The 72,089-nt window shown below is 37.2% G+C and overlaps 2 long non-coding RNA genes across 2 annotated transcripts; both read left to right on the top strand.

Annotated features, from left to right (window-relative positions):
• Positions 1-13,172: 13,172 nt before the first annotated feature.
• LOC124170094 lies at positions 13,173-17,452 on the top strand. The gene is made up of 3 exons (XR_006867303.1): positions 13,173-13,615; positions 14,285-14,356; positions 17,354-17,452. It is a non-coding gene; the product is annotated as an uncharacterized LOC124170094 (long non-coding RNA).
• Positions 17,453-37,599: 20,147 nt separating this feature from the next.
• LOC124170097 lies at positions 37,600-38,349 on the top strand. Its single transcript, XR_006867306.1, has 3 exons — positions 37,600-37,833; positions 37,906-38,146; positions 38,290-38,349. It is a non-coding gene; the product is annotated as an uncharacterized LOC124170097 (long non-coding RNA).
• Positions 38,350-72,089: the final 33,740 nt, after the last annotated feature.

Genomic DNA, 72,089 nt, shown 5'->3' with positions numbered 1-72,089 from the left:
ATTAAAATTCGGAAACAATCTTTTTTGTCATTGTAGATCATTTTTCACAATGGTTAATAGAATCTGGTATCCAGGATAAGTTGGCGTAGTCGTTATTACAGCGTTTTGACGAATATTTAAATGGTCAAGTTTTCCAAATACTATGATTGCTGAAAATGTGCCTTTCACGTCGTAATTGTGTGAAAGGTATTTCCAGGAAATGGATATAGCTCTTAAATCATGTTCTCCTCATTATCATCAAAGCAATGGTAGAGATAAGCAAGGAATTAGTGTTTGCCAAAAGTAGTTAAAAAAGCGGTTTGAAGGTGTATTTGATTTTCATGAAGTCCTCATTGAATACAATAATAGTCCAATTATAAGTCTAGGAGACTCACCCTCTCAAGTACTAAATAATCGCTTTATGAGATGTAGGTTGCGCTTATCACTATACCAGTTAGAACCAGAAATACAAGTAGATTTGTAAGAGAAACTGTGTGCGAGACAAAGTTAGATGGAGGAATAATATTATAAGAAAGCTCTTTGAAAAGAAGAGGATTTTTTTAGGGAGAGAAGGCAGTGGTGAGAAGTGCAAAAGACAAGTATTGGGAGAAAGTGACTATCATGAAGTAGGGAGATTAGCAAAATTCCTATACGAGTAATACAGGTAAAACAAGATCAGTGGTTCGACATAATATTTCGCAATTGAAAAATAAAAAACCGTCTCATTGTCAGAATAATATATAGACTTTTTTAATGAATGAAATCTTTGTTTTCTTGGTAAATATAGTGCTAAACACTAGAAGGTTGGCAGGGGTTATTTGACCCATTTTTAGAATTCAAATAAATTTTTCTCTTGTTAAAATATTTCATAAAATTTTAAAACGTTTATATTATCTTCATTTTGGTCTGTATTTTGAAAAATTAGTGTATAATTTACAATATAATTGTTTTATAATTTTTATGACACATGGTTACACGTTGAAGGAAAGCTGGGGGCCAATAAACTCACAACTAGTTTTCGTGTTTCCTACTCTTTTTCTTTCCCTTCAGCTCTTTTGTGCTATATATATTTTATTTCCCGGAGAAGGCTTCTGTGGCAGATGATTTGCTTGATTGTGAACCAGCAAGAAACCGGTTCAATAACTGTTTCATCCCATGGGCTCCGCCTGAATGTCAAAATCTAGGCATAGTGACTTATTATACTCAGTCTTTCGATATTTCTCAGGAAGCGAAGGGAAATAAAACGTTCTCGATCGTTGCTATGCGTAAAATACATACAGTTATGATATTTTTAATTTTTAATTATTATTGTATTACCCACACCGGAAAATCACACGTATCCAATGTGTGTTGTCCTTGAGCAAAGATTCGGAGGTGTTAGAGAAATTACTATTCTGCAATGCTACATCATGTTTACGAATGACGGTTTCTTTTTATGGTCATATGGCATTATCACTCGATCTTAGCTTTTGCCAGATGTCCCACCGTAGTGCCGCCTGACCCCGTCGGGGTTTGTGGTGGGCGGACTGCACGCTGCGCCCCAGTGCAAAATCCTGTCTCCTTTTGAGGGAGGGGAGGAATTGAATGGATTGTTAAATTCTATTGTATAGGTATTCTATGTATTCTTCTCTTCATTCATGTATTCATTTGTTCACTGTTGAATGAACGTTCGTAAGAACATGACATGGCGCAGTCGGTAGTGCTCGATCAGGGCCATGTGCTCGATAGTACTCATCACATTGTAGTCAGACGACGCGACATGTTGAAAGTTAAGTGCAAGAGAAAGTTTTGAGGATGCAGCAAGCAAGGCATCCTAATCCGTAAGTCTTATAGGCAAGGTGAATGATGATTTCTAGAAGTTTAAACAGAACTTGGAGATATATTTGTTGGCTTCTGGACTTGAAACGAAGCCGAGGGAAGTTAATAATGCCATTTTACTGAATTTAATTGGTGAGGACGGAGTTGAGGTCTTTCATATGTTTCAAATGTGGTCAAAAATGCACAAAAATACATTATATATATATTTACTGTAATTTTTGGGAGGTGGATTTGCCTGGCGTCTTGTGAAATGTTCATAAACTATTTTTCCAAAAATAATTACGTTCACGGTAAACACCAGATTTCCTTATTTTAATGATCATTCATCCATTCTAATTCATACCCATACAGCTAAAAAATAAATCATATACTGGTCGATGTGAGCAAGAGCAGTGAAGATGGCGGCCATAGTTATGTTAATTTGTAAATACACGCGAAATACGGACGTATTTTATGCGTAAATTTCAATTTCCATCCGCGAAATATACACATGGAAAAATGGTTCACTATACATGAGAATTAAAAAAAAAGTTCTTGCACAGGGCATAAGAAAAAGCGAAGTTAAATTTTTTAAACAATATTGTAATATAACTAAAAACAAAAGATTAATTTCTCAGTTCTACAGCTCCACTGTCGCGATAAGCAAGAGAAGTGAGCGGGAGTGATACAGTAATAGTCTGGTTAAGCTCGTCATCTCGTTCGAGACTACGAGGACGTGCTATTGGTGGAACTCCGCCATCTATCCTAATACCAAAATAAAATCCGTACTTGACTAGCTACTGATGTATAGTTATTTTACGTGGTTATATTTGTTTGTAGTATTATACGTATTGGCAGAATTGACATTGTGTTGTAATACTCGATAACCGGTACGTTTGGATTGTGTGCTCAACCCGGAGCTATGTTTTGGAAATCTGCTTCCGTTCCGCACGCTATTGCGACTCGTGTAAGCCAACTCCAACGGTTTCCTGTCACTGGATAATTAAGGGAAGGTATGTTTTATCTTTATTTTGGGTGAAATGATTGATATCACTGTAAACCGTGCGCGTAGTTCTCCATTATATTTCATGAGAATATTTTCGTACGCGTATTCTTCAATATTTTAACTAAAGATGTGCTACTACACGATTAAAATCTTCTATTTTCAAGTAATTTGGCAAAATTACGTCGCAATTATGTTGCACGCCTACTTATACGCAATTAATTATGTTATTTGAGTATATTCATGTGTTGATCACATTGCGCCAGTAGTTGTATCCAAGGTAATTATTTTATTTATGTTTGGCTATTGTTTTCCTTTCTTGTTGATTTATGTATCTAGGGGACTAGTGGCCGTTGAAGTTATATGAAAAAACGTTGTAATGTCATTCTTGTACGTATAAAATAATAGATTATGCGCCGTTTACTAATTAGAATTCAGAATTAGTAATAAAATTGCAAACTTCACAGAATACTGACTGCCTATATGAGTCATGGTCAAATTGAAATGCCGGGAGCTCCTATTCAGATCTTACAAAAGGATATATTTTTGCTTGACTTTTAAACTGACTACTTATTTTCTCCTTTCAGGAAGTGGCAGATGATGCAGCCTTGGTTTCCTGAATTTAAGTTTCACCATTTGCAATGGGTTACAACGCTTGTTCTGTGTTAACACTTTTTCTACTTTCCAACTCAAATCATTGTTTGTACTTGATTTTGTGCCATTTTTAAAAACTAAATTTCACCTCCTGTTTGCTGGCCCTTAATGCTTGTTAGCAATTTTCATGGCCACACTTATTCTTTGTGTGAAAGTTTTTTTTTCTCTTTGAATATATATTTTTTTATCTGTATGTTCTGGTTTCCTTATACTTATTCATCCATTTAATCAATGCTATTGAATACCTCATTTCTATAAATGTTCATTTAACTTACTCTTTTCACAGCGCCTTTGAATAGAATAAATTTTCTCTGAATTTAAAAAATAAATAGTGTAACTTTTAAATTTTGCATAGGTTCACCTTATTATGAATATGTATATAAGTGGATGTGGGTCAGAAAATCAATATGCATAATTCATGTACGAGGGTCTGCAGATATATATGAACATAACACGTACGGGTATTCAGATTTCCAAATTGTAATACGCACATATATACATTCTGAGGAAATTTTGAAGCACTTTTACGTGAAATATACAGAAATAATATGGTAATTTTCCATCGTATACATATGTATATTACATGTATGGGTATTCAGATTTCCAATTTGTAATACGCACGTATACATACATCCTGAGGGACTTTTGAGCTACTCTTACTTGAAATATTCAGACGTAATACGATCGTATTCCATTTTATACATAGGCATTTGGTCACGTATTTTTTGTATATTATTGATGTAATACAGATGTAAAACAAATGTTGTCTTATCTGGGCCGATTCCTCCAAAGATGGGCTAGGTTGATGCCACCTAAAGCCCGCAGGAAAATTGGATTCGCTGTTTTATTGGTTATATGAGAATTCTGGAAGTAAATCGGAAACATCAGTCCAAACTTCTGATTAAACTATTCTGATCTGAAACTATTACCATCTGCGTGTGATGGAAGCGACAATTCCAGTTGCAATGGTCAAAATAGTGAATTCGATGGAGACTTCGGCGTAGCAGCCAATGCATAGCTCTATCCAATGAAACGTCGCTGCCTTTTATGAGGTACATGCCAAATAAACCAGACAAATTGGGAATCAAGTACTAGGTTTTGACAGATTATTAATCAATATACTGCCTAAATGCTTTTCCACATTGTAGCAAAGAGGAAGCTGGGCTATCAAATGAAACGTTGGGGAAATACAAAGTTACTAAAATGACCGAAACATAGAAGAATTCAGTGATAAATATAAATTTTAACATTTATTTTCCATCAATTCGGCTAGCAGAAAATTTGAAAAAATGGAAAATTTTTCTTTTAGAGATGATTAGGAAAAAAAGGGGATTACGCACGAATATTTTAAACCATTCCATGCAAGTAGACCTTCTCGGTTTTCTTGTTACTTAGTTTCATGTAACACACTAGGTATAGGCTAAAGAAATATTGAGGATATTATAGAGATTTAACAGATGAAACTATGAATGTACATGCATTTTTTGTGGCATCTCTTGCTTTCCCAGTCAAACATTATAAGTTAACGAAGCTTAAACTGGGATGCAGTTACGTCGTACCAAATCGGATCGTGCACAATTAAAAAGCGTTATGTCATTATTGTTGACTACTCAAGCTACCGCACTTCTTACTTTTCTAAAAATAATGATGACATTACAGTGCCCTGACGTTTTATTGAACGCTCATAGAAAAATATGGAAGGAAACCTAGTGAAATAACAGCAAAAATTACCGTAGGGTCAGATGCATTCTATCTGCGTGAAATTCCATGGTAGCTATTAGCAGTGCTTTTTCTTTTTTCATCGACTGAAACCTTTTAACACGGCAATGGACATCTACGAAAGGAAATAACCATGAATATTATGAAATGAAGTGAATATTTCGTAAGGAACAGGTAGCCTGTAGCATTCGGTCTCGATTCCTTAAGGAATTCATATATTTTTCGGAAATACCTGTTCTTGCATTTTGATTTTTAAATATAATTTCCTACGTAATTTATATGAACTTATCAATACGGCTTGCCTTAATGAGAGTTTTCATAGCATCTTGCGATCAATATTAGCTCATTTCCAGTTTCAGGACCACACCACGCGACGAAAAAAGTGATAATTGTTTCATGGTCTAAGAGACAAGAAGCTTTATTTCATTAGTTGGTTTAATCCATTTTGATGGAAATGTAGTACCTGCTTAACCCTGTTGAGCCACATCGAATTTGATACCAATGTGTGGACACAAAATAGTTTGCCTAGATTATTCAAGGTACAAAAATCACCGTGGGAAAGGATAGATGTTCATTTTATCAAGATTTGATTCAAAAAGTTGAATTAAATTTTTTACATCTAATACTAATCTTAAATTTACTATTCATGCCACTAAAGGAAGGATTGACCGTATAACGAGAAACAGAAACCAAATGATTGTGAAACTATAATGATTTAAATTTGCAAAACATTACTTTACCTGTACTTTTTTCGGTCGGAACTGAAGTAGTAGAGATAAAGGAAGAGGAACCCAAAGTAGAAAAGTGCAGCCAGAGAGAACCACCCTGGAAAGAGGGCCATGACAATCGATATTGCGATGAACCTGCAACCTATGGATACGGAGGAAAATCACAGGTAAATGCAGGAAGAGAAAGTGAAAATTCTGTAAATTCGTTATTATAACACATTTAATGCTCAACAATATAATCACTATCGTTTGCCATAAGAACAAAGAAAGAGGATGAAAGGTCGTCCTAGCACAAGGTCCGACCGACGACAATACGTGCGGATTGTTAAGAAACAACCCAGCCAGAGCAAATTCCGAGGTAACCTCGTTCCCCGGCGGAAACACGTGCGACGATGAAAAACATGAAAATACCTTTTCCCCATGTCGCTGAATAAAATAATGCGCAATTGATGTTTGATGCAGTGGCAACGAAACCCTAGGGCGGGCTCGTGGGGATACACTCCTGGGGCAGGGACTGTAAGCGCTAGCTTTTCTCCTCTGCCACCAGAAGGGGAAAGACGGGAAGGATCAAGGAAAGGAGGCGCCGCCGCGATGAGAGCCCGTCCAGGGAAAGGACGGGGAAGAAAGGGCGGGGACGAGGAGTCCCGCACCGTCACAAGGGCGGGCGGGCCCTACTATCAGCGAAACCAAGCGATACGCTATTAATATTCTACCAATTCTAGTAGATTTTCCTATAAGGAAGAAAAATCTATCGATCGAATCGGTAAATTGATGTTTGATGCAGCACAACCACCCACTTCCAACACAAGTTTGATCTTTATATGTTGCAACCTGACTGGACTTGCGCAATGACTCAGACGCAAGTCGACCCATTTTCGGGCAGATTGGCAATTTTATTGGTGATTAGATGACCCGGTGAACTTACCTTCTTATCTTCCTATCTGCAATTATTTAAGATAAGTTAAAGTATTCCTGATACGAACACAGAAGTGGATGTTAAGAGATACTAATATGGTATAATACCTTGTGAGTGGATATGGAATGCTGATCCTTCTTTGATTAAAGACCATTACTTTCTTCATACTCATAATTTTTCCCACATTCCCAGCGGCAGAGATATTCTTATGCTGTGTCCCCTTACACATCTATCCCCCACGAGGAAGACATTCGACTTTCTTCACCATTTCCTTTCGCGGGGACCTACACCGCATTCCCTATCTACCAGCTGTATTACCCGACTGACCGAGATCCCCATAAGCAAGATTGACTTTCAGTTCGAAAACAACACCGATTTTTAATGCCAAGGAGTGCCGATGGGCACAAGTATAATAATGGTGAATGCCTTTTTCCGGGAGAAGTTGAAGTGATGCTCGGGATCTGGTTGCCGATGTTATTTTCTGAAACTAAATAGGTAAGGTAGAAAAAATATCACGGCTCTCTTACACATAGGCAGGTTCGATAGATTTTCGTATGTAAAGATTTCGTACACCATGACTTAGTTCGAGTAATCTTCGCTTACCTACTCGCTTCATGAGATCTAGGTTCCGATTATCACCACTTATCATACCAGTTAGAACCAGAAACACAAATAGATGTGCATGAGCAACGGTGTGAGAGACAAAGTTAGATGCAGGGATTCTGTAATAAGAAAGCTCATAGGAAAGGAAAGGAATACGACTTCGGTAATGTAACGGCATAGGATACTTGTTTAGTACACTTGACACGTATTTTCTCTCTCTTAATTTTAGAAATCACTGTTTTAACTCCACCCCATTCGTTTAGATTAATTACTTCGAATTTCATATTTTATAATTTTCATATTAGTTTGTGGATTTTAAATGGAACTTTGAATTATGCCTGACCACGCGAACTTCAGGACGTTTTTAATTACAAAGTAAAGAAATTTCGTATTGTGCAAATAAAAACTATTATAAATGAAAAAAGTGCATTGCTCACTCGAGAGAGATTATTAAAATCCGCGGAGATTTATGCATAAGAAAAATTTAATGACGAAATAAAATGGCGATTTCATCATCACTGATCAAACTAGGTGCTCATATAGAGTAGACATGAAGAGAGTGCTAGCCTAAAAAGGGCAAAATTCTGTGCAAATTGTAGTTGGTAGTATTAAAAAAACTCACCCACTCCTACACAACGCAGTATGCGATAACTGCGTCCAGGAAAATACTGCCAAAAGTTTTCTTGTATATAAGAGATCCAGAAAGTAAATTTTGTCTCGTGATATGCTCTAAATCTGGAAAACTCACAGCTCCATTTAGTTTGCTTACAAATGGCCCTAATACCTTATGTGGCGTGATTTCTTTACTTAAAGTAGATTCCCATGGAGGGCAGACAGGCGGTGCAATGTGGACAAATTGTTAAAAAATGACACAGGAGATACAAATTTAGAAATAGAAGTTTTAAAACCCCAGCAATGATGATTACTTTGCCCGGAAAATCACGTGTAAGTAGTTATATGCGTCCTCAAAATTTGCGTGGTGAGGCACAATTTGGAGTTTCATTTCTAATCCATAAACTTATATGAAAAGAAAGAAAACACGGATTAAACGAATGGGGATGAGTTGTGACAGTGATTTCTAAAATTATACGAGAGAGAAAAAATCAGCCTACACCAACACTATAATCCGGGAGGATCGCGTGAAGAGTCCCGGAGAAAGTTCACCTGAGCGCTACACCACCGAGGTGATTGAGATGTGTAAATTACTCAAGCGAAGTCACCGTGCATAAAATCTTTACATTCCAACATTTCTCGAACCCTGGCCTATGTGGACGAAAGCCTTGACAACTTTTCTGCCTTACTTATATAATTTCAGGGAATTACATCGGCATCCAGATCTCATGCATCACTCTCGCGATGTCTCCTTGTAAGAGCGCCGATGTTTCGTGTTCCAACTCGTCACCCATTCTCAAGGCTACTGAATCTTTATTAGAAGTTACCTTTGAAACTCAGCATCAGGAGCTGAGGATTTGTTCATTCCCGATTTTTGTGGCGAAGGACCGCGGACCAGCGTAAAAATAGCTCTGGAAATCAATATTCTTTTTGGAGTTAGATTCCAAGAGCTGATGATCGGATATCCAGTATCTCTGCTGACATTTTTATTTTCCATTCTTATCTCTATAGCCTATTTACTTAAACAATCCCAAAAATTTTTGATCGCCATAAAACTCTAGCGTCGTCTCACCTTGTTTTGTGGAGAGTGGTCTGTTATGATTCTGTTTATATTAACAATTAAGATCTAATAAAATAATACCACTTTATTTCATTATTGCTGATATAATTGGATTTTCTGCTAGAGTAATATGGATTTAAGTGAATTTAATTATCGTGTAAATTAGACTATATGCGCAGACTAGAATTGTCAGCGGAAGTTTGTTAACATGATATTTGGACGATTTTAAATTACGTAGGATTTAATGATTATTTAGTGCACAAATACTACATTCTTGCCCTGGTTTTCACTGCCGGTTTCTATGTTACGTACTCGCTTTGCTCGCTGGGGGGGCTCTGACCCCCCTACCCCCCCCCCCCGAAAAAGGCCTGCGGCCTGTTATGCTTGCTGTGGGAGGTCTTACACTTTTTGTTTGCAACTTGTTACTTAAGGATCGTTTACTCTTAAGCTGGCTAGCTTAGGTATACGCAATATTTCCACTTTCACGTAAAACGAGCGCATGGTACGTAGGCTACAATATGAATGCAAATATTTATAAAGAGAAACGTTTTTCTGAGGGGCTAAAAACGTAAAATAAATTTCTACGAGTTTCTCTACTTATTCAATTGAACTACAAAAAACGTTGAGACCACGTTCCACTGTAACACCCAATGCATACGTAATACCATAACATAATGACTTTACGTATTACAATGAAAAACACGTTTATTAATTATTTTCCACAAAACTCAACCAAGTTCTTGATATACGAATAAGATGTAACAGCTGTTCCCCTTCGTAAGCGAATTACGTAGGGACTGAATATCAATACCTAGAACAAATGCACCTTAGCTTGAATTGGGGCTAGTATGACGAATTTTATCGAAATATTATTTATCGTGATTTGTTAATGAATCGGGATACGCAAATATCTCAGCTTTAATATCCAATGCAATGCGCAATAAATCTGGTGAGTAACGGATCACAGCCTTTGGTGTACAAGACATTGTGAATGTCAAGATTTCGATAATTTTCACAGTTGAATAACTTAGTCACTTAAGGAAACGTGATTTTCGCAAGACAAATAATTGAATAAGAAATACCTTTCGTTGCACTTATCTTCCATATTGTATTATTCACTGCCTATTCACTCCTGCAGCTCACGGATAACACTATACATTAAAAAGGACATTAAGGGAAAGAAGAACGTAAACAAAAATAAAAAGTTATCACTATCACTAAAAATGAAAATAAAATCATTTTACCTACCTATATTATGTAAGACTTGTTTGAAAGTCTTTCTACTACAATCGTGTATCGCCAACAAGATACAAACTATAGTCAGCAGCACGAATCATATTTCTACATTGGCATTTAGTGCACTGTTAACTTTGAAATTAATAACCACCACACTTTCGATGTAATATACCAAAAACAACAACTAATTTCCTACCTTATACTTCTCCGCTTTTCATTTGAATGCGCTTTGATTTAAACAGATGTTTGTTCTTGCGGAAAGAAGACGCAAAGAAATAGACACTTCAAATATTACTTTCTTAATTTCCTTCCTTATATTTATCAGTTTTTCGTAATAATTCCTTTATCTTCTTTCCCAATTTAGCTCCTCTTGTTTGCATAAACAAATATGTTGCTATGATTCTTTGCTTGTATGACTACCGCGCCGCCATTGGAATTTGGTGGCCATTTTTTGAACTAATCCCTATACCCACTTTTAATTGAATAGACGGATAAATAATTGTAAATTTAGTGTTTTCATAATTTTTCCTGGGGTTTCAGACAATTTTAGAGGGGGTCTTCATTAGACTTTTTGCCGTATCTCGTCTCGTTCACCCCTAAAATTTGTATAGGTGAGTGAATGAATGAATTAATGAGTGGTCGTAAGTGGTCTTTATGGTAAATAGATTATAAAGCCATCACAGTAATCAGCTACGATGACCTAGTGGAGTGAACAAGTGTCAGAGATTGCGCTGTATGTTGGGTCGAATTCCGCAGTAGAATTATTTGTTCATATTTTTTAAGGTCATAAACTCGTTTCGTGTTTCTACATATATTTAAAATCATTTTAAATTCCCTGTAACAGCATCATACACTTTTTCTAACGATTATGAGTCATACAGGTAGGAATTGGATAGGAGAAGACGTATAATTTCTATGAATGGCTATGATGTTATGAAATTAATGGATTTGGAAAAGATGTTAATCGTAACCGGAGGATGAAGTGTGCATAATATTCAGCATCGGTATTAACATAATTGTTTAAGACTATCGACGAAGGGTCATCCGTATGAGTGGATTATTGAAAATTTATAAATTTCTGTTTCCATTGTTTTTGGTTGTTTGTTTTGCTGATTTTCCATAATGATCAGCATGCTGATCACCCCCTTCGCGAGGTAGTTATAGAAGCCAATGGTTATACACCATAAGCCTAAATCTCGGTATTCGAAAAAAAGGCAAGCCAGTGGTAAGGGTTTGATAATAACCTGGCCTCGGCGTTGACGTACTCATACCAACGGCAAGTGTCACTCTTTTCCTTACGTTACTATCCAAACTATGTTCTGGGTAACTTCAATTAAGAAATAATTTATCATAAATTATAATAGATTAATTTTATAATTTAAAATGCAAAATACTATCAATCTCTCTATGCATTCGTTCACCGATATATCATATATCCTCTAATACTCGTATGAATCACCTTGAGTCATAATATAATAAAAGGACAAAATATTAGCAATTCACGAAATGTAAGAATTGGTTTAATATTTTCTGCGTGTTTGGATCCTTTGAATTTCTTTCACAGTTTTATTCTTCATTATTTTATGTTGTGAAATTTTTTCTCGTCAACAAAAATGGTGACATTCCAAAAAGACTATTCTCTAAGTATATTGTGCCCGCTGAATAACGGCATTGAATATTTTGATCAGCCTGTTAGGAATGGCTTGAGGGAGGGTTTGTGGATTTGAACACTAAGCTCCATCACTTGTCTTCTAACTCTTGCGTAGCTGCATCACAACTGCTTACCCCAAGATAAGGCAACTACTCTAGTGACACAAATGATCATCCTCGATCAAATGGGGAATCCTGATGGCCTCGAAATTATGGATGGCTCGAGATCAGCCACTCCTTCGCCTGTCTATCAGCGACTCGTCGTCTTCCTTGAAACGCCGAATTCGACCCAACATACAGCGCAATCTCTGACACTTGTTCACTCCACTAGGTCATCGTAGCTGATTACTGTGATGGCTTTATAATCTATTTACCATAAAGACCACTTACGACCACTCATTAATTCATTCATTCACTCACCTATACAAATTTTAGGGGTGAACGAGACGAGATACGGCAAAAAGTCTAATGAAGACCCCCTCTAAAATTGTCTGAAACCCCAGGAAAAATTATGAAAACACTAAATTTACAATTATTTATCCGTCTATTCAATTAAAAGTGGGTATAGGGATTAGTTCAAAAAATGGCCACCAAATTCCAATGGCGGCGCGGTAGTCATACAAGCAAAGAAAAAGTTGAGTCGTCGCATCCTACCATCTTTGTTCTCTGCTCTTGCTGTTTACATGTAGAAAGTGAATGTGTCTGGCAGTTGCTCGGCAAGATTTTCCGTTATTTGTAGTAGAAATACGGCACAATGTGTTGTAGTTCGGCTCCTAATTGCTCCATTAGCACTAAGGACGTGTTTAAAAATTTTAGTTTCCCTCAAAATACTGAGAGAAGAGCGAAATGGCTTCAAATATGCCGAAGGGACAAGTGACACCAAACAACGTCTTCCCGCTTACGTGAGGTAAGTTTTTCTACACTTAATGGTTCCTTTAATACTATTACCTTAAATTTTTAATAGTGTTGATCAACGTATTTCAATTATTAGGTTTCAACTGTGCATAAGTGGTAATTTTTAAAAATATGTATTCCGGTTCAGATAATCCGGCGAGGTTCTTGACGAGTGTTTTTGTGCTTCTGTGTTTTCTATTCATCACCGGAATATGTGAAATTTTGTGACTAAAATATAATATTTAGTCTGGGTTGTAGAGATGATTGACGTAGTTCTTTACTACGTACCAGAAAGTGTAACAATAACTATTAGTGCTGCTCGTTTTGTATTCAATAAAAATATTTGTTTTTGTCAATGCCGGTATGAAGTAATCTAACGGTCATTTACAACAATAAAGGCAATTACGTTTTTGACTCGAATCTGCGCATCTGGATACATATTAGTGGACGAAACTCCACTTTTCATTGCTTTCTTTGTGTGTAGTTTATGAGAAGAATGACTATTGTATTTCGAAGTAGTGTGAATGCTTAATTTTAGGATGCAATTAAAATCTCAACGAGACGCTTTTGCGACTAATCTTTTCCTTGACTCATTCCGAATTTTTAATTCCAGTTTAAGTCCAGTGAAGAGGATTACCTTCCTAGGGCTGGTTAAAACGGAAAAATACATTAACACCGAACTTTTGTCGTGGCCCAGTACTTATGCTGCTGTCTGCTCGTGTGTACTTGAAGTTTGAACATCTTTGGCCGTATATTTACTTGTGGTACGTATTCGGGCTTAGTAACTAATTGTAAAACATGGAAATATATAATTAATTAGGTTTTTCTGAAATGGCTTCAGTGATTATCAAAGAGGACGGTACTATTCATGCCTAATTATTGCGAGTTATTTAAAAAATATGGCTATGGAAAACTAGGAGTTTTTGATTATTTCTTCGTACATCATTTAAATTTCAATGCGTTGTTGTCAGTGTGTATATTATCCATATAAATTTTTCTAGAACTTATTGTTTTACTTATACATTTACTTTTATTAAGCCTGTGTGTTTAATTGTGCTTTTATAAATGTTTTATAAATAGTGATTGTCAAGAGTGGAGTGGGAGCTTATTGTTAATGTGTAGATAACTTATTCAAGACCTGATGCGGTATTGTGTGAAAATAATATGGTGTTAATGATATTTTTGAGATATCATGATTTCTGTTGCAATAAAAACCTCTTTAAAATGCATTTCTTAGTGATACGTTGTGATAAACCAAGGATATTGTACTCCTAAATCCATTTATGGTGTTTATCCTAAGCCGTAGGGGGATTTTCTGCCATTTCCTTTTGCGTTGATTCTATATTCTTGTGATTAGTAATGTTTACCATTTGAATAAATTAATAAATTTCATTTGCATTATCACTTGCATGTTGCTGCTGCTGTTCATGCAGGTTCCAAGAGTGTCATTTGGCAAGGGAGCAACATAGGAAGAACTAGCACACGATGCTAAAATTACTGATTGGGTAAGTTCTACATTTTACAAGAAATACCCTGGCATTGAACGTCCAACTACCCATTCACACCAGCATGCATGTATGAATAGGATACCACATTGCCATTTATTTGTTTCTTAAGGGTTGAGGTTAGTGTCTGTAGCTTTGAATATATTTGTTGAAGGTAATTCATTAGAGTTCCTAGAGGAAAATAGTGCACTGCAAAGTAAAAGCCAAAAACCTCATAATGAAAGTGGCATATAAATATTAGAGGCATTGGTTCTCTTTGAGTTCGAACTTAACTTCATTGTAGCATAAGCTTTTCTTTTTTTATACATCACTGATTGGCTGAATTTTTATCATTTTAAGCTTGGCATCATTCTTTCCCAAAGATATTATGGCTTCATCGATTAACATGCAGAAGATAATTCATGTTTAAATATAATTTTTGGGTTTCTTGTTTAGTTCATGTATTTGTTGCATAGAACACCAAAGAATCATTTGGTCTTCAGTAGAATACATTATAAAGGCCTACTATACTGTATGGTTTAAGTACAACAGAGTGTTTTAAGCATGCTGTAGAGTTGTAACTCTTACTTTCAGTTTTCTACTTCAGCATATGGTTAAAAAAATTTTGCATTAGGTCATTGCAACATGGTTGAATTTTTTAATCAATGATATTGTAAACCACATACTATGAAGCCACTGCTTTTAATCCTTCAGTCAAGTATTAAAGTTCCAGTTACGAAGTACCCCCTTGTTAGAAGAGGAAATTAGTATGTATGAAATGTTATTATGTTCATGAGATTAATGCTGAAATCAAATTACAAGTAAGTGCAACAGTCGTTCTTAGAGAGGGGGAATTCAAGCACAAAACATGTATAATCAAAGTAAATATTGCAAGTAATATGATTCCATACTCAAATCCAAGTTGATATTTGGCCTTACGTTGTCTCTTCAGACTCCTCTGTCCTCCATAATGTCAACCTTTTCCCCAACTCATCCCATGTCCTCAACCACTGGGTCATTGCATCTTAGTCTTGGCCTTCCTTGTGGGTGCCTTCCCTCTGGTTGACCTCTCCATACACCTCACTTCCTCTTACATGACCAAGCCATGCAATTCTCCTACTTCTGATCACAGTGACAATATCTTGTTTTATAAAGTTTCGTGAAGTTACCTCAGCCTCATAAACGAGCACTTGCTGTATTATGATAGTATACATTCTAATTTTTATCTATCTTGAGAGTATATACATCTGGAGTTGGTATATTGAGAAGTTGAATCTACGATAATTTTGATAGGCTCCAGTAGCATCTATTAGTTTAATTTATCCCCATTTGTATCTCTTCATCTATTTAATTTTGGCAGTTAATGGTGACTGCCAAACACCAGCAGAGAAATGTTAGGCTCTGCCACTCTTCCAATTTTCATATATTTAGTCTTATCTTCAATTACTGATAATCCTACTTTTATTACTATTCTACTTGGGCTACTGATTTGAGGTTACTTTTACTATAGGCTATTAAGTCTACATCAGCAGCATGGGCCAATATATTTATTTTTCCTTCGATACTTGCCCTTCTTGGTAGAGCTTCAGTTGCTTTCAAAACTTTTTCTAGTGCCAAGTCTCTTCTTCATAATTGAGAATGCTTCTTTTGATGGGTAAGTTTAGTTTTTTTGTGCATAAATGCACTGCAATTCTGAGATTCCTCTTTTTAAGTTAGTTTCTTTCCAGAAGTGTGGATTACTTAATCCTTCTTGGCAAATTACTACATTATATGTTGTACTTAAAGGAATATATATTCCATGACGGTGTTAATGGAGAATGTAAATGTTGTTTATCTCATTGATTGGAGGGTACCATGAGCATTGACTTGAACTCTTCACTGAACAGTTTTCTGGGGTTGAAATCTGTTCTTCATAATTACTAGTGGTTCTTTTGATAGGCAAGTTTGGTCTTGCTGTGCATTAATTCACTACTATTCTGAGATTCCTCTTATACAGTCAATTTTTTTCCATAACTATTGACTGCTTAATCCTGGTCTGAATGTTATTATAATGGATGTAATACCAGAGGAAACTGTATGACACATTCCATGGTGGTGTTGATGGAGATAGGTAAATGGTGTTCATCGTTATAATGAGGGTCATTAATTGGGGGGTACCTTCACCATTGACATGAATTCTTTGCTGAACAGTATTCTGGGGTTAAAATATGGGATACGTTTGAGAATGCGTATTAAATGTGAAATCTATCAACCTATTTCGCTGTTTGGAATGTTTTAAAATGTAAATATTTTTTAAAGGGGGGGAGCATACGATGTTCAAGATTAGGCAATGGAGTTGTTTAATATGACTGTATGTATTCAATTTGATGATAATTTTAGATGATCTGATAAATGTTGAAATATTTGTGTGAAGGAGTAATGGCAATGGCATAACTAGGAATATGCTTTGGGAAAGATAGGATGGCCTGGGGTGGCCCTCCCCCTCAGACAACGAATCAGTCCAAGAAAATTTTTGAAGAATAACATTCCTGGAAATACATTTGAAATCATTTTGGCGCTAAAGATTTAACTTTTAGTTGATGCAGTTCAATATAAAAAATACTTATAAATAATTTTTTTATTTCTCTGAGGCTTTGGGGAGGGATCTTTCTCTTCCTCCCCCCATAGTTATGCTACTGAGTAACAGTGTTGTGGAATGTTAATGTCATATTATTCCTTTTTATAATTTTGTATGCTGACAGGAAGATTGCCATCTTGGTAATAGAATTAATTTCCAGAAAGTTGTCTGCCAATTGAAATTGCACGTTTATTAATTTCCTATTGCTCAAACCATGAAAGATGATATAGAAACTTATGTGATTGCATGTTTAATAAACATCTACACATTATAGAACTTTATCATGACTGTTGATTGTGAGAATTTGATGTATCACTAAGATGCTGTTCATTGAAATTACTTATGAATTAATGCTTTTGGAGTAATAAAGCTTGAAATTTCATTTATATTTTTAATTACAGGTTCAGGTATTCGAGTAGTCAATATCATTGGTGGTAAAGGAACATAGCAACATTGATAAGAGTGCAAGATGTGTGGCAGCTGTTATCACCTATTCATCATTCTCTCCTACTAATTTGAATCCATTTTAATAGAAATGTTACATCTTGTGCACTTAAGATTTATTTTTTATTTTGCATTATGTAAATAATCTTAGTTTCGATGGAATTGTTAAATCATTCTGGAAATCTTAAAATGTAACATTTGTGTTGTGTGTACATTATATACTTTGGAAAAATGTGATTTTTTTCTATTATATACCTCCTTCGATGATATATTTTATGATCTGCAACTCTCTTGAAAAGTACATAAACTGCATGACAGCTTGTGACTTCTGTAATTTTTCTTGTCTAATTTTGGGGTAGGATAATATTTCCGATTTGTCGACACTAAAAATTGACCAGACTTGTCCTCAAATTCCTCATATAATATCCATTGCGCTGTTTTCATGGAAGTTTACTCGGATATTACATGCGAAATCTCTTCCGATCTGAAGATAACAATTCTCTCTCAGCTGATATTGGACTTTTCAAAATCTGAAATTATTCCTTTGACGAGAACTAAACGCTATATAGTAGCCCTGGGAGCAGTAGTAGTAGTTTTGGAAATAATTTACCTTGTTTCAGACATAAATATGAGAGTTTCATATCTAGAAAAACGTCCTGTGAAAATAATCCAAACTTGACTGAAGCACGATTATTTGTTATTTTTCACGATTTAAAATTTACAAATTGATATTAAAGTGTTCCCAGAACATCAAGATTGAATATATTACAATTTGTAATTAACGAAAATGCGACCGGAATCGCGTATTTATGAAAAAATTGGCAATATAATACTTTCCCCCATAAGACTCTATAGAGACGGAAGAACTAAAATGGCCGACGTCTCAATTCCCATAGTGGAAGTGTATGGAACGACTCGACCCTATGAGGTAGTAGTGTAGAGAACTGCCATCCAGAGGACTCTGCTTGTATGACTACCGCGCCGCCATTGGAATTTGGTGGCCATTTTTTGAACTAATCCCTATACCCACTTTTAATTGAATAGACGGATAAATAATTGTAAATTTAGTGTTTTCATAATTTTTCCTGGGGTTTCAGACAATTTTAGAGGGGGTCTTCATTAGACTTTTTGCCGTATCTCGTCTCGTTCACCCCTAAAATTTGTATAGGTGAGTGAATGAATGAATTAATGAGTGGTCGTAAGTGGTCTTTATGGTAAATAGATTATAAAGCCATCACAGTAATCAGCTACGATGACCTAGTGGAGTGAACAAGTGTCAGAGATTGCGCTGTATGTTGGGTCGAATTCCGCAGTAGAATTATTTGTTCATATTTTTTAAGGTCATAAACTCGTTTCGTGTTTCTACATATATTTAAAATCATTTTAAATTCCCTGTAACAGCATCATACACTTTTTCTAACGATTATGAGTCATACAGGTAGGAATTGGATAGGAGAAGACGTATAATTTCTATGAATGGCTATGATGTTATGAAATTAATGGATTTGGAAAAGATGTTAATCGTAACCGGAGGATGAAGTGTGCATAATATTCAGCATCGGTATTAACATAATTGTTTAAGACTATCGACGAAGGGTCATCCGTATGAGTGGATTATTGAAAATTTATAAATTTCTGTTTCCATTGTTTTTGGTTGTTTGTTTTGCTGATTTTCCATAATGATCAGCATGCTGATCACCCCCTTCGCGAGGTAGTTATAGAAGCCAATGGTTATACACCATAAGCCTAAATCTCGGTATTCGAAAAAAAGGCAAGCCAGTGGTAAGGGTTTGATAATAACCTGGCCTCGGCGTTGACGTACTCATACCAACGGCAAGTGTCACTCTTTTCCTTACGTTACTATCCAAACTATGTTCTGGGTAACTTCAATTAAGAAATAATTTATCATAAATTATAATAGACTAATTTTATAATTTAAAATGCAAATTACTATCAATCTCTCTACGCATTCGTTCACCGATATATCATATATCCTCTAATACTCATTTGAATCACCTTGTGTCATAATATAAAAAATGGACAAAATATTAGCAAATCACGAAATGTAAGAATTTGTTTCATATTCTATGCATGTTTGAATCCTTTGAATTTCTTTCGCAGTTTTATTCTTCATTATTTTATGTTGTGAAATTTTTTCTCGTCAACAAAAGTGGTGACATTCCAAAAAGACTATTCTCTAACTATATTGTTCCCGCTGAATAACAGCATTGAATTTTTTTATCGGCCTGTTAGGAATGGCTTGAGGGCAGGATTGCGGATTTGAACACTAAGCTCCATCACCCGTCTTCTAAATCTTACGTAGCTGCGTCGAAATTGCCCCTCCCAGGATAAGGCACAAATTTACTGACACAAATGATCATCCTCGATCAAGTAGGGAATCCTGATGACCTCAGAGTTATGGATGGCTCGAGATCAGCCGCTCCTTCGCCTGTCTATCAGCGACTCGTCGCCTTCCTTGAAACGCCTTGCCCAGTAACAAACAGTATTCTGGGACAAATTCAGTATCCCAGTCATTTAGGCGACGGTATTTCCGCCCTACCTAACGATCTGAACGTTCGATTATTCCTGCTTAAAGAATAACCCTTCAAGGTCGTTAGAACATTAATGGCTTTGCCTGGTTTCGCTAGGATGGTAGGACCCGCCCGCCTATGTGACGGTGCCGGATTCCTCGTCCCTTCCCTTCCTTCCCTATCCACTCCCAGGAGGCGTCGTCGGGCTCCTATCGCGGCGGCGCCTCCTTCCTTTCTCCTTCCCGTCCTCCCCCTTCTGGGTACAGAGGCGAAAATACCGTGCTTACCGGCCCTGCCCCAGGAGTGTAACCTAGGGAGCCCGCCCTGGAGTCTCGTTTCTACTGTATTTCCGCCCTCTGCCTGTTATGTCTATTATCTGTCCCCGGAAGGCTCAACCGCTTGCTCCTTTGCTCTTCAATAGCTCAGACGTTCAATACTGGTTCTGAATTATCGATAAGTTGCTTGTGAACCACATGCTTTCTTTTATTTTATCATTCCATTGTTCACGGTTCACAGGTCCTGGTTCTATGATTACTACCTACTTAAAAACTATTCCAAACTTCAATTTTCATATTCTTGATATTTGTAACAGGAAAAAGCGGTATTACATTTCTGTGATGAAGTCTCAGGGCTTATTACTATTTTTTTGGCCATGAAAATATTTGGCTTCTACGTATTGATTGTTAGAATTATAATTCAGTTCTTACGCAAGGTTTATAAAGAGTTTTTATGCCAACAATTAAAAAACGAAACAGAATGATCAATTTGCAAGTAAATATCCCTCTGAGAGCATATTTCTTCACGTGCAAACAAAATATTTTCGTTGAGTTACCGAGGAAAGCAAAAAGAGTAAGGGAAACTAAAATTTCTCAAGATGCAGAATTGTCACCACAACCTTTGTCCTGAAACTTTTGATGATGACTGCATAATTTTCAGAACAAGTCATTAAAGGAATCATTAATTGTAACTTTCAGTTCAAGAAAAACTCAAAAAAATATGGAGGTACTTTACGTTTAAAAAGCAGATATTTTATTGCACACACTGTGATGGCAGCGCCTCCATTGGATTTCAGTGGCAATACTTAGAACTCCATGTTCAATGTTTATGTCTGAATATTGCTCGAGGTACTCTTCCAATGGTAGTAAAAGTATAAGAACATGGCATTGTAATCCAGTTTAGAGTTATCCGAAATTTTCAGCTTTTTAGTTAATCAAGAATTGGTCTTATTTGGAGTTGCAAGGTTTTTCCCGGAAGGAAAAACAAGTAAGAGGGTATAATAAAATGTGGTAAAATTGGGAGCTCATACAGAAAATAATAAGTAAAATGTACTGTAAAATGTTTAAAAGCAGTGCTTACCCACGATTAAAATGTGAGCCAGAAAGTCAGTGGCTCTGTGTAACAGCTTGAAGTTGTTCACGAGTCCATCGTAATGATCTACGTAGTGGTACAAATGGAGGGTCCAAGAAAAAGATGCTAGTGATGCCAGGATTCCTATGTAGGTCCAGGGCCCTGGAGATGACACAAACGTCACACATTAACATCTTTGTATAACAGCGAAAAAGTCACTTTCACACAAGGCATTTATTCCTCCTAAATTTAAAAATGATACTTTAACGATCATATCACCCACACTAATGTAGCAAGTCACGTGCCCTGCCAATAAGGAAAGCACATATGCTGGGAAATAGCACCTACATGGCAATAAATAAATCAGGTTGAGAATCAGGGTACGGCAACGTAACTCCCATTCTTCAAAACTTAATGAAACCCATTATGTGACCCAGAATTTTAAAAAATAATGTACGCACATATTTTCATTTCTTTATATACAGTTTTGAACACAAAATCAGGTTGAAGACATTCCCCATTCCCCGTAAGTTGAGTAAACTGATACATGTCGTTTGCGACGACTCTTGCTAGCGTAGAATAGGTATTTTTGTTGATATCTACAAGGATTTTGGTCTTCAAATCTCATCACGTCCTTGAATTGTTCTCGTTAAGATGGGATTCAAGATCGCCTGAGAGGGAAAGCACAAGGGGCCCAATCGGGAGAGCAGGCTTGTCCCTCCAAATTTTCTCTTATTTGGGTAAGTGAGATGGTTTACGATGTGTTCCCTCAAATCAGCCATCGATGCTCATGATAGTGAGCCATTAAACCGTCTAGTAGCAACTGAATGTCCTCAAGTCAAACTCATATAGTCTTTGTAAAAAAATTGTTTGTTTTTACATACCAATCAAATTATAGATTTTCAAACTGATAGGATATGGGAATATACACGTTGGTAACAGATTCATTGTTACAGGAAATTTTGAGCCAAATATTATTGACATGTTGACGCCATGTTTCATATTTATAATTTCTGTTTTCCAGTTATGTGTCGTGTTAGCTCACGGTGAAGTATTCAGTGGGGTAAGTCTGTGACTTTAGACGTTGCGTTTTGGAGAAAGAGTTCTCTTACAAAGGTTCCTCCTGACGCAAGTCTGTAACTGGGTAGCGCAAGCTGTTTCTCCTGACCGGATGAGATAAATGTCATAGTAAGAAAATTTTGAAGGGCGACTCTGATCTTGGAACGGCGGCCCTTGCCTTAATCTTAAGAGCCAATAAAACACTTGTAGAAAAGATATTTCACTAAATATTCATCATTTAACGTGGTCAATGATTTTGTATTTGGAGTACTTAATGATTTGTCTTGTTATATATACGTGGAGCTGGCAATTTCTTTCTTTTAAGGTAACATGGGCGCCTCTCAAATTTACCCTTCATTCAATTACGACGTATATTTTGTTTTATTGGCAACTCGTTTGCCTGAAATGGAACCAGAAGTGATTTGAAAAATGAAACAGAAGTGTTAGGAAACAATAAATAAAATTCCTGGACTCGAGGTTACTCTTCCAATTCTTTGTAAAAATTGTTTAATCCGGAATTCAATCGATCGTAGTAAGATGTGATTATTTTGATGCGATTGATATTATGCGAACTATGTGACAGAAAAATTCACTCATAAGGAAACGTATAAGATAGCAAGGGTCTCAGTTTCATTTTCAAGCGATATTAAAAAAAATGATTGTAAAATAAATTGGAAGCGTCATCAGAAACCACTCGAGAATATCAACCATTGAAGACTTATTTCGCAAACTCCATCTAATTCAATTCTATTTATATCGAACACTCCACAGATAACAACAAACAAATTCCGAGGCTTGCAGATTAGACTGATGAACTAACTATAATTATTAGACTATTGGTAGGACATTCTGCAGCATGGAGTTAGATGGGACAGTACTACTACCGAATCCAAGTCATGCAATTACGTGTGCGGTGTGTCCAACAGCTATCAACCTAACTAATGCTAATCCTTTAATAAAATGGAGAAACAGAGGAAAAAGGCTAAAGTATGTGTATCCTATTAATTAAATAATAAAACTGACGATGTACGCAAAAAGCCTACATGACTTTACGTAGGAAATTGTAAAGTACGCCGCGTCACACTATTCCATACCATCAAGGAGCTGCCGCGGAATGCGCGCTCGGAAAAAATAACTATTTTTATTTTGCTTTATACTAACGGTAATGGTTGATTTCTTTGGATATACACTATTAAAAGTTTGATGTAGTTTAACGTCAATATCTCAAAGTATCTCGGTAATCCATTTCTTATAATCCCAAATGAACACAAAATTTCAACGAAAAACAGGGTCTTCCAATTTCTATCGTATCGACGAAAAATACCGCAAGACAGCGACAAAAATTAAGCTATATAAAAAGCACAATAGTGGAAAAGCAAATTATATCTTATACACAATTCACTAGCTAGAAGATTCACTTTCCAACGTCGGTCGAGCACGGTATTCCCCGTGGCAAGCAGCAAACTCCGAACTGTGCCGCACGTTCAAAAAATCGATCTGAATTTCAGCATCGCAGGTGGTCAATATTCTCCTTTTGGTATCATAATCTAAAGGTTTTGTTGTAAACGTGTAGTTTTACGTGTGTTTTGTTGTAAATATCTCGAGGTATCTCGGTGATCCTTTTTTTATACTCCTAAATTAACACAAAATTTCGACGAAAAACAGGGTCCGCCATTTTGTACCGTATCGGCCACAAGCAACACAAATGAATCGTGAAAGTAACCAATAATTTATAATAATAAAGGTCGTAATAATATTGTATTTTTTTTGTTTCTATTGAATAGCTGCAGAAAGTGTGACATTAGCTTTAACATGATGAATTTCGAAAAAAATTCAATGTGGGCAATTTTTTCGAAATTTGTTTGAACTTGAGGCCAAGTAATTTGCTTAAAAAATTAACCCGTAAAAAACTGTTTGCGTCAAAAAAACGCACTATTGTATTGAAAACAACTGTGCAAAGTTTCAAATTCCGCAATAATAAATATCGGTATTGAGGTTAGGACCAGCTTTTTTCGATTTCTGCCCACTGTGGGCCGTCTGGACGCGAGCCACGTTGGCGCGAAGCCATCTCGGCACGGGACGTCTTATAGCTGGATATTTCTAGAACATTCTGGCCGGCAATGAAGCACTGCATTAGCCATCCACCTGCTGCCACTCAACTGCGTAGGCCGGCCCATGGATGCAAACACCCTCCCCTCTCTACAAGAAAGAAAAGTGTTATTCTCTCATCTCTCACAATTACATATTATTTTCCTAGCCAACAGACCACTTTTTTATCTTATTTCACCCCACTGGAATTCTCCTGCTCCGGACCGGCAGCTCTGCACCGCCGGTTGGGCCGCTACGACGAACGCTCGAATTCGCCGAGTTACGCAGACGTCAATTTCCACGTCGTATGACCTTGGCTGGTTGCGTCTATTAAATTTTTTCCGAAGTGTCTCCGGCAACTCGCCCAGACTACGTCAGTGGTTTCAGCTTGGGCAGAGCTCGAGTGATATGTCTTTTTATGTGGCCCATTCTTGTTGGCCTTTGCTTTTTTTACTTCTTTTTTCTCCCCGTGCTCCCTCAAGTAGGACCACGATGGCGTCAAGGAGTCCAAGGAAGTAGGAAGATTTGTAATTAATTCCTTTCCATTTACAGCTCTGTTGGCTATATTCGGCTTACAGGATTATTGAACAGTAGACGAGTAACCCTAAATTTGGGTCCTTCTCCCTCAGTAGAATATTTGTTTCTATTATAACAGCTCATTTTCCTTAGTAAATACTTCTCGATAATAAGGGACTGCTCGTTACCAGACAGAATCTATATTCTTAATTTAATTCCAAAAATTTGTCCTCCAAACTGTGGCCCATTGTTGGATTTAAAAATTTCTGAAATTCCAAACCTAGAGGAATTTGCATCGTTTTTTTCAATTAATGTTGCTGCGGGAGTGCTTGACAGCCTCATGAACTACGGCTATCTCGAAAATTAATCTTCCACAGCTAAAGTTTTTTTATGCGGACGGTTACGAATCCTATTCCTACCATCATCCATGGTTTCCGAGATTGAAAATGGTATCTGGGGTTTAACGCCCAGTGGACGCCTCTCTAGACAGTCCTTTCATTTTTCTACTGCATTGTGTATGACTGCCGATATCCCCGGCCATCAAAATGAATCTCGCGCTCTTGCACTGCAGTTCCCCATTCATAATTGCCCCATAGGTAACCTGTCAAGAATCAACTTCGTTAAACCCTTCAGAAAAGAGCTCTGTGTTCATGCATAAGTAACCATTCTCCCTCATTGAGATATCCTTTGTCTTTATGTTACTTCCGCAATAGCAGAATAAGGTTTTCGTTGTGCGCAGGCCAGCCATAACGAACGTATCAGCTTATTTTTTTCATACGTCGCTTTAATCTGGCTTTTCTTTGACTTCTTCCAGCCTTTTTTCTGACACTGGGAGAGCTTTTATTAGTTTTTTAACCACAGCTTCATCTTTTTGCGCCATAATTATGTCCTCAACCCGAGTTCTAGATCAGTGGTGCTCTGAAAAAACATCTAGGGTGAAAAAAAGTTTTCCAGGAACGTACTAAATAGTGTACTGGTAACCTAGATCTCTCATGCGAAATCTTAGCAACCTCGTGAATAAATAACTTAATATTTTCATACTCTATAAGGGCACTAATTATTTATGGTCCATACTTAAAATTAAATGAGATCCTTGGATATATGGGATGAATTTTCACACACGCCGAAGTCAAAGCTAAATATTCTTTCTATTCAATTTGCGCGTACCCCTGTTCCGATTCAGTGAGAGATCGGGATGCTACGTTGATGACTTTCACATTCCCGTTTTTTTCTTCTGCTCCAAAACTGCACTCAAACCATAGGCTTAAACATCTGCTGAGAAACTAAATTTTCTATTTGGGTCAAAAATCACCCAGGTTTGGTGCTTTGGTGAGCCTCTTCTTTATTTTAGCAAACGATTTTTCGTTAACTTTAGCTCAAGCAAGTTCTCATTCGGAAGATAATAATTATAGTAATAATTGAGTCATGTGAGTGAGGTGATCCAAAAAATTTAAGTGGTAATGAACCATACCCAGGAATCGCCGCACCGCTTCTTTTGTCTTTGGCCTTTCTGTCTCGCGGATGGCTTCTTCGATCTCCGGGTGAGGAAGTATTCCCTTCTTCTGCCGAGATTATTTTCCCAAAAAATCGACATAAGCTTGCTCTCCATTGGCATTTATTCTAATTTAGCGCGATTCATGCTTCCTGAAGCCTCCTTACACGGCTTTGAGGCGTTCATTGTACTCCTCCCTCTTTTCACCAAAACAAAGACATCATCGAGAAAATTCGCATTTATTGACACCAACTATAACTGGATGTCGAGGTGCGCACTGTCTCAAGGGAAGAAGAGATACCTACGTCGGGCTCTGGAGTGGGATGAAACTGAGGAGCCCATCTAGGGCACCGGAAGGCGCTTGAGAAGGCTTACACGCATGGATTTGGATACTACTATACCCCAAAGGGCCTAAGTCCGCAACTTGATATCTCTTTTCTCCGGAGAAACTGTTTACTACCGTAGTTTTCTCTCGACTGAAGTCTGTAACTTGGCGGAGAAAAGATCAGTTCCTGGCCGCTACCGGAGAAAACTCAAATTCTCGGTATCGGATAGGAAGAGCAGATAGATATGAAAAATATCGAATCCGAAGCCGGCGGTAGCGTGAAGGACCAATAAAAATGCTTTGTTTCAAATAAAAAACGAGCTGGAAATCAAACGATTCTCACTTGTAATAAGGGCTATTCATTCATACTTAAAGAAAACTTTCAAATAAATGAAATTGATGCATCAAAATTTATACTTGGTAATGGATAATCGATTTAAATCCATCGCAGAAATATTTGTTCAATATTACACTCAAAAGAGTATATTATACCATTGAGAGAGGAGAGACTTATGCATAATAACAATGCATTTTTATGTTTGAGATGCAGTTATTCTTGTAAACATACGGCCGTTGTATTCATTGATGATATATATTGCATATTTTTAGCACTTAGGATACTTATTTTCATTGGTGTATAAGTGATAAGTATAGAAAAACATAATTAGCAACGTTAGTATTACATACATTTTTACTCTAAAAGCAGAAATACACAATGTTGGAGTGGAAAAGGATAATTTAAAATTTTTACAATGCAGTAAAGAATTGTAAAGAAAATAACGTTACTGTAAATGTATGAATGGTACACATTTAATACATTGCAAATACCTACTGGCGAGCAATTAGTAAAATATGTTTGCAACTCCCAAAATGTTAAGAGTTAAGGAAACACAACAACCTGTCTCGCTACATTTAAAATTTTCAAATATTGACGGCGTAGAATTGCGGAAACATACGAAAAATAGTTTACTAGAGGTATTTATGTAATAAAAACAAGGCAAAGTAACCCTTACTTGTACATATTTATTGCTCATAATATTTCAAATAGCACTACAACGCACACATATCTCGAACTGCCTTTTTGATACTTAGTATGTTCCTAAATATTATATTCCTAATCAACTGATTTAATGAAGAACATGGCTCGCATTAAATTTAAAAAACACTATAATGTAACACTAATAAAACATGATAATCGGTTTTCCAATCACTTGGCACACACTAAAAGAATTTGTACTTCTTGATGTTCGAAAGGATTCTTCACACCTCACTTCCCACTCATCACTAACGACTTAGAATCAGATCACGTTATTCCACTTTATCATTGCGAAGACAATGAAATGAATAGGCTGGAACAAATTGCTAAACCAGTTATTGTCACATAAAAATACTTCTAATTTCACCATTACTCTTACCGTAACCAAAATATAACCAAAACAAAAAAAAACACCACAACGTATAGCATGAACTGTAAACACTGGTGAAAACTCACAATGAAATGGACATAGGTAATAAAATCATACAGAACTTAGAATCGAACAAACGAATGAAAATTTATTTGCGTTCGATGTATTCCTAAAGTACAACTACTTCAAATATGAAACATGTCCTCTTCGCAATAGTAAGATACCTTTGATCGAAATGTATACGGTTGATTAAACTAGCATGGAAGAAATAAAAAATTTTGTCGAAGATATTACGTCCACGACTTACTTCACTTTTTGCTTCACTATTAACTTCATCGTCTATATGCAATCAATTCACGTAGGGGTACAATAAAGGCACAAATTGTGTTCACTGACATTAGAGTCACAATCAAAAATCACAGCACGTAGTTTCCTTGCAATAGATGGGATAACACTACCAAATACTATGTTTGATTTGTAGAGCAATGGATGTTAGAAAGGTTCTCACGAAATTTTACCACTAAGCGCTGAATAATTACGCCCCTAGAGCAGTTTGAAGTTTCAACTTGAATTCAGCTCCAAAAACGTATTCTCGGGCGACGCCATGTTGATGACGTGTGAATATCATAATCTCTGCATTGCTTGCATAAGGAGTGCATTGTCGTGTACGTTATTTCGTGTATAAATAAATAGTAGATAAAAATGAGAATTTAAAATGAGTGTGAGGAAACCTTACGTATATTGTTGTGTACCGATATGTGAATCTTCCTCTCGTTAAACGCCAAAAAGTTTTCTTCTTAGGTGCCAAACGACCCAGACCGAGGAAGGCGGTGGTACGACGCTGCATGGAGACAGCATATTCCTTCAGAAATAGCCTGTTATAGAATTTTTGAGGGCTATTTTAATGTAAGTCTTTTCTGCTTTTCAAAGACATTAAAATTCCACTACTCCTTTTGTTGTCTTCGGCCACACGTCGCAAAAATTTCATATGTATCTAAATATATACGCAATCAATGGGAAATTTTAATCTTTAATTACAAATATATCATTCTGCTTCAATTTATGTTGGATAAAATGATTTACTGCATTTATTGTATAATCATGGGCGTACCCAGCGAGGGGCAGTAGGGGGCTGATGCCCACCCCCTAACCCCCTCAGAAGCAAAAATCGCAAATGTCTTTAAGGAAAATAATATTCCTTCAAGCAAATAATTTTAAAAACAAATGAAGAAGTGTTACAGTTTCCTTAAAATGTTGGTTTCATTCACCTTTTCCATGCTTAAATCTTATCTACAACTTGAACAACCATGGCTTGCCCCCCGCCTAGTTTTGATCCTGGGTACGCCCTTGTGCATATTTGTCCTGGTTTCCACTCTTTGTTTCTATCTGACGCATTAAAAGTCAAACCTATGCAACGGAAAGGGTCTTTGACGCTAACCTCCCACATAGCACAACATATTTTCTAGACATTAGCTGAAGACATTCTAAACATTTTATAGATATCTAGAAGATATCTTGTAATATCTTCTAGATATTTTTAGATATCTGAATGTCCGCCTTTCCGATATCTACAAGATATCTTTGAGAATATATTTTCTAGACATCCATATTCAAATTGGATCCATTGGGAATATTCAGGGTAAATGATTCGCTAATGATCCCAGCCAACATAGGAGGATTTATGAGGGTGAGAGGGGGCACGCGCCCCTCACCCAGATGATTTAAAATTAGGGAAGAATTTCAACACAGATTGTCATTATGATCGTTTTATTTTGTGCATTACAGAGCCTCAATCAGTGGAATAGCGAGTGCGTGAGTCTGGGGGGTCTGGTTTCCCTCCAACCCCACCAAATTTCAAATTTATTTTGTTTTATTAGGCAAGAAATGTGTTTTTATATTTCGGGGGGAGGAGGGGTCCGAACACACTGAACCCCCTGAAATATAAAAATTGATGAATTTTTCAATTTTTCCTTTTATGAGGCAAAGTGAATGTGTTTTTATGTTTCGGATTTCGGGGGGGAGGGGGTCGAGGGGGGTCCGAACCCCCTCCCCCAACGAAATAAAAATTGATGATTTTTCATTTTCTTTTTCTTTTATGAAGCAAAGTAAATATGATTTTATATTTCATATGGGGTTCGGTCTGCTGGAACCCCCTCAAATTTAAAAATTAATGATTTTTTTCTTTTATGAAGCAAAGTAAACATGTTTTAATATTTCGAGGGGGGGTAGGGGAGATGCGAACTCCCTGGTCACCACTACGATACACAATAATATTCTAGGAATGATAAAGTAGGATATATTAATCATCTCAAATACTTACTCCAGGAATACTACGATATCGTATTACTCACAATAGGCAGAAATAAGCACATTTGAATCCCAGTGCCGCCAGATTTATAGATAAAAGCACAAATAGTAAATAATAAAAACGGATAACTTTGCTAATCTTGCAACAAAACAGAGTAGCCAGAGGCAAATACGTACTGAATGAATTAATAGTTTAGCATATAGTTTGAACTATCATTAATCGAAACAGAATAATTGTCAAATAATAAAATAAAATGTGTGACTTCTTTCGTTCAAACTGTACGTTAATGTTGACGCCATAGTTTTATCTACAATTTTTCTTTTAATTTTAACTATTGGCGTCAACATTAATAAAAGCATAATGACAACTACTGCGAAATTACGAAAAAAACTGTAAATATGTAAGAAAACGAGCTGCAAAAATTTTGAGAGGCAGTCCCGACCGTTCAATCTTCACTACCCGAGCTCAAAGCGTTGCCCAGTACGCCACCGCTGCGGCGAGCCGTCACGTGATAAAAATCATGTAAAAATTACTTTTACCACTAAGGGTGAAAACCGGTTCAAGTATACAATAAATGCACACGGAATAATCATTACACTCTACATAAATAGTAGCGAAATGATAAATTTGCAGTATAAATAATTTTTCCCTTTGAGTGAATATATATATCCACTCGCAAGCGAAATGTTAGCGGAGTGCAGCAGAAAACTACGAAAGGATTATAGGATACTAAATTTCCTTGAGGAGCAGAAGTGATGCCACAAACTTGTCCCTAAAACTTTTGAAAGTTACGGTGCGTGTAACTCTGATATAAATATAAGTGAACTTGTCGATATTTTCATGTAAAAATCCCCATTTCTGAGTTACTCTTTCATTTTGAAGACAATTGTTTACCAATTTTTATAGTACGAAACTGACTTGAAGAATCAACAGGAGCACAGTTGACCAAAGTCAATCCTCTGCTTTGAAAAATGCTCTTCCAACGAAATTTAAACGCTATTTCTAAAAGGAACGGAGAGAATCCCGAATTTCCTCCCTTCAGAGGACAAGAATACAGCTATAGCTATAGCTTATTCGTTTATGTATTTCATAATTTACATCCCGAAACTAAAAGTCATTGCTAAGCAAATATTTTACGACGTTTCATTTCAATGAAGTGATTCGTTTTGAGAAAAAAAAATTGTTCAGAGCCTCGGGTGATAATGTCAGTACATTTCGGGAATCAGCCACAGCAAAATAAACGTTTTGTTTCGCCGTGATGATATACTTTTGGCCACTATTTCCACGAACCAAATGCGTTAACCGCTTCATCAAGCGTTACTCCCGCGACATTCATGAGGTTAACACGTCACGCGGCGTCAGACGTTAGAAATACGTTTCGCGTCGTGGGCGTGGCCGAAGCTGCTAGCGGACTTTTAAAGCTACTTATCTCGGTTAAAAATCGAATTTGAGCTACGTTATTTGGCGTGTGAGTTTGTCATTCATATCTCTTTGGTTTTAAATAACAAAAACCGATTTTTAATTTTGAGTGTTCCCTCCCATTGCAGCTATACAAAACTTTCAATTCCTGTGAAAACTTACACTACATACGTTGCCAGCCTAATTTGAAGGCAGGATTTTTGTGTTCTTTTTGGCACAAATACGTAAAAAGTATATAAATGTGTACAAATAGAGTTCGATCATCCACGATGGTCCGCCATTGCTATTTTTCTCGTTTTCTTCCAGGGAGAAAATTAGTCGGCCGGTCCCGGGCGGGTGACTCCGAAGCACCCGTCAAGGGTGCGTGGAGTTTCTCCAATTGCGTTACAGACTTGAGTTGGGAGAAAGGTTTTCTCTAGGAGAAACATTTTCTCCGTTACCAGGAGAATGTTTACTCCATTACCGGGAGAAACGAGTTATAGACTTAGGGTTGGATGAAAGGGTAGCTACACGAGTCTATTTTCTCCCAACTCCGGAGAAAACGAAGTTTCAGACTTAGGCTCCAGGTGAAAGATTGTCTCCTTCCACCGGCAAAAAATCGTTAGAGACATAGGGCGGGAGACAACTCTCGCGCAGGCACTTCACGAATCTCCTATTTCCCGTTTTCGTGAGAAAATGGAGTTACAGACTCGCCCTTCATCTGTAGTCACCCATCATCCATACTTCTCTAGCACAGTGCATTTGGACCGGTAGATAGGATCCCAAAAGAGGTACTTTGATAAACTCCTCAATCATTAGCTTACTCCAGTAAGTGTGATGAGATTTAGTTTACTCCAGTATGTGAGTTTCGGAAGATTTCAGAACCAGTGCGTTATTTTATTATTGCAGTTCTCCATTCCGATCTTGTGCCGTATTCTGTACTTCTTTGGTACCGCACCGATCGGTTTGCCTTTCAAGCCCACCGACTGGACATCATTCCGTACCGACAACGGTTTCCGTACCGACGACGGTAATTTCAGCAATTCTGTACCGATTCTGAACCGTACGGTTCCCCCTCCTTCCTAACCAGGGAAAAACCGAATATATCCTAAGTTAGAAGTCATGTGACGGTCACCACTAATGAAAGAAAGGTAGAAACAAGTGAAAACTTATTGATATGCGGTTTGTTGTCGTTGGTTTATATCCTTTTATATTCGGAAATTATGACTTATTTTTAGATTAAGATAATCGATAATGGGTAACTTGTTAACTATGCATACATAATGTGTAGAAGTAGTGCTCTGCCTACAGAAGCGAAGAAAACAATATTAAAACTTCGAAATATAGTTTGTATGAGATGGAGATTGTTGATGCCAGAATAATTGCTGAAATTATCCTTGAGATCGTATTTTATAAAGACCGAAAAATGAAGACCAAAAACAAAATACATAGATCAAGCAAAGAACTATTTGAAAGAAAAGATTACGTTGGTGTGAAAGGATTAGCTGATGAGGAGAACTGAGTGGAGAGCTGCGTCGAACCAGTCTTAGGAGCGTGAGTGATGAGTCTTGAATGAATTATGATTCGTCAAACGTACTGTGGGAAGATTATCGGATGAGAAAGTAAAAGAAAGGTGCTATTTCGCACTCGTCCGCCTGCACCTTGAATATGCAGCGAGCGCATGGGATCCGGTGCAGAAAGTCTTTATCCGCGAACTAAATAATATACAATAGAAGGCTGCACGGTTCGTCAAAAACTTCTACGGGGTTACAGACAGCGTTACCCAGATATTAAGCAAATTAGGCTGGGAGCTGCTGGAGACTCGGAGGCTGTGCGCTAGGCTTAGATTGCTTGAACAATTATGAATAGATATATTTAAGAGCGACACGGGGAACATAATATTAGAGCCCCACTACATTACCAGGTTCGATAGAAGCGATAAATGAAAATAGATATCTAGTCGAACAGATAGATATGGGAACTCATTTTTTCCCCAAACCATAAAGGAATTTAATAAAAGCTTATTCGCGTTTCCTTTTATCTTTAAACGGCTGTTGTTCTAACACCCCCTGTTACACGCCTTTAAAGCGGCCTGTGGGGTATTATGTGGATGTAGATATACATAACTCCAGCAGTTAAGCTTCCATTGCTCATATTTTAGGGTACAGAACAACATTTTAAATATGTTGTCCATATACTGCCAGTGAGTAGTCTTTCAGCCTGTGATGCATATGATATTCTGTAGAAAGTGATCATTGGTCGGGAAAAAGTCGGTAAAATGTCGTTTGTGAAGGAAAATGAAAATTTTGATTGGGTTAAAAGTGAACAATTCCATTAACAGAAAAACATTATCCCTCTTTAACAATCCATCAAGGCTGAGTTTAGTTTATCCACATCCTTCTGATCATTCTCGACCATTATTCTATATTATTGACCCTCTCCATGTCTTTAAATATAATTTTAACATCTAAATTAATTAAAAATGATATTTTTCCAAATAAATTCATTTATGCCACATTTATGTGTTCTCAGGTAGGAAATGGTATTTTTCCATTCAAATCAATCTCTATGTCAATTGACAGCAGCACAAACGACCTCACTATGTCCTATCAGTGGTAGCAATTTTTCCAACTGAATGCTATATTTATGTGTTCTGAGGTAGCATATGGTATTCGTGCATTCAAAATAATATTTCTAGGCACTTAGAAGAAGCAAATCCTATTTCACCATTTTTAAGACGTTGCTATTCGCCCTGCTGAATGAATAATTTGCCATGAAATTTTTGTTTGCAGATGAATGTGTTCAAAACAACCTTTATGGCACTTCACAGAAGCTCATTCTAGTTTTAACCTAATCTTGCGTGTGTATAAGAACATTACTTTTGTATTATGTAATCGTCTAATTCAGCGATGCTGAAAAAGTAGTAGTTTCGTGAAGGATATAAAAAATCCAATGATTTTTATGCTCTATCTACCACTAATGCGTAAAATTATTTTACTGAATACAAGGCTTTTGATGAAATTTTCGAGGATTCAAATACATTTGGGAGCAAGTTGCCTCTGTGTAAAGGAGATTTTCCGGTGAAGGCGTTTATCCATTCTAAATAAATATTATTCTTCTCTGAGGTAAGGATATACTGTTGACATCATTTAAATATAAGTATATATCTATATATATAAAAGAAAGTCGAAAATCGTGTTAGTTAGAACACTTATAACTCGAGAACGGCTGCACCGATTTCAATGAGATTTGGTTCTTTGGATTCGTCTCAGGCGGGGTTAACATATAGGCCATTAAAAAAGGATAATTTCACAAAAAAAATTCATCTCTTTCTAACAATATGTTTTTAGGAGTTAGCAACGCAACAGCAATTGATAAGTCGGTCAAAACTACCAATTAAATTATTTGTTTTGTTTTTACCCATTTAATAACTGAACTTCGTAACAATATAATATTTCAATTACTAAATATATTCAAAATATTGAAATTGCATTTAAAATATTTAATTCTAGCTAATTTTAAGCCCAGCTCGAGTTGACTCTTCACTACCGTGTTTGTAAACAAATCTCCAAGCAATTGTTGACAAAAGGTAATGTCCGTGTTCCTGTCGAGGAATCGAGCAGTTTGATTACACTTTCTCCGAATATTTGCAATTTTTTTTGGAAGGTGAGCTCATCAACAAAGAGTTCCAGAATATGATTGATCACCACAAAAATCAAAAATGATTGATTGAGTGAGCAATTTCGACGGCCTAGAACGAAGATGTGGATCACTCAAACTAGGTAAATCAGGATCAAATAATTGGTACTCTGCATGAATTCAAATCTTTTAACTGAGTAATAAACGAAGACGAAGTCACCAACCATCTAACTGAATATATGAAGTCCTTGGACGTACCTTGCTTACCACGGCACGATTAACAGCTAAAGGAAGGCTCTGTGTTAATGATATTTCGAAACCTAAACTCACCATAGCTATCCAACGGAACGCGTTTGGTTATTTAAAAAAATGATAATGAATGTGACTCACGCGACTTTACTCAAAGGAAAACTCAAAGATGAGGAAGTTCTCATTCCTCATCTTTCCATGATCCCAACATATATGCCCTTTTGAGCTTAAATGTATTCAATTTCCAAGTAGTGTTGCATTCGCGATAACGATTAACAAATCGCATGGTCAGTCTTTCAGTTTTAGTGATGTTTGTGCTCATGTGCTAATGAAAACCCATGATTTTCTCATGGTAAATTAAACGTGCTATGTTTACGAGTCGGTAAACCATCCGCTGTATTTCTTCCTTCGCTTCAAGGGCGCAGCTAATACTACGGGTCTTTAGGGTATGGAAAACTCGCTAAGGTAAGCGAGAGGTGTGGGGGCCCTCCCCCAGACATTATTTCAAGATAAATGGTTCAAAATAGCGGATTTTGCGGCTGTGTGAATAGTTAAATAGGTATGTTTTGTTTGTTAGCTATCCGTCCCCCTAATATTAGTAACAAAGTTTTTTATAAATAAGTTCTCTGAGCTCTTGGGGAGGTTTTACCCCCCAAAACCCCCCTCGCTGCGTCACTGCTTCGCTTCGCCATATTTATTTAGCGTCATCTGTTTTATATTGCACCTGATAAAAGAAAAACTGTTGTTTATCATAAGGTGCTTGACGCACCACATTAAACCCGAATGTGTAGGACACACCGAAGTGCGTGTACGCAGTGCATTTTTTCCAAACAGAGATACTGTAACTGGCGCGCCTAAAGTCATTTGATACGAATGCTGCTGCTTCATAGGGGCTTTTCTTACACGATTTTGAGCATCAGTCAAGCGTCGGTGTGGCGTTGTGTTAACCTGCCCCGTGAACGGGCTAAGTTTACGCAACAGACTTGGACTTAAAATGTTTTTTTTACGGTTAAAAGCCAGCATCAAATAGCCAGAAAGTGAATGCGTATAATTTTTATTTCATTAACTGCTTTATAAAACTACAATGCCCAAAATTTCTTAAGCTATTTTCATGCTCATTTACGTAGTTTTATTGAATTAGTATCTTATTTTATTATAATAAACATGGTTATAAACGATACAGCCGCTCTTGATTTATAAATGTGTAACTAAACTGTTAGTTCATTGATTGTTAGGGGGTACGAAGTCCGCCGGGTCAGCTAGTGTTGTTATATGAGGGATATCGTCGCCGGATAAATGTCTGTTTACGTATCGTTTGGTTTTCGTACGCATTCCTCGCAAACTGGCGCTCAAAACAGCAGTCTTCGCACCTCCCTCCGTCCACCTACAACTCGTGACGTCACAACGGAGCGCTCAGGCCTTCTCTCTCGGTGGTCGTGGAAGGGGAGGGGTTTTCACGGCAACAATGTTGAGAGAGAAGAGCGTGGGGGAATAGCATATCTTTCATTTGGAAGGGGTGGTAATTGAACGACAGGAAACAATTGAAATGGAATCTATGTGAATGGTTACTTGAAAAATGCTTTCTTTCTTCATACCCATTTTAAAGCGTGCTTTAGGTTATATATCTTTCTTCATCCAACACAAAACGTCTCCATTGCAAATGTATTACGGTAGAATTTTCGGAATATTGATCTACGCTTATTTGCTTGGCGCAAAGAGGATCCCTTATTACTGCCGCGCAGGACACGAAAAGGAGAGGGACCAGGGGGGGTGTGCTTGAATTGCTCGGGATTAATTCCGGCACGGAATAATCCCGATCTCTCATTCCGTGTCGGAATATTTTTGCTCGGGATTTGGTGTGCTTGAAATTTTCTAGCCGATTGTCGGCTTCGAGTGTTGCTATCTAGATTCAACCCGAGCGATAGACGTGGCAACGTCGGGTTTAGGACGTAAATACGGCCGTTGTTAACGCCGAGCCTACAAATATTTACAAAACAATCGACAGCAGAAATTCAGATACCGCTGATATAAATTAATACAACTAAACAACATAAGGAAATACTTCTTCAATTTGTGAAGGTAAGTAACCTCATAAGTAAATGGAACCAATTTTGATTCTATTGTTTGTAATATATAATGTTTTTTTATCAGTGTTTACTTTTCAGAAAGTGAAAGCATAAACAACGGAAAACTAAAAAAGTAATTTTACTGCCAAAGAAGGAGCAATGCATTGGCAGCAGGTGACGCTGAAACCAGCTGAAACTTAAAGAATGTATGAGGTTATGGAGGTGGTGGAGAAAGGAAATAATGAAAATTGAATGAATTTATATATCGCGAAGTAAATACTTATCATTTTCAACCACGAATCATCGACACGGCTTCTCACAATTTTGTAAGTGCTATGACTTTTTCGCCGCATAAATAATAAAATAGATTCGGTTAATGAAGCGTTACGCATATTTTTGTATGGCGATAATTTTAATAGCTATGAGTGGAACAATGTATCGGTATCATGAGTGATATATCTCTTTACAGTCTTCGCAAGATAAATATGCTCCCAAGGGCAAAGCAGCCGCCCTATCAAAAGATGCAATCCACACTGTAAGTGGGGCTCCAGTAGCTCAATATTTCCAGAGGCGGGTGGCTGATATAATAAGTGGAAATGCAATTCTTGGCTATTTCAGTATTAATGATAGTCGGTGATTTTTTTTGATGAGGAGAGGTTTTTTTAAAGTTGTCCTTTGAATAATAATTCACTATACACAATGTTATTACTTTAATACTATTCTAAAATTGCTATTAATAGTGTAAAATCATATTATACTATGTAATTTATTAATTTAAATACTGTAAATATTAACTTTGTGAACTTAAAAACCCTAATTGCCCTTTTTAAAAATATTATATTATTTACAAAATATTTATTTCAGATACCAACACCAGTGTAGAGTAATTGAAAGAATTCCAGAGAAGCCACTGTTACTACAGGCAAAAGTATTCTACCCGAAGTGAAGCAATTAGAGGAAACAAAAAAAGTAAATGCAAAATTGCTTAGATTGGAAAGGGAGGAACTAAAACTAGTAAACATTGAGGCCAAGATCGACAAAATTAATTTTTAGTTGTCAAACTTTGTATTTGATTATTTGTGTTCAATATAATAATTGAATTCTACCATTGAAATATTACATATGAATACCTCTCCTATAACCAATAACTAAATTGATGAATTCTTCTCGGATTCTCAGCCAAGTTAATTCTTATGTATAAGCCGACGTTTTGAGAGACGACTTGTCTCCCATCTTCAAGGTCGTGTCTTTGAAAGTCCAATTTCACAAAATTTCACCTGGCTGAGATCCCGAGATGAATTCTTCAAAGAATCATCAATATCAAAAAATTCATCAATAGTATTCACCCGGAGAAATTAAAATCGTTTAATAACTAATTTGTTTGCCTCCATCCAAATTGCATTCTCATGATAATCATAAATATTAACCTTAGTATATAATGGAAGAGAAAGTTCTAACAAGGATGCTCCAATGTTTTGTCAGTATTAATAATTATTGTAAATAGGCAGTTAATGATGACTTAATTCTTTCTAATCTAACAACTGTGTGGCAAGTTGCCTACCTTCTGGCAAATCCTAACTGTGACGGGGATGCCCAACGAACCAAAATCTGCACATACCTTAATTTTAATCAGTTTGAGAAAAAGTTATTAAAATGATAGGGTATGAACTCCCTTGATTGAGATTTCAAAGGAAAATATATTTTGTTCAGGTAAAAAGAAGTGTCTTCCAGAAAAGGTTAATAGTTTTAACCAGCTAACACCCCATATTTGAAAAGGAGAAACGTTTGGTACTGGAATTACTAACGTTAAATTTCCTGATAATTGGCCTTTAATGTGACGAGAAAAGTACTGAATGATCGATGCCGACTTGAAGTTTACAAATATTGTCTGGCATACTTTATTTATGTACCTCAGAATGGGTACACCAGTAATACACTGATCGTGTTCCAATTTTGTGAATGAACAATGTCTGCGATAGTCATTGTGACCTCAGTGCTTAGTCGACTGCCATGTTTTACCCAGGGTGACCAAATCGACCCTACTAACTTCCATCTCTTATTTTTCATTTGAAGGCAAATATTGTAAACAAGAACTTCCATGGGTAACTACTTTTCTCCCTTTCTTGCTAATGTTTTCATGACTCATTTTGAAAAAAACATTTAAAAGTAAATTCAATTTTTTCCCATCCATTTATTTAAGACACGTAGATGACATTTTTGCCATCTTCGACACCAATAAGTATGACCTACATCAATTTGTGTGTGATTTAAATAGCTTATTCCCCACCATTAAATTTACTCATGAGATTGAAAACAACAATCAACTTCCTTTTCTTGACTAACTACTCACCAGAAAAGATGACAGACTTACTTTTGATATATACCGTAAACCTACCCACACTGACAATTATATTCATTGGGACTCTTTTGTTCTCTTTAGCACTAAATATTCATCTTTTAATGCCCTCGTCCACAGACTCATAAATATTCCTCTTGGGAGAACTAATTATTTAAAAGAACTAAACAACATAAAACGCATTGCAAAATTAAATGGACTTAAAGAATCCTTTATAGAAAATTAAGTTAAAAAACAATAATTAAAAAACTCCTAAATAATTCCACTACATTGGCAAGTGGCCAAACACCACGCTACATAAAACCTCCTTTCCACCCACAACTATCAAAAGGCCTAGAGAAAATTTTTAAAACGGTAAACACAAAAATCGCATTTAGTAACAATAACAACAAACTGAAACATTTACTGGGGAATACCAAGGACAAAATTGACACACAAAACAAATCTGGAATTTGTCAAATTTCTTGTTCTTCTTGTGAAAGCCTTTACATTGGTCAGACACGTAGAAATATTTAAGACCAGATTCAAAGAACACATGGCCCACTTCAGATACAACAGGCCAGAAAAATCTAGCATGGCTCAACATGTAATTGGTACTGGACATGTAACATCAGAAAACCATCTTAAATTACTCAAACAAACACCCAACCACTTACTAGACGCCTATGAAAGTCTATTTATATACAAAAACAAGAATAAAATCGTTAACAGCGACCATGGACCTATCCCTCACAGTTCCCTTTTTTCATCTCTGAACATGACATTTTCAACAGTTAAAATTTAAAACTTTTTTCAAATTTGAATAATTGCCAAATCTCAACGACCGTTAAAAATTTCTCTCAAGTTCCTCACTCCCCCCCCCCCTTCCCACAATTCAACACCCCCCCTCTCCCCACCCTCTCCTACGCCTTAACCCCTCCCCCCTCCTCCTTTACCACAGTACGCCACTAGCCAATCACTTCACTCCCCTCCCCCGTTCCCCTCTTACCCTTATTGCTATAGGTACCCATCTTCCGTTTAACACCGAATACTGTTTTTCATCCTCCCCACTGGCCCCTCCATCTTCAACCCTCCCCCTTTCTTATTCTTAGTTATATTTTTTGGTTGTCCTTCCGTCCCCTTCACTTTCAGCCTAGTGTTGTTTGTGCATTTGGTTCTTCCTTCAGCACGCTGAAGAGGGCTACTTTGTAGCCGAAATACGTATACGTGTTTTCCTCGTCCCCTTGCCGAACCCCCCCGACGACGCTCTTTTGGATCAAAACCTTTTTTTCTTCCGGAATATCGAAGCCATCCACAGGTGAGTGAATGCTTATTGAGTGCAAGTGTTTCTACGGATCACTGGCTGTCTTTAACAGGTCCATCCTGTGAAGATTCCCGGTTTTTTGTGGAGCAAGAATCCTTAGCGGAGGTCCCTACAGCCCCAACAAAGGATCTTGTTGTGTATGTTTGTGTGAGTGAATGTGTGTGAGTGTGTGTTTGGGCTTTACGGTTGAGAGGCTGGTGTTTGGTCCCTGCGAGGAATTTCTCCCCCTTCATCTACATCTACATCTACAAATTACCCTGCGAGCCACCTCTAGGGTGTTTGGCAGGGGGTGATCAATCACCAGCATGCAGCATGCATTTGGACTCCCACATGCACACTACACCGTCCAAATAACGTCCCGTATAATAACAAACTATACTACTATATGCTGTTAGAAATAGAATAGAAATTCAGAAACATGCATTAAGTTTTATATAGGTTAGTAAGCTACACTACAAGTCATGCCATCTATTTACGAGTTCTATTGCTGCCGTTATAATCTCTTCCCGCGCACCAACGCAGTAACTTTTCTGATTTGCAAGGTGGACGAGCAATAAGAATTATACGTCCAATGGAGAAATTCCTTTCTTTTCTTTAATCCATCTCTTTGCCCATACCTCCGTCAGAAGCGTGTAATGAGCAATGACTCAATTGCAGCCGACCAATTATGCCCGCATACTCATACAGTTTTGCATCTCTCATTTACAGTTGGCAGATGTAGAAGAAGCAGAAAAAATAAGTCTTACGTAACCATTCCATTTCTAACTTTCCATTCTCCGTTTTCTGGGTGATTAGACTTTCAGGAGAGTTTCTTTCTATTCCATCGACCAGAGCGAACCCTGATCATACATGCACATACACTCACCGACTGTTTCGCCGTTGCCTAATTGTTCGATGGCGATGAACAATTGGAGGAGGAGCTGAGGGGCAGACTCATTTAGCGCCTCATTTAACTTCCAATCGAGCTGCCACCGTTCGTTTTCCACCATCGCAGCGAAGAAATGCGCTCTTATCAAGGATATTTCACCCCGTCTGTGAAAGAGGAACGAGAAAAAAAACTGTTATTCTGTTAAACATACACATTGAGGCCTCATGCCCACCTTCAGCAATTTATTTGACTCAAAGTCAAGTTCCTTACTACACGTCGAAAAATAATACCTTTTATCGGCTTTTTTTATCCAATCTTCTAACAAAAGCAATCCCTTAAACTAAATACAAGGTTGCTTGTTATAATGACAACACCTTGGGAATATTGTTTAATAATACAAAAGATGTTATTGAACCCACATTAAAATTTGGTATCTATGAATTAAAGGGTAATAATTGTGATTCATGTTATATCGGCGAAATGGGACCAAACTTCAAGACGAGGATGAAGAGACACAGACAAAAACAGAAAAAAATGGCAAGTCAGCTTTCGCCGGGCACCTCTTGGAAATGGGGCGCCATAGCAGTTCAGATACAAAAAAATCCATTTTACTGGTAAAGGAAGGATGGTGGTTGCGTTAGAAATTCGAAAGATAGCAACCGAAGAACACCTAGTTAATGACGTAATCCAATCCATTCCCCTTTCAATCCAATCTTTTCCCAATCCATTCCACTTATTACTCATCACCCTCCTAAATACTTCTTGACAGTAGTACAATATGGACACTCTGGCACATGACGTCACAGCATCGTATACCTTAAATTTCTTTCTCATTTAAATAGATAAATGTATGCTTTAAACGGTATAGCTGTTACATTTTATTATCGCTCAGATGAAAGGATTAAATTTCCTCAGACCCTTGAGGGTCCATTGCCAGGGTGCAAGGGTATCCCTATTTTACGGCATATCGTTTTGACTTCTATTACAGAAAATTTTCAACCTCCAAGCTAATAATAGAAACCATAATTTGTGTTGAAAATGTTGTGTTGTGCTGAAAATTCAATGATTAAGTCAATGTTTCGCCGTTATTTGTCGTCATCTACTAATAATGCCTAATGAAAAAAGAAAAGAAAGACGCTACAAAATGCTATATTGTAATTGAAAGTGTTATAAAATTGAGATAAAAGTGCTATTTACACATATCTTTCGTTAATAGCAATGCTTCTAGTTTATCTTGAGGTTTGGTAAATATATTTTAACACCTTTTTCAACTTTTCGATGCGTGTTAGTCATCATCATTTACTTATAACGTCATAATTATAAGCACCCGAGTTTGAAGCAATTATGTTGTGTAATGGCTCGTCTAATTTTATTTTTTTTTTCAATTATAATCCTCATCTAATATAAAAGAGACTTATATTTCCACAATTTAAGGCACAATAGGATGTATAGTTACGGATTCATGACCCCTGTGATACCCCATCCCCCTACATATATCACTGGGAAAAGTTGCAGAACTACGAAAGGACAGGAAAAAAAAATGTCAGCTAGAATACCTAAAATAAAGAAGAAATGTGCTCTACCGTTTCGATATTTCGTGGAAGTGGTTGGAACATCATGTTATTTATGAGTGCCGCAAACGTTGAGATTGAACTTCTCGTTGATTATGAGTGAAATATACGGAATTTACGGGTTAAGAGGAAGATCACTAAAATTTATTGCTATAATAATTAAAGAGATTACTTAATGCTTCTTCAACTAAAAATAATACAGGTAATGGAAGAAAGAATAGGAATTCTTAAATCTCATTGTTCATTATGATATTAATTTATTCTCATTCTTTGGTTTTGGAAGGATGGAAATTACACCCACTACAAAGACCGGCACCGCTTACACGATCACTACTTCATACCCTCACCTACACTGCAAGCTCCTGCTACACATTTGCAAGGGTTTATTTTCTTTTTTGTTATGAAATATATGATGATGCATCTAATTTGTAAAACATCTGATATTTTGTGTGTCCATTTATTCTGGCAGCGATTACTAAGGAGAAGATTCCAAAATGTACTGGAGAAGTTCACCTTCCTCAAGAAGTAAGAGTTGAAGGAAGGGATGAAGTATCGGATGGAGAGGATTGGTACCCGATAGGGGGAGGGGTTGTTGACTCTAATTATTATTATGGGGAGAGAGAAAAATTTACTATCCGCGGATGTTCATGATGACTGACGAAGGAGCTTGTTTTTACAAATTAAATGGGGAAGAAAAGTTTTATGCACGTAAATTCATAAAAAACATTAAACACAGAATATAAATCTATTATTTCTTTTTTAATTTTTTTACCAAGATCAATGACCATGAATTATATTAGAAATTGAATTAGGAGGATGGAGATGACCTTTCGATTTTCAAAGGCAGCAAAAATTCAACACTAATTTGGAATATTAGAATATGGTATTAATGTTAGAGAACAAAAATGTTAACACAAAGCATGGTTTGTTTTATTAGCTTGAAGGATGAACATTTTCTGTTATAGAAGTTAACAAGATATATCTTCAAACAGGTGAACCCTTGCACCCTGGCAATGGACCCTCAAAGGTATGAAGAAATTTAATTGTTTCATCCGAGAGATAGTAAAATGCTAACATCCATACCGTTTAAAGTATAAATATATCTAAAGTATATATATATCTATCTGTTAAAACGCTAACTTTACAAATAAGATACCCTTTTACCCTTACCATATTCGTTGAATAGGTATTAGAATATTTGATGGTTGTATTCTAAGGATAATAAAATGCTAACACGCATGCCGTTTATAGAAAAAAATGTATCAATTCAAATGTGTAACATATTTAAGGTAGATGATGCTGTGACGTCATGCGCCAGAGTCGCCATCAGCGACTTAGGTGTTGAATTCATAAAAAGGAATCAGTCATTCTTGCCTAACGTTGGAGGATACACACCTTTTGTAAGAAATGTCAAAACGCTAGCTCTACAAATAAGTTATCCTTGTACCTTTGCTATAGACGCTGAATGACTGTTTGAAAATTTGATGGTTGTATTCGAAGGATAATAAAATGCTAACATCTATGCCGTTTATTTGAAAAATGTATCTACTGAAACGTGACAGATATTTAAGGTACATGATGCTGTGACGTCATGTGGCAGAGTCGCCATTCACTATCGGAGACTTACGTGTTGAATTCATTAAAAATAATCAGTGATTCTTGTCTAACGTTGAAGGATGAACATTTTTTGCAATAACTGTTAAAATGCTAAATCTACAAATAAGAACCCTTGTACCTTTGCTAAAGACGCTGAATGAGTATTAGAAAATTTTATGGTTGTATTCAAAGGATAATTAAATGCTAACATCTATGCCGTTTATTTGTAAAATGTATCTATTCAAACGTGGAAGATATTTAAGGTACGTGATACTATGACGTCATGTGCCAATAGTCGCCGTTAAGGTACTACTCTTTACAAACTTTGTTTCTCCCCTTTCCCTCCAGGAATTATTAATCCCAGCTCGGTACCAACCCCACCTCATCAACAAACATAGTGTATCCATACCGTTTAAAGTATAAATATATCTATTGAAATGTGGAAGATATTTAAGGTGGTACAAAGCTGGTACACGACGCTGTGACGTCATGTACCAGCTTTACCATGCACTTTTGGAGACTTACGTGTTGATTTCATAAAATAATAATCAGTGATTCGTTTATAACGTTGAGAGATGAACACTTTTTGTAGAAAACTGTTAAAACGCTAACTTTACATATAAGATACCCTTTTACCCTTACCATGGACGTTGAATAGGTATTAGAATATTTGATGGTTGTATTCGAAGGATAATAAAATGCCCCCAAAAGAAAAAAATTGAAGGATTAATATGTCCCCAACATATGTTTTACATTCTCTGTTTTTGATAATTGTGTAATAGCTGAAAACGGTCATTAAATAGAAATTATATATTTTTGGAAGTAACGAAGTGTCTATTATTGATAGAATGGAGCCCTTGCACCACGTATGACAATCTAGTTTCGATTTAATTCGGCATGGAGTAGAACTAATTTACTTTCGAGTCAAAAGCTAAGGAAACGTCTCTATCGACCAGTACTCCTTTTGTCACTGATGGACAATAGTATCCTGTCAGCAATTCTTCAACACCTTCATCCTACAAGCCAGCCTAAAGGCCAGTTTTTAGAACATGATAGCAATAAGTTCTCGGTAGGGAACTTTTTCCCGGAGATAGTAGCAGCTCAACGTCAATGGTGGCGCTCAAAGAAAGCATCAGTACTGGTGGAACATGGTGAAACTAATGGGACAATTTCCGTGAAGGGGTTTCATCGATTTTGAACAAACTAGAAATTTAAGGCGAAATATAGTGACATGCAAGCAATCCAATTATTAGCTAAGATCGTTATTCGAACTCATTGTTAAGTGAGTATCTACGGAATTTTGAAATAGCAAAGGTATGAGAGAGAATTAATGTGAAATTTTTTCGTCAATCCACTGTATACAGAGAAACAATCTATTAGGTCCCTTTAGCCTCTTAATTATTCGAACAACACGTCTATCTCCTTTACCAGGGACCAACCCATATTTATTTATTTTATACTTATGAGCAAAATGGTTCCATTACCAAACTTAAGGTAAGCTCAACTGCAACATTTGTATAGGCTCAACTTGATGTGACATAAATAATGAAACACTAAAATCAAATACTAATTTTAAAATTTTGTATTTTATCAATGCGTCGGAAATTCTCTGCCAATAAGTTCCAATGTGGACTTACTCATGAGAATGGAGCATTTTAATAGTTATTATTTTAACAGTCGAACCCCTGGATCTCCATTCAATTTCTTCAACCATTGGCTACGAAGTTTAAATTTACTCATTATCTGATTAAATTTTGCAATGCCATTAAGTTACGAAAGATAAAGCTTTCCTAGATAAATTAGTTCTAATAATTATTTAATAGCCTATTGAATAACCACATTAAATAGCGATACATATATTTCCATCATAAAACTTAACATGAAGTATGCCAACGACTACGGTATTTACCTTAGCTTCTCCGCCAATTCTTCGGAGTGAGTTCCACGTAAGCTGTTTAGCTCTGCGTAGAACTCACACAGGTCTGAGTCAAACTCTTTCCTGGAGTTCTTGGCGAAGTTCACGCTCCTCAATGCTCTGAATGCAAAAGAAAGATACACTTACAACCAATTTATCATAACATCAGTTAGTCTGAGTGCCTGTCACTAGCTTTTATTCAAATTAATTCTATTCCAAACAGGACCAAAATATATTCTATACACAGGCAAAAGAAGATTCTACACTATTAAAAATATACAATTAAATGGTTAAAGGTGGCCGACGCATTCCATCTTCCATTCCTCTTCCATGAAACCGCAGCGCTCAGAACTTTTACTCTTCAACCCCCATTGTTACCCCTCTCCACCCTCCTCTTTCCTGTAATCTGTCTTTTCCTCTACTCGCTTCCACAACGGCGTTTTGTGCAATAGAAAATTTTCCTAAGAAAAATACCTGACGACGATACAAATTGTATTAAGCAAATGAAAAATTACCCATTATATTACTTACATATTAAGATATAACGGTTAAAAATCGTATTTTGAAATCTACGCCAAAATGACCGGCAGCCATCTCATTTACCATGTTTCTTACAGTCATCGCTTATAATTACAGATACTCAATAAAAATTTTAATAGACCCTCATCTGAGCCGATAAACTGAATCATAATTTTTTCAAAAACTATTTGCTTAGGGGTTGCGATTTGTATGGAAGTCCACATGGTAAGTATTGCATTATTTTGTTCATGGATATTGCATTAATCTTCTGTGGAGAATGCATGTATTGGGAAACTGAATTAATATAAGGACTTTTCCTTTTTTTCCAGCAAGTATACAATGACACAAATACTCGTGTTATATTTTAGTTAATTATGGTTTTGTAGAAATTAGGGAATTATTTGAGTACAAGAATTTCGGCTCAAAGTTTGTATATTTATATACAGTCCACTTGAACAACTGTTACAATATGTGGAATTTTTAGTTATAATTGATAGTCACAATTTTTTTGGCGAGAAACTGTGTCAGTGAGTAAACAAAGATTAGAAAAACTCATGAATAGACTTGAAAGGCTACCCTTAGGCTGCTTTCGTCGAACGTCAAATATATCAATAAAATAGTAATAGGTAGTAAATATTAGGGATATGTGAGTAGCACTTTTTGATCTCGAGTCGAGTTGAAAACTACTCGCGGGTATCGAGTCGATTATGGTAATTTCAGGACCAGGCAATACAACCATGCATGCTCTAATTTATTCTTATTTTTCCGATCCCATAAAGAGTGTTTTAATCTAAATGCTTAACTTTATGTAAAACGGAAAGGATAATGAGGAACTTTGAGGGTAATTGTGCCAGAATTAGGAGATAAATGAACATTAATTTGTCTTAACGAGTTCCATAGGCACAATTAAAATGAATTAACCTTTAGAAATGAAACATGTAATCTTTGAGCCTTTCAATTCTCACAATGGAAAAACAAATTTTATACTTGATCAGGCAGCAGGTTTTGACGTCTCCATATTACTGCCTGCTAAAAATTGCCTATCATGGCAAATTTCTGCCGGCAGTAAAGGCAAGTAGAATAAAAGGCAAGGCAATTTCTGCACAAGTACATACTTACTATCCATAATGGTAAGATTCGGGAACATTGGAATTACCTATCAAAAAATATATCAATGATTAATATGGGTCTTGAATCTTCATGGAGTTCAAGTGGAAGAGGTGCACGAACTGTAGAACTTAATTTTAGCTTTGTAAGGCAAAAATATATGCATTTCTCACGTCGCCAAATAAACCTTAGTGACTCTTGTTTTTTAATTTCTAGAAAAAAAATCACGGGAAATGAATGTAAAAAAAATTAGTATCCGACGTACCCAGTATTCAAAAAGTCTAAAAGCTTGCGACTTTAAACACCGGAAAAAAATGGCATCGTCCGCTACAACATTAAAGTTACATATTTTTTTCAGAAATCGTAACAACATTTTACGCATTCTCACGGGGTTTGAGTGAATGAAAATGGGTAGCGTACAGAGATATCGCAAAGGAAAGTATGAGTATATTGTTGGCGAAGGGACAGGTGAGAGCTGGTAGCCAATATTCGTGTTGCGCGTACAAATATGTTTGCAGAGCGCAACAATACAGCAATGCATTTTAAGTAATACAGCTGCAGCTAACTGTCGAATGGCTTTTCTCAGAAGCGGAAAGTCTAAGGGAAAAAAGTATGATAATAATTTTGTAGATAATATTTTTATCTACAATTATTACGGGGCAATTGTTTTAATAAAACAAACGTTTTGGCCAAAAAATGCAATAAACCCATTTTGTGACCATTGACATTGAATAAAATTTTTAGCACAAACGGGATCGATGGAGACTTTTCAGTATTTCATCAAAGTGGTATCCTTAAGTTTCATGCAAAATTTCAGCTTGAAGGGAATTTATGTAAGGATACCCCTATGTTTTGGGCAAATTTGACTGGGCTATTTCTTTCAGAGATCTCAACAATTTGTTACGAATTCTCTCGGCGTTTGATTAAGAAAAATGCGTAGGTTACAAGGTATTGCAAATGAGAGTATGAGCGATGCAGTGGTCCGCTTCGATTACTCCGATCACGCCGCCGGGTAGGAAGACGATCGGCCGCCGCGGATGACGAAAAGGAAATTTGAGCCCACGGCGACTACTTGGGGGTGTTTCAGAGTCTCCCTTTCATAGCGGATCGGGAGACTTGACGCGGATTCTACGTCACTTACTATCGGCCAGGCAATCCGCGCGTTTCAGACTGGCTTCCTATCGACTCAAGGCCGGCTTTCCGATCGGATAGAAGTCGAGTGGGCTAGAGGTGCCGGAAACTCATTCCGGTGGAGAGTGGAGATATTTTATATTGCTGTTTTTTAATAAGTATTTGGCTATAATAAAATCATACCACTTTATTTCATGAGTGCTGATATATGTGGATATTCTGATAGAGTAATATAAGTGTAAGTGACTTTAATTTTCGTGTAAATTAGGCGATAAATAGGCAGACTGTATCACTGACGGTACAAGTTCGTTTGCGTTGTTATTTGGACGAGTAATTTGGCAAAAAGAACGTGAAACAAGTTGGAATGCATGGCGTAATGACTTACAAATATGCAGGTAGCATAATGCATTGAATACGTGTCCGTGGGTTAGGAAGTATAACAATTTGTATAGTTTGAAATGATTGTGTGTGTGACTTGACATCGTAGTCACATCGAAATTAGACGTGGTTATGTACCTAATTCAGCTGATTCCATGGTACATGGTTTCAGTACATTCCATGTACATTCTAAATATTCATTTCAATATGAAATACTAGTTCAAGCATAACGGGAAAAGCCACGATAACAACTATACCGAAGCTCCCTCATACCATCCTTCTATTTATAGGTTACAAATTTTGGCTTTTTAGTAACAATTGACGGTGGCGCAGCGGGTTAAGGCAGTATGCAGCGAGGTAATGGTTATAGGTTCGATTCCCTTTTGCAGCGAATATTTTTTTCTTTGTGGAATTATTGCTCACTAAAATATAATTTAGAAGATGTATTTCAAGTTGCATCAGTAGCAACAATTTGTCATTTTCGTACCAAATAAAATGGTGTCATAGAAATAACCGAGAACGTTCAAAACAGATAACAAACTAACAAAATTATTTTGCGTTATTTTAACGTACATAACTCGAGCCATTACTATTAATGTACACTATTCAACCTAATGTAATCGCTATATTTTCTTCCAGCGTACCTCCACTTTCACGGAAAATTTTTAAGACGCTTACGGCATATCATGAAGGCCATAACATTATTTATATGATGGTCAATATTCATATTTAATTGAGATACAGAATGAAAATATGACAATTTGGTTAAACAATTTAGTAAGTAAACCATATGTTGTTGGAAAAAATTATGGATTTCGTGACTGCCTGTAATTTAGTTCCTAAGAACAATCAACTATGCTCTCACGAGAATGACAGAACAAACTCGTTCAAAATTTTCCTTCATTCCCGTAATTTGCTCAAAACGACAGGGTATTACGTTAAAAAAACTACATACGAACAATTCTAAAATAATTTTACCCGGCAACAGCGTCGATTATGTGACACTGTACCAATTAGTACTTATTTATGCCCGTACATACCTTTCGCCTCCCTTGTGAAGTATCAAATCTTGCGGGAGGTTATTTTCGCTGCTCACTTATCTCTTGAAAATTGTGACGTTTTTCTCTTTTCCCGTTTGTTGACGTCATACCAAAAGCGGAACGCTTTCCGATAGTATGTGTGAAACGCACGGAAGACGAGCGTAGGATAGGTTCCCGATCGACTCGGAATGAATCCGTTTCCTACGCCGCCAATCCTACGTGACTCTGAAACACCCCCCTGAAGTGTACATAGCAAGATGAAACTCCCGGGCCTAGGCATTAGGAATTATTAACGACTTTAAAAATTATAGTGTTACCTAAGATTAATGATAGCGCTTCCTGTCGGCAGATTTCCTGCCGTACTGGCATCGACAGCTCTGTAACCGAAACTACTGGACTCGACTCGACATTCGTAATGCTACTGAAAACACTTGAGTTGAATACCAACTACTCGGCTCGACTCGGATTTTCGAGTATTCGCGCATCCCTAGCCTATATGAATGAATGGCGGAAACTTTTTGCTAATCGTATGCATTATTTGCATTTTTCATTATTATTGTTAAGTTCTGTTGAAGAGTTTAAAGTTTTATCTCTGCATATTAAAGCTGGAATAATAAATGCTACACAATTTGTTTAACTAGTCAAAAATCAGCACATTTGCAATTATTAGTTCACTATGATTAGTCGTTACAATATAATTTTTAACAATGACTTCATAGGTAGCAGTTATTTAATTTTCAAGTGCATTATGTGGTTAATATAACCTTAAAAAAAATTTACCGTCGCAATGTGCTTGTTGCTGCGGGTCATGATACGGATATTGCAGTCTTGGAAACCGTGGAATTCCGACGCTGCCGGGTGCAATTCTCTGCCCAGAATACTGAAATGCACCCGTGCTATAGATCATTTGAGAATTACGACTTCCGGAGGAATTTCCATCATTTAATACACCGTTCAAAATACTGTATAGTAACTTGGTTGGAATACTCATGATTATTAAGCCAGTGTCCCACGCTCAAAATTGTATATAGATTTTTGAATCTAATTTTGATACAACACACGCGCACCGTCTCCCACATGTATCATTAAAACCTGCCTCTTATATTGCGTACGCATTGCACACTTCCTAAGTCGCCCAAATCCATGACACTTACTCAAATAGTGTTGATGACTAAATTGACACACAGTAAAAGAATCATTACGTAAAAAAGGCTTGTATCCTTACCGAGGTAGCAGTTTCAAAGATTCTAGCCCAGTGAATACTTCCTTCCAGGTAAAGATGTAACCACGCGCCTTCCTGAAAGAAGATGGTTTTGTAAGCCACATTTAAGACTAATTGGTCACATACCAATGCAGTAAGAGTAGAAATCAATTAGAAAAAGGAGTAACTTAAGCAATAACAAAGAACCCATGAATAAAATGGTAAAAAACTCAAGAAAAAGGATGTTGAGTTGTTTTCATGGATTGTTATTCGTGGAAGTAGAAAAAATACATCCCCAAATATGTTAATGTCAATTTAATTGCCTACTCACACTCACTCATACGATGTTTTAATTCCAATTCTTGTATGAAGGCGCCACAGGTGCATAAAGACTAAAAATCATGGTAGGATTTAAAGGGCATGGTAGGGGGGCCATTATTAATAAAATTTCCCCACATATTTATTATTTACAGAAGTTTAATGCTATATCCACGAAAAACATTATGTCACTTCCATCATTTTAAATATTCATAGGTTACAAAATTTGTCACACTGAAATATTTTCATAAAAGGAATTCTCTGAGGTCTGGGGAAGGGTTTCATTGGCAAAGTCATCTAGCCTTTGCTGCGCCACTGGTAAGCTCAGTATTACAAAACCTAAAATGAATGGCACCCAACTCGCGGGTCGACTGGTAGTGAGTATTACATACAATCCAACTTGTTAGTGGTGCATAACTGTTGCGTTACCATTAGGCATATATTTACTATGTTTTCGGCAGGGAATTATGCTCAGAAAACTCCCTTTGCTTTGGCTCACAAGAGTAACTAAATGATGGCACTGGGACACCTCTCCACTCACCAACATAAGTAATGGCAAAGGTTAGAAGAAAGAGAAAATGTTTTTGCGACACGGACTTCACATAATTGAAACTAGGATTCGGTGTGAAAAAATGGAAAAGCATCTGACGCTGCTGTATCGCAGAAAAAGATTTCCACGCAGACAAAATTTAATTTTCTGTGAACATCATGGAAATAATTGTGAATAGTAGGCTTTTTTTTTAAATGAAAAGCAGAACTCTTTATTTATGCCATTCCTTCATGGTTGAGATCACTCCATTTTATCAGATGTTGGACGACTCTGCGAAAGAATGGGCCGATGCCATACTCCCTTTTCCAGGGGATATAGAGGAGTTGTAAAGGTTATTCTACGATCGGTATGGAGTAAAGAACATCAAGTCAATTACCAATTAAGTCTTTCTTGCAGGCGCCAGCGATTGGAAAACGTTTTCCGTGGTACGAGTAGCATGAGAATATTTTAAGCCTCTCTGTACGAAGGTGTTTCTTGGGGTAGAGTTACACTGGTATTTTCATCTCTAAGATTTGGGACGCAAGTAAAAAGGACGCACGTCCCTTACCCCGGCCACCAGACTACACCCTCCTACCTTCTTATAGCACCAATCGACGGCCAACTTAGTCCTTTACCAGTGTTTTTTCAAAGAAATGTTGTTTAATTTATTTTCAGTAATTTACTGCTATCAAAGAATTATGAACATGTTTTAAGCATTGTGGAATTTTAAACGTCCTTTTATCGTTAATAACAACAAGGTTAATAATTACATGGCATAGAGGTTTTAAGTCCGGAAGTTCGTCAATGTTAGCGCTAAAATTTCGTTCAAACATTGCTTACGCACAGAAAAAAATGAGGAATTCATATAAAATTATAAAAAATGTGATGTGCAACAATACATAACCTTAAAAAAACTGTTTACAATATAACCACTTCCCAATGGATTCCGGCGGTGATGATGTCATAAATGCGTGCGAGGGTCAAGCTTAATTGCCGAGGTGTGGCCATAAGGACTCGCTAAGCTGGTTGTCAGGCCAACCCTAAATGCATCCGACAGTTGCTACCTCAGCAGCCACTTCCCATCCCTCCCATCGGCCTGAGCCGATGTCCGTTCGTTTGCGTTGAAAAATCCGCGACGGCCAAGCCCGACGTCTAGTCTTCTGCGTATGAAAATGGCCGTCGGTTCCATCCGACGTCCGCTCCGAAAGGGCTAAGGGTGATGACGGGGTAATAAAGACGCGCGCCCGGTAATGGTATACAAGACAATGCGACTAGGACAATAGCGGCCATCAGGCTCTGTGAACCAACCGTGGACGAGGAAGAAACGGTGGCTCTCTTATTTCGCCAATTTCCTCCTTATGCTCAAGACTTGTTGCGTGGGGCCGATATTTCATCGTTTGAAAGACTAATGTTATGTTTTTATGTTAGGGAAATTAGATCAGTCCCAGGGCCACAAAGGGAAACCAGACGAGAGAACCCCAAATGTGAACGCTGTTCTAACAGGGGCACGCAGTAGGTTCTGTCCGGCGGGACGCATGGAGAACGGGACTCGAGAGTGGCATCGGATCAGAGAGGTCCCTTTTAATGAAAGAAACAATGCCATGAACGGGGTAAATACCGTGAATGGGTGAGAAGCTACACCTCCTTCCTTACTACCACCTCTACCTCCGTCGGGAAACGCGTGGAGTTTGAGCCAACCGATCTCCCCTGCCCAAACCTATTAAGCATAAAAATGGAGGTCCCATTTTTTCTATCCGTCAAGTGGACGAGCCCTTAGCGACAGAACCTTCCCGGGATGGAGATCTTGAGTGTATGGTATTTCCCGAGGTTTGCATATCATGCGCTGGGCAAACGACGACCTCTTTGATCGACTCAGGGAGCCTAATATACATGATTTACGAGGAAAAACTGATGTCTATGCAGAGTCAAGGAATGAAGATACCCCCGCTTCCCATTAATCGAACCCGTATTACAGGATACGAGCAGCATAGGAGGTCGCCTGTAACGAAATTATTAAACATTACTGTGGACCATATAATGTGCATGTAGAAATCCTTTTGCATGTCGTATGCTGGTGATTGATCACCCCCACTAAACACCCTGTAGGTGGCTCGCAGGCTCGCATTATGTAGATGTAGATGTGATCTGGGTTCCCGAGAATGTGACGTAGTGTGTTTGGCGATAAAGAAGTTGATATGCCTCATAATATTAGGAATTGATTTTTTGAAATCATTTAAAGCCATTATTTATATACCACTAAATTCCATGCAATTATGATAGCATAGTGGTACAGGAAATTGAAGAGGGGGCGATAAATGTATACGTGGGCTTACTAAGAACGAACAGTATTCCCTTGGATATGAAGATTAAGGATTGTGTTTCACTTACGGGTTTCCGGGAAGAGGAACAAATGAGTTTGGAGAATTGTTTTGGTCTCGTTTCGCACTTTGTGTATACCATCATTAACCGATCCAAAAAAATTCACAATCCGCATAAAGTTGAATTATGGATGCAACGATAACTTTTTCTATCCCTGTAGAGTATGAATAGGCCGCAACAGCAGAGATTGACAGGATGGTGCATCTCAGCATTATTCAGAAGGCCACAAGACCTTTCGTAAACCCCTTAGTAATCATTGTAAAAATTAGAAAACTGGTCAGGTGAGAATATGCCTAGATACAAGATAGCTCAACTCGAACGCAATTACGGAGAACGACCGTCCGCCAGGAGTTGAGGAATTTTTGAGTCCTTTTAACCGAGCTCTTTGGTTCCTTAATATGGACTTCACATCATCACTATTGGCAACTTAAATTTCACAGTATGACCAAAAGTACACTGCCTTCCTGCATAAATCCCAGGACCTACGTGTTTCGCAGAGTTCCATTTGGATTATAAAATAATTGGGCGACCTTGACACGGTGTGTAGACGAAAACCTTGGAAGCGACATGTAAAATTATGCCATAACTTATGCACATGATGTTGTGGTATTCTCGTGATCCTTCAATTATCATTTTTTACATTTAATAAATGCCTTTAAACGTTTGCAAAATGCTAATTAAAGATAAAATTTATCAAAATGGCGTTTCTTTGAAAACAAATCAATTTTATGGCTTATGTCATTAGTGTCTATGGTACTTTTGCCAGCCCAGGTAAGATTGCAGCGATCGCACAATGCAAACATCCATAAATCGTGAGGGATGTCTGTGGGGTTTTGGGAGTCTGTAATTATTATTCTAGTTTTTGTCGAGGCTATTCCGAGAGAATAGGCCCAGTGCTTAACCTTCTAAAGAAAGTAAATAAACGGCAGCGGATGGAGGAACATGAAAAATCCTTCGGAGGCGAAAAATTATTTTTGAGGACAATTGCTGATGCACAAATGATTTTATTCCATTTTCACGTAAGGAAATCTCTCTTTTCCCAGATGGAGGAAGGTAGAGTTCTGGTCTTTATAATAAACTGCTTTACCGGTCATAGAAATATAAATCGCTCGGTTGGCTTACAGATGTGCGCTTCGGTGGTTTAATTTTTATGTTGTGATTTGTTTCTCCTTCCTAGTCAATAAATAGTTCATTATAAATAACACTATTTGTTTGTCCCCCTATGAATCGACAAGCAATAATTTATATTTCTTAACGTATGGTTTTTAAAAACTTGATATACGACCCAGCCGTAAGTTTTCCAAATTTAAAACACACAACAGAAACATTTAAATCTTCAGCCCCCAGTTTCTTAAGTTTCATGCACACGCGGACCAAAATCATCTCCAGGTTCTTGCATGCCCAAAAAATGTAGGAAGCAGCTTTCCTGAATCAATAATAGCATACTTCGTTGTGTATGAATGTGTTACATTGCTCACGTTCCCAAGAGCCAATTTAAAAAATTCTCTCCCTTCTTAGAGAGCGTTCTCTGTGTATCACACCTGTACGCACACCCATTCTGATCTTTTGTATATATTACGAAATCCCTATTATATTTGGAGATTGAGCTTTTTGTTTGCTTCTGAAACGTCATTCATGATTGCAGTATTTCTGCGATAATAGTTCGTTATATTGTTCTGCGATATTGTTCTCTTGTTGACACTTATATTGTTTTTTTTGCTTTTCACAATTTCATGTCTCTTCTTGAAAGATAGAACCCATGAAGCACTTGAGGGAGAATTCAAATCCTGGCGATATTTCCAAAACGACGCTGATATTGCCAATTTTGTAAAGCCCAGGCCATCACCGTCTCATTCCTGCTCCTGAATATTACGAAGCGATCGAATACCCATCTGTAGATCATTTCAAGCCAGTCGAGTTTCGTTCCCCCTGATTTGAAATCTCTCTCTTATATTGCCAGCATTCCCTTATGTTTTAAATGTATCGAACCTAGGTTTCGGAGGGTGGCAAATCTTGGTAGTGATATGGGTAGACAGGTAAAAATATACTCGCCTTAGGCACGTGGGAAGCTCTTCGAAGGCAATGTCTAAAATAATTTTCTTTGAAAATGAGTTCCCTTTCACTAGAATGGGGGAACAGGAGTGGGAGAGAGGTGAGATATCGCGCTGTAGGATCCTCTGTGGAGGATTTGGAGGAAGTGGAGCTGGATGGGGAGCAGAGAGATTGAGAAGAAGTGCAAGGCCATGTTTATTGATGCGTAGAGGAGGACTGGCAGACGTAGGATTCGCGGTATATAACGGTAAAGGTATTTCGTGTTTGGAAAAGAAATTGAAGAGGGAGAACCGTTTCTTCAGGGCTTGTTGACGCATCACAGTGAGGGAATTAAGAGCAGAAAGAAGACTTTAGTGGACAATAGAGAGCGACTGTGAGCAGCAGAGGTTAATTATATTAAATAGAGATTCAATATGGGATTTGTATTGAGAAACCAGGGTATTGTATAGGAAAAGGACGCAATAGCGCATGTTGATTGATAGTTGGTATCTTAAAGAATGGAAAAAAGGGAAGAATTGGAGATAGGCTGGATAGGGGAATGGTAAGTCCTTTAGGAAGACAAATTGCTCGTGACAAGTGAGGTAGGCAAGGTAGGCAAGACTCGTGACAGAGGAAGGCAAGTATTCTAAGATTGAAACACTCATTTAAATCCAGAATGTGGGAAAAAGTGAATAAATGCAAATTTTAGAATGGATAAACAGCGGTAAAAGGAGGGATAGGACGACGAATATTTGCTGGCAGCTGAAGACTCGGGAACTAGATGGCAATCACTGCAGTCGTTGAGGCGCTCGAAATCAGAAGTTTATGTGATTGAATGCGTGTAGCAACGATATACATATGAAGCATTTGAAGGACAATGCCAAGAGATGCATAAAAATCCGATTGATACATCAAAATGCACGTTTTGCCTAATTTTTAGGCGTTAGTTGCAAAAAAGTTAACAACAATTTAAGCTACAATTTTTCAATAGATTTATAAGAAGATAATTATTAAATGTGAAACATAAGAATCAAAGGTTTACTAAGACAGTGAACCATTTTTTTATCGACTATTTAAATTTTTATTTATTAAACCGTTAAAACTGTGATTGTCATTATACTTACCAATACATGTTCTTGATTAGATCAGCCAGCATTGGGCCAAAGATAAACACGAGTGTTAGCCCAAAGTATGTGTAGTTGGCTTCGTGGCAGTGTTTATAGGCCACGTAACAATCAGAGATTACATCCAGCAGATAAAGGAAGGGGAACAGCATCAGCAGGAAAACCTAATGGAATAAAAACATCGAAACAATAGAAAGAGCTTTCATACTCTGCACATACAAGCTTATCCATGTCACTCATCTATTTCATGCACGTGACTACCTGGTTCAATATATGCGTGTGGTAGAGTCACAAACCTTAACGGAGTTTTCAACTACATTTTTTTAAATTGAGCTAAATTGTAGATTATTAAAACAAATCATCCTAGCCACTAACAAGGAATTTAAACTTCTTATAATAACTTCATTGTACATATGTGACGTATGCATTAAAGTTTAAAGTAATACGAAAGATTTGACCACCAATTCTCAAGTTCGCGGACGTGCCAAGTACCGCAGCGGATATGTACTCAGGTTTTTCTTAAATCCTCTTTCACATGGCAGCATTAACATAATACTCTTTGCCCCAATCATTAAAAATGCCATTCAGAGGGTATCATTTGAGATAAATTTTAAAGTTCTCCATGAAAATAAACTCTTATGGAATTAGTGAGTTCCTTGAGGAATCATTCTTTCAGAGGATTGTTTCAATGCTTTTATGCATTCAGTGTGTATTAATCTGGTCCTGTATTTTACAATGCAAAGACCAGAGCTGAATAAATATTATTGTAATAAGTATAATTATTAAATGTGAAAAAATCATGGTTTAAAAATCAGTTGGTTTATTTGTTGGGGTCTGAGGAAAGAGATTTGCGTTGTTTACTGCTAATCATTCAATTATTGTGGTGTAAATCAATTTGTTTTCTACAAACTGTAAATAATACGTGCATAATTACTTACACGTGAATTTCCGGGTACTGTTCTTATCCTCGCCCCAACCATTGCTATCATGGCCTCTTCGTATTGTACTGTTCCCATAAAAAAATCCCTCCCGACTCACTGGATTTCCCGCGGGATTTATCATTAGATGAATGATCCGGATGCCCGTAGGCACGACTAATATTCTTAATCAACAGCCCCGGCTTGTAGTGACTGGGCAATTGAATAACGAGTGATGCCCCCTGGAATCAGACTTTTAATTCGATTAAAAGGACATGGATAGGGTTTACCCGGGTTCCAAGATGATCGCGTTAGCGTCTCAAGAAATGCGCTCAAAGAATGGGAAATGCTGGCCTTTGAATCATGAAAAATATTATGATTTTTACGATAACATTTAATGAACTCCAAAACTTAATATTCATCGTCGTCACCCATATCACCCACTTCCTACACACACGGCTTCACCTCAAAATACCTTAAAAATCACAGGTTGTCTCCGAAAAATGCACTTTAGATCACACGTCGTCTCCTTGTCAATTGTCTTTCGATTCTTGCGCTGGGTTTTGGGTTTTTTCGATGTGTAGGCATTTCGAAATTTTCGTATTTTTTTAAAGATCGTGACTTCGAATTTCTGTCAGTGAAAAATCCAGCTGAGGACTCATTTTGAGTCGCGAGGGGCGTCTTGGCGGAGGGCCTAACCAATCAGCACGTTCTCCCGTCAAGATGGCGTCCTATTAGCGAATTCCTCCGGGTTTTCTCGCTCATTAGTATCAAAATTGGAGGACATTATGCCTCATTTTATTTTTGGGGAATGTGAGTGGGTCCACTCGTTAGGGACTAAGTAGTAGGGTATAATTATTAAATGTGAAAAAATCATGGTTTAAAAATCAGTTGGTTTATTCGTTGGGGTCTGAGGAAAGAGCCGAAGGCGTGATGGCCGAATTGAAATTAACATCTCTAAGTATACTTTTGATGAAAAATTTCCCTAAAAATGGAATAACTCCACTGACGCAAGATATTTTTACAAAAGAAAGCTGCATTCTTCAAAAGCTACTATGAGGGTAAAAAGAAGGCTGGAAGCCGCTATGTACTCGGAGGCTGCACGCTAGTCTAATATTCCTTTAAGAATAAGATCAGATATCATACAGAGCGATGCAGGGAATATGCATCAGAATCCCACCATATTTCCAGAAATCAACTGAATTTATAAATAAAGAGATATATTTTACGGGACGAATAGGTCTGGAAATTTATTTTTCCCTTGCTTTGAGTACTTAAAAAAGTTCTATGCGGAACTTCGTTTGCGCATTTACTTTTTATATGAAACCGACTGCATTCTTACCACCCCAAACAAAGGCCTAACCTTGCTTATGACATGTTATACCTACAACTGCGCACTAGATGTAGACGTGAAGCTTCTGGACAAAAGAAAAAAGTGTCGACTGAAAATTGAAATTGTCACTGAAATTAAATCAATAGCCATTCATGTTTCTCTTGTTATACCCTAATTTATTCTGCATCAAGAAAACATGCCAGTGAATTGGAAAATTTGATGACGGAATCGACAGTGAGGCAAGGAAGCTAAATATGCAAACTGATCCATTGCCGTCTATCTAGGTAGCGCTAAACTCAACCACAGTAAAAAAAACAAAAACATATCCTATGCTGGGAACGACTAGAATCACAGATAAAACAACATATAAAACAAACCGGATGTCGATTCAATCAACGTAACAGAAAAATGCGAACATCGTTTAAACTACTGTGCCATTAAGCCAAAAGTATTTCTCATAGTTAGTATCTGTAAAAAAAAGCAATGCACCCGAATTTGACGAATTCTAGTGTCTTAATGAAGCAATCAATTTCAATCCAACAAAAAGCATAAGAAGGAGATCTTATTTTTGCGTTTGATTATTTGCTATTAAAAATATCCGCTTCATATTATTTCCTTTACTTAATTTTTACTAAAAAAGTACCCGTTTTCTGTGCGTTACATCAAATTGCCCAAATTACAGCGCTTAGTAATCCCTAAGTTTTCGATTCAATAACTTGGAATTTTGATCTGATGAATCCAAATGTATCATCAACAATGTGGAGAAAACAAATTGCTATTACCACTGAAGTCGATCGGTTTGTTGTAAAGAACGGAAATATTTGCTTACTTAGAAACCAAAGAGTCAATTGAAAATTGATTGGTACCATTGTGTGTCGTAGAATGTAAGTGATGAATTATTTAGATCATGCAAGTTAAACGTCAGCAGTATATTCAGTATCGTTTTATGTTTATTCTTGTTTTGAGCCCTGGTTGTCGCTTTTGATCTGCCTACCGAGACAGGCGAAAACAAAGCAACAGATAAGAGAGAGTCTCTGAAAGCCGCACGCAGTTGCCATATCGTGCATTGTGACGCACGGAACCCTAGCAGTTCATGAATCATCCACTTGTTGATTCCGCCGAGTTTGCGGCAACCACGCGCCTCTTTTCTCCTCCCTCTTCCACGACGGATATGGCGGTACGTGTACAGAAACAGCCAGATAAATATTAAGCAATATCGACTTAGAAATAAATAGCGATAGCGATATTTGATTAAAATGTCATAAGCAGCTGTCTTCAATTCATTCCAAATTACTTTCGAAGTTAGTAGAGATTTGCGTTGCTTACTGCTAATCATTCAATTATCGTGGTATAAAACAATTTGTTTTCTACCAACTGTAAATAATACGTGCATAATTACTTACACGTGAATTTCCGGGTACTGTTCTTATCCTCGCCCCAACCATTGCTATCATGGCCTCTTCGTATTGTACTGGTCCCATAAAAAAATCCCTCCCGACTCACTGGATTTCCCGCGGGATTTATCATAAGATGAATGATCCGGATGCCCGTAGGCACGACTAATATTCTTAATCAACTGCCTCGGCTTGTAGTGACTGGGCAATTGAATAACAAGTGACGTCCCCTGGAATCAGACTTTTAATTCGATTAAAAGGACATGGATAGGGTTTACCCGGGTTCCGAGATGATCGCGTTAGCGTCTCAAGAAATGCGCTCAAAGAATGAGAAATGCTGGCCTTTGAATCATGAAAAATAATATGATTTTTACGATAACATTTAATGAACTCCAAAACTTAAGATTCATCGTCGTCACCCATATCACCCACTTCCTACACACACGGCTTCACCTCAAAATACCTTAAAAATCACAGGTTGTCTCCGAAAAATGCACTTTAGATCACTCGTCGTCTCCTTGTCAATTGTCTTTCGATTCTTGCGCTGGGTTTTGGGTTTTTTCGATGTGTAGGCATTTCGAAATTTTCGTATTTTTTAAAGATCGTGACTTCGAATTTATGCTAGTGAAAAATCCAGCTGAGGACTCATTTTGAGTCGCGAGGGACGTCTTGGCGGAGGGTCTAACCAATCAGCACGTTCTCCCGTCAAGATGGCGTCCTATTAGCGAATTCCTCCGGGTTTTCTCGCTCATTAATATCCAATATGGAGGACATTATGCCTCATTGTATTTTTGGGGAAAGTGAGTTTTGAGTGGGTCCACTCGTTAGGGACTAAGTAGTAGGGTATGGGGTAGGGTGGTGCGAAAAAAACTCAAGTAACAAATTTCGCGTTGCTATAGTGCGGAAAAGTTGCGACACGTTAATACGAGAAAAAAAAAAAGAGTTATTAAAATCGGACGTCATCTTCCGATTCCCTAAAGCACATGAAAAAAGGACAAAAATAAAAAAAAGGTTTTTTCTTCGTTGTAAAAAAATAAAATTTAATTAATATCTTTTAATGCTATAGCAAAAAAATTTTGTGAAGTTTTAATTAGCCCTTTATATCGAAAATTACAATAAAACTGGCCACTAGAATTGAAAGGCAGAATTTCACTTTTAAAAGGCAGCATGTTAACTCCATTGAAACCGAAATTGAAGATGTTGAGGTTTTAAATGACGCAACGCAAAGTTTAACAATCAAAGAGAAATTTGTTGACCAGGCAAATTGCATGCCTAATACATCAAAAAATATAAATCACCATGGCAAATGAGGGTAAAATTGTAAACTACAGCTTTTCATTGTGTTCAATACGGGGTGTTTCACCGTACAGCCTCTGCTATAGTATCAAGTGGACCTGTAGACATTTGTGTTATAACTGAAGAATATACTTCTAAGTTCATTGACTGATGTAGAATTAGACGGGAAAAGAGAAATATTATTAACGACTTTAATCTAATCTATCTTGATTTAGGTGAGCTACATGGTTATACTTTGACGGAAGGATATACAATACACTAGTAATGGAAATAATTGAATCGAAGGAGTACTGCCTGACAGTTAAAGCGGAGCACCATTCTCTAATAAAAGAACCGGATTTGGTGTTTTTGAGTCATGTTTTTCCAAGCTCCGGGTCTGCCAAATATATAGTGGTCTCCATATTATCTTATCTCTCTGATCAAGGAGTATCATTGGAGTACTTAGTTATTTTTCTGTGATGGCACGAACATCAACATTGGATGGAAAGGTTGCACTATTAGTAAGCTCGTGTAACCCATTGGACACCTGCTGCAGTGGGCAGTTTGTTTGCTTCATTTTATTGAATTACTTTTGTCTTATTTTTCAGTATTTAGATGGTGAAAAAAGTGGCCAAAAATCATTTAGCGGGCCAATCCGACTAATCTGAATGGTTATGGAAAGCTTCCAACGCCATATTTCCATACAATTGAATGTGAAATTCTACAAGTTGATAGATAAATGTTGAGCAAGGACAAAAAATACCTTAATGACATTAGTGAAGCAATCACAAGTGGTGACTTTCCAAATGACTTAGCAAACCGTGATCCTGGACCAATTTCACATGCTAGATGAATCGTGCGAACAAAGCAATAGAAACCTCTCGATAAATACCTGAATATTAAAATAAAGTAGTTTACCCTGCTATTGAACTTTGATCACACATTGATGGCGACGGTTGTTTTAGTACAGAAGGCACATTAGAGAGCTAGGGCTAAAAAGAGTATTTAAGGCTTACAGACTTAACCAAAAGGCAAACCTAGTGTAAACTTCATATATTCTATAGGGCTGTATTCTAGGGCTATATTCAAATAAATGTCCATTATGCCAAACTTCACTACTAAATCGTAGTACAAAGTAGTTTTCAAAAGCTAAAATTTAAAAGAAGGATAAGAAATGTAAATATTGTAAATAGCAGTAGCCCTCATTGGTTGGATGGATGGAGGGTGTGGGTAGAACTCAAAGTGCAGCCACCTCTCCACGGTAAGTTCTGGGTTCTTTAAGTATAATTAAATCATATATAAAAAAGGAAGAGCTGCATAATCAAACATGTATTTTAGATTAAAATATTACCTTAAGTAATTATTACAAGACTCTGAAAAACCGGCCAAATTGTAAAATTTATACATTTTTAATGATCTGCTGCGATCGGTAATAACAGTTTAAAACCATAAATACGCATATATTAATAATAACCTATGCTATTGTAATCATTTTTTGCTAAGGCGCTATATGATATCAATTTTATTTATTTTTTTTACAACCAAAAGAAAAACAATTTTTTTTCATTTTTGTCATTTTTTTCAGGTGCTTTGCGGGATCGGAAGAAGACGTCCGATTTTAGAAATTCTTTTTTTTCTTATTTTAACGTATCGCAACTTTTCCGCACTGCAGCGACTCGAAATTTCTAACTTGAGTTTTTTTTCGCACCACCTTAGTATGGGGGGATCTTGGTTCGATCGTCTGTGCACTGCTGCTTTGGCAGTTGGATTGGCCGGGGCTCCCGGTGTGTCCTCCATAGCTTTCCCCTTATCCAGTTACGTGTACGTTTAGTGAGTCCTCAACGACACCTCTTCAACATTCTCAAGTCAATAATCCGATCGTCAACCGATCATGCATCTCCCGCGATCCGCAAACTTGCCGGACTCAAGGACAAAGGGTATCAATCCGCGATAAGTTTTATTTCCGGAGACAGCAAGCTCAAACCGGACTGAAAGAAGATTAGTCGAAGAAACCCAAAATGGCAACGAGCTACGAGAGGACCAAGTTGACAAAACCATAGAAATGGCATCGATTCAAACCGATCACTGTGACAAACAGGCACCTACTCAGGACGAATCTCTTTTCGTAACTTTTAAAGCCACGACGAACAGGCGGAAGAGAATACGTAAAGAGGACACGGTGGTACCCGAAATAGCAATCAGCAATACATTTAATCCATTTACGAGAGTTTCGAATCAAAACAACGACGAAGCCATAAGGCAAGGGCGTACACAGGATCATAACTGGGGGGGGGGGGGAGGGGAGGTAAGCCATGACCCAGGGTGGAGCAAACCATGGTCTAGGGGAGGGGAGGCAAGCCATGGAATTCTTGAGATTATTTCCTTGAAAGAGTAGTTTTATTTTCGTTACATATCATGTACTAATATATATCATTTTTCGTGAGTTTCAAGAAAATTTGTTGAATACTTTAGCTTCATTTCAGTACTGATTTTGCTTAGGGACTTTTGCAATTTTTGCTTCTGGGGGAGTAGCTGCCTCCCCTGCCCCTCACTTGGTACGCCCATGCCATAAGGTTGTTTAAACAATTACGATGAATAAAAAGCGTCCTGCTACTGTTTTATACGGCATACATTATACGAAGAGCCTAAATCAAAAGATCGAATTGATCAACAAAAACTTCTTTATCAAGAAAATAAATAACGGGTCACAACTTCAACTCGAGACAAAATACGACTACAATATAGTTAAACGGTTTTTAGAGGAAAGTGGCACAAAGAATCACGAGTGGACATATATTAGTGAAAAATACTAGGAAATATCATCTACGGACACGAAAACATTATGGATTATGATTAAATCCTAGAAAAATTTACAACGCAAGGCATCCCATGCTTGGCAGTAATAGTTTCAGAAAAATCAAGGGCTGACGCATTTCAGTCGAAAAGCAACCAGGATTTGATCTGAAGAAACTAGAGGACATTAAGTATGTGTGAAAATATCCTATCATAATTAATACATGCAGGAACAAAGGTCCACAAAGTTTCTACCGATGTAATAGATACGGGAACGGCTGACGCAACTGCATGAAATACTTCTCTGTGTAGATAATCACGCGTCAGGGTTGGAAGAATGCTTTGAGTACAAGAAGGCAGGGAAGCGCATCAATTCTTTTCGAGATAATAAAATGAAAAACATCAAGATAACTATGTCCCGGCTCCACATAAATAAACGTCTGGAAGAATAGACGCCAGACATGCGAGGTTGCCCAAATAGCACAATTCACTCAAGTTTAGAATAAACGTAGGCAAGGCAATATCCCTACACAAGATTATGAGCAGGCACACAACCAGAATAAAGGCAATTACGTATAAAACGGAGATAACCACATGTAAGACAAAGCAGCAACGAGGCAGAACAAAGCCATTATCAAATTACTGCTGATTTAATGCCAACCGTGACGACACTGACACAGGTGATGCAGCAACAAATTCAAATGGTACAGGAGTTTATGAACAAGATAATGCAAATTTTAAACTACAAAACCAGCTGTGGATAATGAACCCGTACAGAATAAATCACTAGCCAGAGCCTTTTGGAATGCAAACGACGGAATAAAAAAATAAAATATCCGAACTTAAAATGTTTCTGGATAGGTATCATGTAAATATTTATTCTATTTCAGAGAGAATCTCAAAGACAATACATGTATCAGCATAGAATGCTACATCGGCTACAGACGTGACAATGACAATGCCCACAGGAGCAAAGCTTCAGGAGAGGTTGCAATTTTAGTTGAGGATGGGATATAATCCTGTGGTCTTTCTACCATACGGCGATCTCCTATCGTTAGAAGCATTGGAGTCAGTGGCATAACTATGGGGGAATGAGGGGGATAAATCCCCCCTAGAGCCTCATAGAAATGAAAAAAACAATTGAAAGTATTGCATAGTTCTTACAAATAATACCTGCACCATCTTTAACTTAAATTTTAAGTGACAAAATGATGTGAAATGTATTTCCAGGTATGTCATTTTTCCAAAATTTTCCCGGATCCCCCGTTGCCTGGGGGGGTCGCCCTCCCAGTCTTCCACATCCCCTAAAGCATATTCCTAGTTACGTCAATTGAAAAGAATGGGAAACATAAAGTTATACTCGTGCTATTTAAGCCCTTCGAAAAAGTTCGAAGAGAGCGATTTCAACAAATTATTTGACGGCGATACACCAACTCTCATTTTAATAGTAAGCACACTGAATGGAATTGCCCAAGCAAAAACCGTAATAGGAGAAAAACTTAAAAATATATTGACGAGAGAGGCCTGCGTATGACACCTCCGATAGGACAAACACGAGTATCTGGGAACTCGGTTATTGACCTTGCTATTAGCAAAAAAATTAACAGGTACATGAAATCGTAAATAGTATGACAAGTGACATCTATCCTGTCATGATAAGAATCGGCATGACACCAGTTTCAGCACCTGAAAACATATTACGATTATTCTACAACCTAGCTAACTGGCAAGTATTTCAATATGAAATGGAAAAGAACCTACGCGCCATTTTACCTAAAATGAAAGCCGATCTCGACTTGAGGGTCCAATCCTTCGGTAAGTTCATCAGTGAGGCAATGAGCAAAGCAATACCGAAAAATAAAAAGCAAAAGACCTCATCCTTATCCTACTCATCAATACCTAAGAAAAAATTTAAGAAATAATTTTCTGGAGAAAGAATTACCAATTAATAGGAAATAGGCCATTCAAAAATAGGTTGAAGACTAGTGGAACAGATTCGCTCACTCATCTGACGGCCTGGGTGTTCGGAGTAAATCCAGGTCATCCACTTGAAAGGATTGCGTTTTACACTTTTGCCTTGAATTCCTTATACGATCAGCTTCATCCAATCTCCTAAGAACCAACCTAGCCACCTCCTCACGAGACCTAGTTCCATCTGGTATTTCTAAAACACTTTCGTCCTCCCGAGACGGTCTCCGTCCAAAATGGACTTCCATTGGAGTTAATCCTATTATTTCATGTACTATTTCACTTGACCATTTATTTTTAGGTAATTGAACGATATACGGCCGTTTAGCAGTCGAAGGAAAATAAATTCTCCAAGGCCGTACTATTTTGTGGGAAAAAAGTAGTGTTGCTGCGAGATGAGACGAAACTTTCGCCAGTCTCGTCTGGTCTTGTTTCCTGACCTCTGGTATCCTCTCGAGTATCGTCTCGTGAACCCCAGTCTCGTCTCGGTCTTGAGTCTCGGACGAGACTCTCGTCTCGTTTCCCCCATAATAAATTTAGCGTCGTTTCCATTGCGTGCTTAATCGCTGAATCGATAGTCTTAAAAATAGGAGAACCATTAATAAAATTGCAAACACATCTATCTGGACACTGATTGCATCAAACTGGTGCTAAAATCATTGATTTTATTTATAGTCAATGAATAAAATAGTAGCATAAAACGAAAAATGTCTAAAAATGGAATGTAGTCATAATCGTAATCGATAACCGGAAAAAATCAAAAAATTATATAATCTTAAGCATTGTTTGAACCTTATTATTATTAATAAGTAATTACAATTTTTTGAGATTTACTCTTGCCTGCTCCCTGTATGCCGTGTTTAGTTGTTGAAAAGTCTGTGGTGTTTCTCAAAGCAGGGTACTATACAGGTTCCTGGACAGTTTTACAGCTGTATCTTGTCTCTTTTCTCTTTATGTTTTTCTCACTCACTACACACTTCCTTCTTTCAACCCCATATATTTCAATTTTTGGGTTTCTTTAAACATAATATGCCGTCTGGTCGATCGAGAACATTTCGTATTGGTATCCGAGAGCCGTCCTTTGTGCTGTTCTAAATTCTGTCCTGGTATGATTTTGTTCACTAAGATTCAAATATTCACTAATAGGCGAAATGTCATAGTGGTAAGGATTTTTTACAACTACCTTCCTCTTTCTATCTACAAAACAGAAAAAGTTGGTGAGCAATGAAAACCTTTCCTTTCCCATTACATAGACAAAACATTGAATGTCGAATACGTTTTCCGATAAAAAACATTCTGATGCTTGGTTTCTTATTTATTCTCATCGATATAAGCAAACCTAGAAATAACATTATTTCCACCAGAGTTGTGGGAACCCACTTTTGAAAAAGAATTTTTTTGCTTTGGAATTTTCTTTGTAAATTTTAAAGAAACTATGCCACGTAGTGGTTTGTCTCAGTCACTATAATTGTAACTATTTCATCATCGAAAAATAACTCCAATTCCAAGGATACTTTTTACACGAATAGCCGATATTTCTTTTCAACTAAATCACACGCAAAGGTTAGAGGCGCGTCTTCACAGCCGATCTCTTCCCAATTATTTTCTTGAAAATTCACAGAAAAATGATATGGTATAAATCTTAGAACGTGGAGTCAAGGGAGTATCCAATTGAAACATCCAAAGTCGTATCAGAGCATTCTGCACTCTTTTATTCCAGAGCGCCATTCACACGCTCATCGGACCACTCACGACAGGTAGAAGACATGCTCAACCAAGAAGGGGTTCAGATACGGAAGGGGGCCAAGGCCGAAAAAAATAAAACCACCAAAGCAAACGTAAGCGTAAAAAAACTCCAACCCTCATCTTCCAACGTCAATAATAGGGTACCAGATGCTGGCAGGTCTTCGAGGTTCCGAGAACTATTGAGTGACAATGCCTGGATAATCCAAGCCTTCACTATCAGTGCCACGATGAAAGAGGAAGGAAAAGTGAGAATAAGTTGAAAATAACAGTTACCTTCATGGAAATAAAAGAAGGCAATTATAAGCTACGCAGAAGAAGCAGATATTTCTACGAAGTGCAGACAGCTAGAAATATCTAATGAAAATATTGTGATTTTATTTGGTGGCATCCTAATGGTATGTTAATTGAATACCAAGGGAAAATCCTTTTTGGGCAAAAGAAATGATGGTAAAATTAAAGAAGTTTTACGCGAGCTTCATGGTACGCAAACTATTCCAGAAGGCATCAGGTTATAGTAAATAATTGTACCGAAGTTGATGATTTTTCATTTGAACCAACACTTTCCTCTCAAATATTTAACCTTAATTTTCTATGTGCCCACACGACTTCTGGAGACAAAATATGGTGACATATTTATCCCTGTACATCGCGGTGCGGCCAACAGCAGCCTCTTGTCATTGCCACAGGCTTTTCCCGGATTATCACAAGTGTGGCATGACTTTGTAGGTCACATTTTTCACCACCAATTTTAAAAATTAATTGAAGTGATTACAAATTCAAGGACTACTTTCTCTCTATAAGTTCTTACAATACGCAATACATTGAAATAATTATTAGCTAACAGCCACGCGAGCCACATTGTTTTGCAATTACATGCGGGTCAAATGTTTCCGGACATGGCCTTAGAGATGGGACTCCAATAGGGTAATGAGATCGCAATACGAGAATGCACTAATACCACCTCGAAATACCCTCTGCTAATTATGAACCGATTCGAATTTTTTCTCCCAGAAAAATAAAATGCTGAGGCACGGCTTTCATTTTCTCCTAGTATCTTCAAATAAGTGAGATAAAAATTGAGGATACCATGACTCTTCAGCTTAGTGCCGATGACAGCATCATAGACTTCATAGCTAAGAAAAAAATCAAGTTGGCATGATCTCAGGGGAGTTCAGTTTGAATAACTATATAAGAATTTTAATGAACATAATTAGGTCTCTTATGAAATTCAATAATTGCAAAAATTTTAGAATTTTAATATACTTTTCCTACTTAATGTATAACCTGGAGTTTGCAAGGCGTGTGAAAACCTTTCACCATTGGAGTTGAAGCGATCGAAATAAGGTAATTTAGGATTCCTCTCAGCTGTAATAAAAATGATACTGTCGTTGCCATCTTAGGAAAAATTTAGAAATGAAGGGCGCAGTAATATGTATTACTGAAGTAATATAAACGTGAATTTTGTGATAGATTGCTA

The sequence above is a fragment of the Ischnura elegans genome, chromosome 13, assembly GCF_921293095.1.
Source record: "Ischnura elegans chromosome 13, ioIscEleg1.1, whole genome shotgun sequence".
NCBI lineage: Eukaryota > Metazoa > Arthropoda > Insecta > Odonata > Coenagrionidae > Ischnura > Ischnura elegans.
The sequence above is the reverse complement of the archived record's forward strand: the minus strand, read 5'-3'. Positions and strand labels throughout refer to the sequence as shown.